The following is a 72,089-nucleotide window of genomic DNA, read 5'->3' on the forward strand; positions in this document are numbered from 1 at the left end:
ATAACCCCAATCACGAATATTTCAGATCTAGCACTTATTAGATATTCAATTCATTCAGATTGATTGCCTTGCCAAATGATCTCCTTCCTCTTTTATATTCTTAGGCCTTTCACAATCCCATGGTCCAAAACCATAATAACACAATACCATGAACCCAATACTTGGGGTCAACACTTTTGGATGCAATACCACAGACCAAAACCATAGGATCAAAAAGTGTCGGATTAATACCATGAGCCAACCATGAAAGTGCGTGAACTTTTCTCTTCATGAAAGGAACTTTTCTCTGCATGAAAGTGCGTGAACTTTTCTCTATATGAAAGAAACTTTTATCTGCATGAAAGTGCGTGAACGTTTCTGTGCATGAAAGTGCGTGAACTTTTCTTTACATGAAAGAACCTTTTATCTTCATGAAAGTGCGTGAACTTTTCTCTACATGAAAGAAACTTTTATCTTCATGAAAGTGCGTGAATTTTTCTCTACATGAAAGAAAATTTTATCTTCATGAAAGTACGTGAACTTTGCTGCACTATAATTTATCATCTGAGATGAGTGGGTTGCCATCAAGTACAACATATGTATCAGAATGCCAACACATACAAGTACTTTCTGAACAAACAACAAAGAGCACAAACTAATGCAATTCCCTAAACCATTCCTTTTGAACACACAAACTCAAACTCTAAAATACAATTGCATGTATTTCTTTTCCTTTTCAGTTCCTCTTAATGTGAATGATGCAATAAGAAAAACTAATGCACAAATGATTCAAAAACTCTTTTCTCAAAAAATGTCGATTTATGACAATTTATCTTAAAGGGAAAGGAAGACTAAACGACACTTTCAACTTTTAAAGAAATGAAGATTTTCGACATAGTAAACAAAAATATGAATCAAATGCACAAATAGATAAATCGATTATTTATGAATGAAGACTTTAAGACACTTCGTTTTTGACAAAACAATCGATCAAAACTACTTTTCAACAATGGACTGCAAATGATAAAACAAATACATAAAAAACATCCAACAATCCAATCTAAATCGGGTCAAAATAAGGAAACAAAGACTGTTTTCAGAGAAAAGACCTCATCTATATCCAACAAGAAATTCAAACTGTTGAAAATTGACAAAAGTTTTCATTTCCTAAATGGGAAAACTGACCCTAAAGGGATCAACGCAGGCCACAGTTAGAGACAGTGCGCTGAATCGCATTGATTCTATGCAGAGGGTGCACTGCAGCACACTGTGTCAATCACAGAGGTGCGCTGATTACAGTATGACAATTTTATGCTCAAAATTGACTCAATTTTCAGTGAATTAGACTTGAATTCAATAAATGACAATAGGTACAGTATGTCAAAGTGTTTTAAGAGATTGATAAGCAACTATATGGAATAGGATCGTTTCCCAATGGATTCTCCATTTTGTTTTGGGTAAATTTAGTGTTTCTTCAAACGCCTAACCCTCTAGACCTAGTAGCTAGTCTAGAAACAACAGACAAAGTAATTCACTACTTTTCCTATAATTAACAGATAAGAGAAGGAAGGAAAGGAACCAACCTATAACTTTCGCTTGCTCCCTCTCTCCTTTGACCGATTTCGCCACTCCTTTCCATACTTAACTCGCTTGGAAAGTACCTGCACACAAACCGAGACAAAAACCCATCAAAGCATACAATAATGATCCATTAACTAAACATATCATAGAATCAAAAATACGATTTACATCATATAAACACATGAATGGAAAAAGCTTAGAATTCTTTATTAATAGAAGGAAATATTACAACCCATGAAGATTCATGCTCGATTCAATGTCATCCTTCTAGCTTCAAACCCTTCTCTCCTCATGAAGCAACATTTCGAAATCATTATAATACTCTTACTAATCTCATTCAAACAACATTTCCTTAGCTCAAGAAATTCCAACCTATACCAGCCTTTGAATGCTTGGTCAATTTATAACTAAATGGAGGAGGTTAAGCCATTAATGGCCCTCATGAATGCTCTGCCAAAATTGGGAAGTGGTTCCATGGAGGAAGGGATAATGGATTAAGGTTCATTCATCCTCTTCCTCATCCAAAAGTGAGCTCAATCCATCTAGAAACTTCCAGAAGCATCCATTGGATGAGAAATCCAATGGATTCATTTCAAAAATTCGATGAATCTCGCTCAACGCAGGTGAAACAAAGGCCAACTATGTTGTAGTGCACCCAGACAGTGCAATTCCTACATTGCAATGCAGTCTAATAAAGGGCCACCTATGTTGATCTCCTTAGAGGCATTTTTTGTGTGAATGGTGACATGGAAACTCTTGGGAGGCAAGCATGATGTAGGTTAACTTCATTAGGGAATGAAAACAACTGAATTAGGGATTGATGGACCCTAATAATACGGATCTAGAAGTTAGGGTTGATGTGCCTAAATTGACTTATAACACCCGCCCGACTCTTTGCTACATGGCAGCCCCATGTTGTATCGCGTCCTCGGAAAAAAGACCACCTACCACTCAAAAGCAGTGTGATGAACCATAATAGCGCCTCCTCGCGTAAGATGTAACCGCTTACTCTTCAAACTTAATCCCGTGCCCAAAGGTTAACCATTGTTGGTTAAAAACCAAAAAGTCACCCTATCAATTCTTTTCACTGTTATTTTGTTGCAAATAACCTCTACCAACTAGTTCTAAAGCCCAGAAACTCTACTCAACAGTTTTAACACATTTACAACTAGAAGACACTACAGAGTCTGATTTGAAGTAGAATAAAGACCATTGAAGCCTCAAAAAGCCTCTGTTGCCCCCAGAGAACCCTTTCGCATACCAAATCTTCATTTTCCAAGTATTCCTGAAAGTACCGGAAGGCCCATACTTCAGCTTTGCACAACATTTTTAATGAGTTAATCAATTAAACCAATTGAAATCATCCCAAACCCTTTCTGCAAATTGTGTTCACATTTTCACACTATTTCAAAGGTCCTAAGCCTACTCCTTAAGCTAGATAGTAATTAATTCAATAAAATAAACAAATATATGGCTTCCCAAAGCATTCTGAATGAAAAACCCCTACAAACTCTTCAGCTAAATATTGACCACCTCCCATTGGCCGACAAAGATTTCCAGATCAAAGACACAACCTCCCCTAGCCATCTATTGAAACTCCATTGTTGGAGTAAAGACAAATTCCTCAACCAGAATGATGATATTCAATTATGGGAGTCTAATTTACCCAAATACTTGTTCCCACAGGTATACCAGTTCCCTGAAATCATCCACCTATGCCAACTCTGCTATATCCCAAGTCAAAGAGCCATAGTCTCTCCTAACCAACAGATTTTATTCACAATCACTACAGATTCAATAAATGAAATGTTGCAGATCTAGCCAAAGCCTAATGAAACCCCATTTTCTATTGAAAACCTACTTGATATGTACTTAAAGCTGGACCTTCCCAAGAGATCTCAAATTTTTCAGACTTTCATCCTAGAAGAGGCTCATATTCCTACAAACAGTCCTCCATACTCTGCCACCATTTTCTCTAAGAGGGCCAGACATATTGTAACCATGATGTCTTGTATTCTATGATATACCACTGATGAGCATGTATATGAGCCTATACTTGCTTTCCTTTCTGTTTTTTGCCCAGGCAAGCCTCCAGCTACAATTTTCAATTTTGCCCAGTTCTTAGTAGATAGAATCCATGATCAATTGATCAGATTGCCAGATGAAAGAGTATTCAAATACTCTTCAGTATTGTTCCATATGTTCTTATATTTCCAATCAGACAGGTTTCCAGTTAACATCCAAAAGCTGGACACTAAGGGAAATCCTAGATCTATTATCTTTTGGACATCCTTAATCCAAAAATATTCCACTGTTTTCAGCTACAAGGAGTTCATTGATTCATTTTTTTGCCCAGTGGTTAACATGCTAAGCAGTAGCAATCAATCTAGGATCAGTGATGAGATAAAGAAAGTTTTACAGTTGTCTAAACACAGTAGAATAGGAGGCTGGTATTTATACCATAAGCACACTGAAATAAGGGTGTATGGATGCCAGCTGACTCCCTATAAGCTGCCCAAATATCTCCCCATGAGGATATTTGCATTAGAGTATATTAGGAAGATCATAAATTCAAATGATGTGAATTTTCTATTAGCCAAGAAGAAAAATAAAAATCCAGCTTGGTCCTTTTATCTGCAATAATAGGGAAGCTGGAGAAGAAGAAGAAAAATGTCTACAGGAAATGAAGTTTAGTAATAGTCTCAAATGGCAGTATGATCCTTTAGGTGTCATAAACAAACTGAGACTCAAGTTTAAATTAAGCCCTCTTATGCATGAGTCTAAGCTAGAAATTGAAAAATATGCCAACCAGTCAAAGTGGTTAGAAAACACCTTAATGGATATGGAGAAATATATGGATACTAGTTCCATTCTACATACTCTAGCCCTATAGGACAAAAATGCAAAAAGGAGTAGGGAAGAAAGTTCTTGCTTAGACATAGATACAACAGATGACAAATTTGAAATTATGTACAGGAAGAAGCCCAAGCTAAATACTGTAAATGAGCAAGAAGAGACATTTGATACAATTGAGATCGTTGGTACAGATACATTGGTCAAAGAGAACACAGCTCCAGTAGTTTCAGAGGAAACTCATCAGCCTTCAACCTCCAATACTTAGATTATTCAAAAGCGGCATAGTATTGAAGTCTCATCATCAAGCAAACCAGTGGATAAAGAAAAAGATATAAAGGAGAACTATAAAGAAATCAAGTTGAGGAATGAAGCATTGAAAGCTGAAACCTATGCCCAATATTTCAAATAGACTTCTACTAATCAGAACAGGTTACTTTCAGCGTTTGACCTTAAAACACGGAAAATGCAGATGACCTTTTTGCAACCCACAATTAGGCATCCTAAGTCATCAGCAGATTACAAAAAGACAGAATTTGAAGTTTTGGCCAAGAATGTTCATCCTATAGATTAAATTGAGTTTCATAAGAAAGCAGGAGAAATGATATACTCAATTATGAAAAGCTATGAGTGTACAAAAACTTCAAAATTGTCTAGAGCATATCACAACACAATTTAAACTAGAGAAGGCATCATCACAAGCAAAGGATAACATAATTAAATTACTAGAAGACTTGGTTATTGAGATTGGCTATAATCCAAATGACATCAAGGCAACAGAAAAGCTCATAAAAAAGAAGAATGAAGACATTGCTGCATTGAAGAAGCAGCTAAAATTGCCTCCTTATGAACATCCACAAACCAAGGAAGTTCTAGAGAGTCAAAGCCAAGAAGATGAGATGATGGACCTCATTCTCTAGTTAAATGCTCAATTAAAAGAAGTGGAAAATGAGATGGATAAGTTAGTGCAGGAGAAACAGGCTAGCAAGGAAGCAGCTACTGTTACTTCTCTTCCTACAATTACTACAGCAGTTCCTTCAACTTTGGAAGCTTCAGTGGCCACAGTAGCTCCAGTAGCTACAACACTTCCCACTTCATCAACAACTACATCAGCAACAGGTTCAACAATAGCAACAACTCATCCTAGTGATGAAGCAAGTAAATTAATCAAAGCCATGGAAGATATGTCCATCCAAACAAAAGAAATAAATAGACTTAAAGGACAAATAAAAATTCTAGAGGATGAAAAGAAACTGGCTCAAATCATGCATAAGAGTGAAACACAGAAGTCAAATAGATTGAATGGAAGGATATAGAAGTTAGAGAAAGAATTGACATTGAAAGATCCACTAGCCCAAGAAAAACAAATTTTATGGGCCAATATCATTGACTCTATACAGGTAATATTTGAGCAAAATGATTTGGTCAAAGAAGCTGGTGAGGCAATTCAAAGGGTAAGAGCCGAACTTGGGAATAAGCTGGAAGAAGCCTCAAGAATAATCCAGTTCCTTAACTCAAAGAACAAGTATGAATTACAAGATCTTGGAATAGCTGACAGAACTGAGACCATACTAGAGGTAAACAAGGTAATCACCAAGAGGAACCTGATGATACAACTGGAGGAGAAATTCCAAACAATGGAGCTAGCAATAGCCAGGTTTATGGTGAAATTTGATGCTTTGAAGCAGAAAGTTCAGCCTAATCCATTGGTGATTAATGAAAGGTTGATGCCACATGAAGACTATGATAAGAAAATCAGATAAGTGGCAAAGGAACAAGCCAACAATTCCTCCATGAAGGGTATTCCTACAGGAAAAGTTCTTTATCAAAATTTTAAGAACCTCTTTTACCTCTAGCATGAGGTAAAACATCTTTTTATAAACAAGCCTACTTTTGCAAAATACACAGAAACTAATGAAATCTACAGAAGAATGGTAAATATTAAATTACTAGATGTAGAGTCTTGGGAAAAGTTGAATGATTTACTATGAAGATTAAAAGTAAAACAGGTAAAAGAGCAATCAAGGTTAAAATAGAAACAGAGCAATAACAAAGTTTAAAGATGAAAGAGTATCAGTGAAAGGCAGTATAAGAGACAGTCAGCGAGAAAAAAAATAGCAAGAGAGAAAAAGCAGCATAATATCAAAGAAAAGCCAACAACAAACAATAAAAGAGGGACAGCTTGCATCAATTACATATCTGTCTCTATCTTCTTGCATGAAGATATTTCTTTTTCCTTGAATAATTCCTAAAACATTTTAAGATATTTTTTAATAGTTTTTGTATAAATACTTCATAATTCGAAGTATTAGAGCATGGATTGTTGAACATTTCCATAGATATATTGATCTAGAACCTCAGGGTTTATTGTAACATTTTCAAGTCAGCAAACTGGACTGGGTAATAAAGTCATTGCATTACAGGATTCATGTGTTGGGCCACTTCAGTGAATTATCTTTCATCTATTAAATTGTTATTTTCTTAAGTATTTCACATACATACATGTTTTCTAATTTGAATGAAATAACTAAAATGTTACTACAGAATTTGTTTAAGTACACTCTGTCTTGAATAGTTATTCATTTTGATGTTTTCTTCTGATATCCAGAGTAGGGAATTCTTCATTGCTCCCTAGTTTTGATTGACCTCTTTCATTTCCCTCATTATCTGGTTTGAGGAAATATTAACTGCTCATTGACCCCGATTGAAAAACCACTTCACCATCCAGCCTAAAAGATCTCAATTTACTCAACTACCTTAACCTGTGAACACTATCTTTAAAACTTAATTCGGTCCTATTTTCTTGACATTTGGATTCCATGGCCCAATGGTAAAAAGACATTTATCTATCCTTCTAAATTAGTGATTCCACCACCAAATCAAATCAAAACCCAACCAAGTTTAAATAACTAGCCTAAAATCAATTAATCCAACAAAGTTAAATCATTAAGAGAGAGCCCTCTCTAATATTAGGAAGGCTAGATCCTAATCTCAAAAGTAGGTTTCTGGTTACCTTTATTATTTCTTTAAACACAACATGACAACCCTAGGGAAATTTCAGAGTGATTACATAGTGGCGACCATACTGGGGAAGGAGTCCTCAGTTTAATAAACCTTAAAGGAAATCCTAAATCTCATCTTTGCACCTTAAGCCCATTTTAGGGTTGTCAAAGGTTTCATTAAAAAGTTTAAAAATTAAAATTTTGGCTTCCAAAAGAACATACTATACCAGGGCACATCCAGATCCAAACCCTGCTATAATTGTTGATAATCTAAACAAAATCTTAAGAAAAAACAATAAAGTAGAAAGTCAAGAAAGCATTAGTCAGCTAATCAAAGCAAATTCACTTCCTAAAGAGTTATCAAACTTAGAGGATCTCCAATTTGATTTATCATTTGAGCATTCATTATTTCATACCAAATTTGAAACTTCAATCCATGATATTGTAATAGACCCTATTTTTATTCAATTTATTGACTCAAAGAAGAATACTATACATCCTGATTTAGATCAGCATGTTCTAGACACTTTTGACAAACTTGATGCTTTAACCTCAAATTTGATAAGACATATAGATGAAGCCTATTTTCAACAGTCAGTTGAATTAGCTACCCTAATTGTTGCTACTCCTAAGCCTTCTACCATTCCTTCAGAGTCTGTAAATTCATCTTTATTTAGTACCACCTCATCTATTATTTCCACTACACTTCATTCCACAGAATCATTCATCCCCAAGCTTCCTCTTCAGCCCAAAGTTTTATTTCCATCTCCAAATACTTCAAGTTCATCTTCTAGCACTTCTGCTACATTTTCTAGCACTTCAAGCTCATCTGTAAGCCCTTCAAGTTCATCTTCAAGCACTACCACTTTACCTCCTAGCCAAGCTATAATCTTAGCCATGGCTGCCAGATATGCTCCTTTGACCTTACCAGCTCAAGTACATGCCATGCCCCAAGACTACCAGAGTAAAATCTTTCAGTTTGATGGTACTGGTCAATATACTGCACAACAACATGTAAATAAAATGAATGATTATTTTGAATTACATGAAATTGATGAAGAAGATGTACATATGAGATTATTTGCACAAACACTAGCAGGAGATGTCAAGAAATGGTTTAAATCTTTACCTGCTGGTCATATTGTTGATTTAACTGTTTTCCATAGATTGTTTATCAATAGATGGGAAAGAAAGAAAAATCCTTTACAAATATTGTCTGAATATGAAAACATTATAATAGCTCCTAATGAATATGTTTAGGACTATTATACTAGATTTAACAATATTTATAATGTAATCCCTGCAAATATAAAACCTCCACCAAACTTGGCACTAATCAAATTTCCTGATGGTTTTGACACTAATATGTCTTACCAATTGAGAGAAAGAAACCCTCCAACTCTAAAATAGATGCAGAGTGATGCAGTTAGTGCCGAAGATAACTTGTTGGCTAAAGGAGCTAGAATGAGGAATGAGAGGAGAGTTACCATTAAGGAAGAACAATCCACTTCAGATGTTAAGATAGATACTTTGGATAAAAGTTTAGAAAATTTAGTGGATAGATTAGAAATTATGGAAAGAAAACCACAATGGGATAATAAAAAACAAGGTCCTTAAATAAGAAATCCAAACTTTAGGAAGAATCCCAATACTGGTAAATCTAGAGAAGGGCCACCTTTACAAGAAAACTATGCTGAAAGTTCTCACCAAAATGAAGAAGATGAAGACACTCAGATTAACTTAATGGGAATAAATTATGGTAATACTATTTTTCTTACCCAAGAAGAACAGGAATTATGCATGTTACAACAATTACAGTTACAATCTGGAGAGTCCTTTGATTATAAACAAGGTTATGAATTTTCCATTAATGAAGTTCATAAGAAATATAACCTTAGGAGTAAGAAAAACACAGAAGCCCCTACTAATAAAATTGTCCAAACTCAGACTAAGAAAACAGTGGGAGCTCCTGCAACCAAAGTGCTGCAAATTCTCTCTAGAGAAACCCAAAAAACTTTCACTCCAAAGATTGCAGCCAATCCAAAAATTGTAGACATTACAGATATTGTTGTTAAAACTTCAACTGATATTCAAAAATCAGCTATTGTTAAAACTTCAAAGGATGTCCAAAAATCAACTGATACTAAAGCTTCAAATACTATTCAGATTTCAACTGCTTCCCAAACTATTCCAAATCAAAAAATTGAAAATAGTAAAATAGTGGACACCCAAACAGAAACTAAATTACCAACTGAAGATAAGAAAGAAAAGACTACACAAACTCCAATTGCCAAGGAATAAATCATTTAGTCAGGCAAAACACAGACTCCATTTAATATCCAAATTGCCAAATTGAAAATATCAATTCCTTTAATAGAATTGATAAAAAATTATTCCTACAAAGCCCAAATCATAGAAACATTGAATATAGATGAAGGAGAAGACTCTGTTAATCTAAATGATGACCAACCAGAGTTAATATTTGGTCCTAAGGTAAATGGAAAACATGAACAAAGTGGTGTTCCTCCATTCTACATTAGCTTGACTATTCATGATCAAATCTTACACAATGCTATGTTAGATTCAGGAGCATATCACAATTTAATGCCTAAAGCAATCATTGAAACATTGGATTTAGATATAACCAAACCATACAAAGATCTTTTCTCTTTTGATTCTAGTAAAGTTAAATGCCTAGGCTTGATAAAAGATCTATGTGCCACTTTAGTTTAGTACCCAAGTAAGAGTATTTTCATGGATATTGTAGTTGCTGATATCCCTCCAAAGTATGGAATGCTATTGTCTCACTCATGGGGAGAAAAATTGCATGGATCTCTACAGTTAGACATGTCTTATGCCACAATTTATGTATTTTATTAGCCCAAAAAGATTAATAGAGAAACTTTAATGAAATACATAGTCAGTAGTACAGATAAACCACAGAACTATCCTATTTATTTTGTACATTCTGATATGGATTCTTTCATTTTATGTAATTCAGACACTGGAAAAGATAATAACACAGTTGTAAAACAAAAACATAAAGAACCTGACAATGATAATATATTTCATGAATCTAGGTGGCACTTAGACTTTGATGGTTCAGTGAACAGATTAGGAGCAAGTGCAGGAGTTTGGATTCATAACATGCAAAATAATCATTCTGAAGGTCATGCCTTTAGATTAAACTTTAAATGCCCAAATAACATGGCAGGGTATGAAGCTTTGATCTTAGGATTTCAAATTGTAAGAAACCTTGGAGCCAAGAGAGGTTCTATCATGGGAGACTCAGAATTGATCATAAAACAAATTAAAGGAGAGTATTCTATGAATAATCCTAGACTTAGCCAATACAAAGAAATTGTTCTTGATTTGATCAAAGAACTTCTTGAAATTGATTTTGTTGTTATTCCTAGGAAACAGAACATGCAAGCTCACAGTTTGGCTACTTTTGCTAGCACTTGCAGATTACCTTTTCAGCTTAATCACCAGTACACTACAGAGGTAAGACACAAGCCTGTTATACCTGATAATCTAAAATATTGGCAGATTTTTTCGCAAGATTCTCAAATCTATGATTTTATGAATGCTAAGGGAGAATTCCAAAATTGTAACATAGATACTAATTGTACAGTAGATGAAATCATAGATAGTGAGATAGATATAAATGTTGTAGATGTAAATAAATTCACTAAAGTAGAAATAGATAACTTAGAAAATGTAGAAATAGAAGAAATAGTTAATGATGATTCTGAGATTTTAAACCTTAAAAATAACTTTTTCCCTAAGGGATTAGCCCCATTAGAAGACTTGTTTGATTCAAATGATGTAGCTAGAAAACCAAAAATGGAGCCTTTAAGATCAGACATAGAAGAATGTAACCTAGGAATAGAAGAAAAATCTAAGCTTATTAAATTATCCAAAACATTACCTCTAGCTGAAATACATAAGTCTGTTTAAATAATTTCAAGATGTCTTTGCTTGGAGTTATGAAGACCTCAAGTCTTATGACACCAGCATTATTCAACATAAAATACCCATCAAAGAAGATCAGAAACCCTTTAAACAAAATCTTAGGAGGATTAATCTAGTTCTTATGCCAGTGATAGAAAAAGAAGTAAAAAGGATGTATGAGATACAAATCATAGCACCAATTAGATATTCAGATTGGGTCTCTAATTTAGTCACCACTAGAAAGAAAATAGGATAAATCAGACTCTGTATTGATTTCAAAAACTTGAACAAAGTATCACTGAAGGATAACTATCCCCTCCCTAAAATGGACCACATTCTCAAGAGGGTAGTAGGGTCATGCAGAATCTCATTACTTGATGGATTTTCTGGATACAACCAAATCTTAGTTCGACTAGAGGATCAAGAAAATACTGCATTTACCACTCCTTGGGTTACTTTCATGTATTTGAAAATGCCCTTTGGATTGATGAATGTTGGAGCAACATTCCAAAGAGCAATGGACATAGCTTTTGCAAAAGAAATCCATGACTTTTTCGTTGTTTACTAAGATGATATCACAGTGTTTTCCAAATCAGATAATGAACATCTAGATCATTTGAGAAGATTTTTTATTAAATGTCGAAAATTTGGCATTTCTTTGAATCCCAAAAAGAAACTGTTTGGGCTAGAAGAAGGTAAACTCTCAGGACACATAATTTCAAAACAAGGCATGAGAATTGATCCAACTAGAATAGAAGCAATCCTAAACATCAGTCACCCTAGAAACATTGAAGAATTGCAATCATTCTTAGGTAAAATAAATTTCTTAGAAGATTCATTTCTAACTTAGCAAAACTAATCAGAGAATTGAATAACATGTTAAAGAAAGATTCAACACTTAAGTCGACAATAGAGGCTAAGCAGTCTTTTGAGGCAATCAAAGAAGCCCTTACTAAAACAGTTGTCCTCATCAGTCCTTATTTCAAAAAAGATTTTATAATTTTTTCTTTCGCTTCAGAATACACTATTGCAGCAGTCTTGTTGCAAAGGAATGATCAGGGTTATGAGCAGCCTATTTCATTTTTCAACAAATCTTTGAGAGATGCTACACTAAAGTATAATATAATGGAAAAACAAGCTCTTGCTTTAGTAAAAGCCATAAATGATTTCAGAGTGTACATTTTATACTCACATATTATTGCATATGTTCCAAATTCAGTAGTAAAGGACATTCTAACACAGAATGGGCCTGATGGAAAGAGAGGCAAATGGGTTGCCACTACTTTGGAATATGATATTGAAGTAAATCCCACAAAACTAATCAAAGGCCAAGGATTAGCTAAACTCATGGTTGAATTGAACTGTCAGGCCTTAGATATAAATTTCATTGGTGCTCTAAATGATTAGGAAGACATGGTGACTCCACATATCAGTGAAGCTTTTTTAGATTCACCTTGGTATACATATATCATATTTGTTTTACTAAATTTACAAACTCCTCCTAGTTTATCTAGAACTAAAGGTAGATTCTTGAAAATGAAATCAATGAAATATTGTATCGTAGACAATGCTTTATTTTGGAAAGATAATGATGGCATTTTGTTAAAGAATTTCAAGATGTCTTTGCATGGAGTTATGAAGACCTCAAGTCTTCTGACAAAAACATTATTCAACATAAAATACCCATCAAAGAAGATCAGAAACGTTTTAAACAAAATATTCGGAGGATTAATCCAGTTCTTATGCCAATGATAGAAAAAGAAGTAAAAAGTATATATGAGGCACAAATCATAGCACCAATTAGATATTTAGATTGGTTCTCTAACTTAGTCACCACTAGAAAGAAAACAAGAGAAATCAGACTCTATGTTGATTTCAAAAACTTGAACAAAGTATCGTTGAAGGATAACTATCCCCTCCCTAAAATGAACCACATTCTCCATAGGATAGTAGGGTCATCTAGAATCTCATTACTTGATGCGTTTTCTGGATACAGCCAAATCTTATTTCAACCAGAGGATCAATCAAAGACTGCATTTACCACTCCCTGGGGTACTTTCATGTATTTGAAAATTCCCTTTGGATTGATGAATGCTCGAGCAACATTCCAAAGAGAAATGGACATAACTTTTGCAAAAGAAATCCATGACTTTTTAGTTGTTTATGAAGATGATATCACTGTGTTTTCCAAATAAGATAATGAACATCTAGATCATTTGAGAAGAGTTTTTATTAAATGTATAAAATTTGGCATTTCTTCGAATCCCATGTTATCACTCAAAAATTTCTTCTAAGTTGTTAGAAAAAAATATGATAGAGGTAACCACAAACCAACTTGGAGGATTAGGATCTAGCCTTCCTAATCTCAGAGAGGGCTCTCTCTTTTTTATTTAACCTTGTTTAGTTATTTGATTTTAGGCTAGTTATGATTGTGGTTGGGTTTTGATTCATATTTGGTGGTGGGATCACTTACTGAGTTGAAAAAGGGTTGTCTTTTTACCATTGAGCTATGGGATCAAATGCCAAACAAATAGGACTGGATCAAGTTCTAAAAACAGTATCTACAGGGCAAGATAACAGAGTTACTTCAGATCTCAAGGCTGGATGGTGAAGTGGTTTTCAATCGGATCCAAAGAGAAATGAAGGCTTCCTTAGGCCATATTATGAAGAAAGTGAAAGAGGTCAACCGGGATGGGAGAGAAATTAAGGATTCTCAGATCCGGATATCAGAAGAAAACATGTAAATGACTAACTGTGGAAAACGGAATGTACTTAAACAAATTCTGAGATAAATTTCCAGTTAATTCATTCAACTTTAGATAACATTTAAGTTTGTGAAAAACATAATATAATAACAAATTGACAAAGAAAATACTTCATTGTAATAACTCTACACATGAATCCTGTAATGCAATCTCTTTATTACTTGCTCCAGTCTGCTAACTTGAAAATTGGTACAATAACCCTCAGGTTTATGATCAAAATAACCTTACAAATGTATAGCAATCCACCCTCAATACTTCGAATTCTGAAGTATTTATACAAAAATATTTTACAAAATATCCCAAACTATCTTGGGAACTAATCTAGGAGAAAGAAAAATCTTCATGCAAGAAGATAGAAACAGTTATTGAACTAATGCTTGTTGTCCCTGTTATTTAGGCTCTGTTGTCTTTTAATCTTTGATCTTTTGCCCTTTAATCTGCTTTGTTCTTTGGTCTTCACGCTGGATGCTCTATTCACTCTAATCTTTCCACTGATACACTTTGACCTGGCTAACCTGTCAATATCCTTTTACTGTGCCCTTTTACTTTTTACTGTACCTTTTATATTTTTACTGTGTATTTCTACAGTAAAGCATTTAGTTTTTCCCATGTCTCAGCATATGGTAATTGGATATTAAGTATCTTCCTGTAGATCTCATCTGCCTCTGTATATTCGACAAAAGTAGGCTTATTGACAAAAAGGTGTTTTATCTCATGCTGGAGGTAAAACAAATTCTCAAAAGTTTGATATAATACTTTTCCAGTAGGTATGCCTTTCATGGATGAAGTATTCACCTGATCTTTGGCTACTTCCCTGATATTTTTATTATATTCCTCCTGTGCCAAAACTTGTTGTTTATAACCAAGGGATTTGGTAAACCCTTTTGCCTCAAAATTTCAAAATTAACCATGAATCTGTCAATGGCCAGTTGCATGGTTTAGCACTTATCCTCTAGGTTCAACAACAAATTCCTCTTGGTGAGGACTCTTTTAACTTCTAAAATTGTACCTGTTCTATCAGGTATCTCTAAAACCTGCAGCTCATACCTGTTCTTGGAGTTGAGGAAGTGAATGATCCGTGCAGCTTCCTCTGGCATGTCTCCAAGTTCTGCTTTGACTCTTTGAATGGCTTTTGTAGCCTGCTTTATTAAATCAATCTCTTCAAAAATAACCTAGATGGATGGCCAAATATCATTGACAGAGTCAATGATATTGGCCCACAGTTGCTCCTTAGCCTGACCTAGATGTTCATTCAATTTCAGTTTCTTCTCCAATCTTTTGATTCGTTCATTCATCCTTGTAGACTTCTTCTGTTAATATTTGTGCACGATTTGGGAAAGTCTATAATCTGTTTCCAGGCTGGTCACTTTTTCCTTAAGCCTATTCATCTCAATGGTCTGAATGGAAATTTCTTCCATTACATTGACCAACCTATTTTCCTCATCACCTGTAGACCCTATTACTATTGACCCTGTTGCTAATGTAGTTGGTATAGATGTTGGCAGTGCTATGGCCATTGGAGCTGTGGGAGCTAAGGATGCTGCCAAAGTATAAGGTACAACAGTGGTAACTATTGGGATGAAAGTTGCAGGTGAATCATCAAGACTAGCTTGTTTTAGCTGAATCAAGCTATCCAATTCTTAATCCATCTCCTTTAACTAATCATTTAGTTGCAGCACTAGGTCCATCATCTCTTCATGATTGGTTTGGGTCTCTAGGACCTCCTTTATTTGTGGGTGTTGTAAATGAGGTATCTTGAGTTGTTTCTTAAGTGTTGTTATATCCTCATTCTTCTTTTTGATCAACTTCTTAGCAGCCTTAATGTCACTAGGATCATGGCCCAGCTCAATGACCAAGTCCTCCAATGACTTGATCCTGTTGCCTTTGGCCTGTGAGGAGGCCTTCTCCAATTTATATTGGGATGTTACATTATCCAGTGAATCCTACAGCCTATGTGCAGCCATGACCTTTCCTATAAGGGTGGAGTAAATGATTTCTCCGGCCTATTTATGAAACTCTATTTGGTCATTGGGATAAACATCCCTGGCCACCAGCTCAAAATCAGTCTTCTTGTAGCCAATTGAGGTCTTTGGTTGTTGAATAGTGGGCTACAAAAATGAGACCTGCATCTTTCCTGCTTTGATGTCAAAGGCTGACATCAACCTACTCTGGTTGGCTGGTGTATGCTTGAAGTATTGGGCATATGTCTCTGCCTTCAACTTCTCATTTCTCATTTTTATTTCCTTGTACCTATCTTTGATATCCTTTTCTCTATTAGTTGGCCTGACAAAGGAAGAAACCTAAACACTTTTTTGTCTCTCAATCATTTGAGTGTTGGAGGTTGATGGCTGTTGTGTTTCACCTAAAGCAGCTGTGTCTTTGCTCCTCTACCCCATTGTTTCAGTGTCATTTATTTCCACTGATTCAATGTTCTCCTCCTGTTCAGACATAGGATTCAACTTGGACCTTTTTCTGAGCTCAAAAAGCTCATCTGTAGTCTCCATGGCAGAACTGGAACCCTCTTCCCTATTCCTCTTTGGATTCTTCTCCTCATTGGCTGGGGTTTGTAATACAGGAGAAATATTCATTGGTTCCTCTAGTTCTGGAACCTACAGGAAAGAGTTCTGGTCAATTTTCTTTTCTATATCAATGAGTGTGTTTTCAACATCCGCAACTGTGCTATCCATATCAATCAATGTGTTTTCCAACCACTCAGTTTGGTTGGCAAACTGTTCAATGTCATTTCTTGGGTGGTGGATGAAAGGGCCCAATTTGACCCTGAGTCCTAGCTTGTTTATGACTCCATGAGGGTCATACTACCACATGAAGCTGTTATTGAATTTCATTTGTTGTAGTATATTGTCAGCCTCTCATCCAGGCTCTATGTTATTGCAAATGAATGGGCCCAATTGGTTTTTCATTTTAAACTAGGTCTTCTTCCTAGCAGATAGGAAATGGACCTCATCATAGTTGATGATTTGTCTGAAATACTCAAGTGCAAATATCCTCATAGGTACATATTTGGGAAACTTATAAGGGGCTAATTGGCAGGCATACACCCTTATTTCAGTGTGATTCTGGTACATGTACCAGTCTCCCACCTTGTTGTTCTTAGCCAACTATAGTACCCTCTTGATTTCTTGGCTGATTCCAGGTTGAGTGTTACTAGTCAGCATGTTCATGACTGGGTAGACAAATGAATCTATGAAGTCTTTGTAGGTAAATGTTGTGGAGTATTTCTGGATCAAGGGTGTCCAATAGACCACTGATCTCTCTTTTCCCTTGGTATCCAACTTCTAGATGCTTACAGGGAACTTATCTGCTTGGTAATACAAAAACATGTGAAATAACACTAAAGAGTACTTGAAAACCCTTTCAGTGGGTAGGCTTGTGAATTGTTCATGCATCTTGTCTGCAATGAACTGAGCATAGTTATACATGATAGTAGGAGGCTTGCGTGGGGTGAAGATGGACAAGAAAGCCAAGATAACCTCATCCACATGCACATATGACGTATATACTAGGAAGCAAGATAGCATGGTGATTATATATCTACTTGTCTCTAAAAAAAATGGTGGCATCATAAGGTGGAGTATCGTGGGAGTATGGCAGTCTTCGATGATGAAGGTCTAGAATATTTGTCTTATCTTAACCAGGTCTAGTGTGATATATAAGTCCAATAGGTCTCCAATAGATAATGGGGTTTGATTAGGGCTAGGTTCAACTTGCAGCATTAGGTTGATAGACTCTTGAGTGATGGTGAATAAGAGCTGTTGGTTAGGGGCAACAATAGCCCTTTGGCTAGGGATAGAGTAGGCATGACAAAAATGTATGATATCAGGGAATGGGTGAACTTCTCGGAATAGGTATTTGGGTAAATTGGATTCCCAAAAATGGATGTCATCGGTATGGTTCAGGAATTATCCTTACTCCAGCAGTGGAGCTTCAGAAGGTAGGCAGGGGTAGCAGTATTTTTTATCTAGAAATCCCTATCTGCTAGTGCTAAATGGTCGATGTCTAAGTGAGGGGTTGACACAGGTCTCACATCCAAAGAGGTATGGGAAGCCATGATTGATTTTATTGATTGGGATTAGGCTTGTATTGGCTATAGAAGTGAGGTTTGGGAAACTCTGGTACAGTGAAGGGGCAATTGCAGTTTTACAAAAGAGGGGTTTTGGGTATACAGGAAAATTACTCTTCAATTAGGAAAATGTATTAAGTAATTTCAATTAATTAGTCTTTAAACTTAACTGTACCTTTTCAAATTTAGAGGGCTGATTTGGTTTTTTCTCAAAAATACCTGGAAATTGGTGGTATTAGCTACAAACTAGTTTCAATGGTGACTGTAGATGGTACAGTGGCTTCAGTTGTGAACTGGATGCTTGAATTGGGCGTCCTGAGCTTGTTCGGGAGGTAAACGGTGGTCAATTTTGGTTGCAGAGGCTCGGGGTGGCACAAGAAGGCTTGGGTAGCATTCACAGTGCAAATGAGCGAAAAGAGTCTAAATGGGCTTCTCCAGCCTTTTGACTAGCAACGGTCACAATTTAGTGCGGAATTCATAAATGAACAGTGGATGGTTTTAGCATTTGGTGAGGAGGGGGTTTTAGGGGCCATCACACTGCTTTTGGAGAACGGGTGGTATTTCCTTGAGAGCACGCGATCTCGCCTGAGGATGCTACATAGAAGAATAGGGCCTGGGCAAAACCACAAATCTCGTGTGCTCTCGGGCTGGTAAAGGTTAGAGAGGGAATGAGTGCGATATGGATGCGTGTTGTTGGATCTAGGGGTGGAAGATCGAACAGATGTCGCGCGGTCAAGCTGCATAGAGGGAATAGGGGTGAAGATTTGCAAGGCCCAGGGGGTTAATTACAACTAATTTCAATTATTTAATGAATAAGGTGGGGATTAAAAATATAATTTGCAGGTTTAATGGAGTGGGACCAGGGGTTAATGTGGCAGGGCTTGTTTAACTGTACCTGGGTTGGTGGGTTAAAAGGTTTATGTTAGGGAAATATAAATCGAGGAGTTAGTTAAATAATTCGGGGGGGAAATAAAAACTTAGGTAAGGGGTTTTTATGGGTTTTTGAGGTAAAATAGGGAAATTAATAAGGGGGAAGGGAGATTTTTGCAATGGGGAATGGGCTTCACACTAGGGAAAAGGGCTTTTGGGTAGGGGGATGACCTTTGGATGGTAATTTACTAGGGAAATGTGTGAAACCAAGGGGTAATGGTCAAAATGAAGGGAAAAAGTGTATTTTTATAAGAAATGATGGGATAATGGGAAAATTAGTAAGCAAGTATGTGGGGGGTGAAATGAAATGAGGGGAAGTTAATCAAGTAAGCTAGTGAACATCCTTTCACTCTCATAAATGCTCTTGCACATAAAACATAGGATTAAGCATGATAAATGTGCTTTTGACTGAGCAATCTCATCCATTTGCAACCTTTCTTCTACCTACCCATTACTTATCCTGACATTTTTTCTTCACTTTATTTGGTGCATTTAAGCTAGCAAACCCTTTATTTCTTTTTCTTTTGACAAGAAAACTATCTAATTCTAACCTTATAACTTCCAATGTCTCAGATTAAACTGATGAGCACATTTTTATGCTCTACCTAACTACTGATCTGCCAAGGTTAAACAGTTTGGCTAGATCTTTATTCTCTATCTATATACATGAAATTTAAAGCATGAATTAGTCAAGATTAAGCTATTTGACTGTCATGGGCTGTGGCATTTATGACAAGCTGCACACAACCATTATTTTGCATATAAAAGTAAAAGTAGTGGCACTTGAATTTGCACACATTCATGATCTGTTTTTTTTGGGGTTCATATTTTTCACTTTTTTTATCTTTTCTTTTTCTTTTTTTCCTCTGATTATTCTTTTATGACATACCCTCTTTACATTTTTTAATTTTTAATATGGAAAAAATTTTGCAGAAAGAAAAAGTATGTACAATATTTACAAGACTAAGCATAGCCAATTCAAAATTATGAATCCTATTATTATAGGACCCTAACAGTGGCTCCACATGGGGATGGCATTTCCTGGAGAAATGTCAAGAACTTCAAGATCAGTAGCCTTTGACAATGTAGCTGAAGTTACCTTGTAAACTATTCTTCTGTGATTCTGCTTTATTCATAGTTATTATGGTGAACCCTTCAAAACTCAGGGCCTTCTCTCCGGGCTTCAACTTCAAAAGATTACCATCCAATCCAATCTAAAATCTGCACTGTTATATACAATAATTAAAGTAAAGTGAACTATAGTTAATCTGTGGAAAAGTAATGCTTCAGCATTCTAACATTGACAAGTCCTTCTGGTAGATCTGATCCATCTATCTCTCTCAATAAAAAAAGCATTGTTACCTCTATAACCATAAATGACATAAGGGCCTTGCCACAGAAAGTCAAATTTGCCATGTTTTTCATTGTCTTCTCTTCTAGAATCCCATCTAAGTACTTTTCACCTATGTAAAAATCATCAGCTTTAGTCTTTTTATCAAAAATCTTTTTGATTCTATCCTGGATTACTTGTGATTTTACATATACTTCTTCTCTAGTTTGGTGCAAGTGTATTGTTTGATTTATCCTTCTTTGGATATCATTTGGCTCTACCTGCAACTCCTGGATTATTTTCATCACTAGCACTCCCAAAGAGGATGGAAAAATAGCATCCATCTGATATACTAACTAATAGGGAGATGTACCAATGGACTTTTTGGTAGTTAGTTTGCCTGCCCATAAGGCATTGACCAACTTTTTATTCCATGTCTTTTTGTTGTCTTCCAGTAATTTATTAATGATATTGACAAGGCTTTTGTTAGAGGATTCTACAAGTCCATTACCTTGAGGTTTATAGGCAATGGAGTGGCCAAGGGTGGTGTGGTATTTGTTACAAAAGTCTACCATTTTCTTGGATTTAAAAGCAGCTACATTATCAGTGATGAGCATCCAAATCTTGACAAAATATTATTTTCAAGGAAGGAGATAATGACAGAGTCTGTAGCTTTTCTAGAAGGGATGGATTCTATCCATTTGGTAAAATAATCAGTGGTTGTCAAAATCCATTTATGTTGGGGTGATGAAGCTGCGTGAATTTCTCCAATGAAGTCTAACCCCCATTGTTGAAATGGCATTTATGTGGAGATGGTTTTAAGAGGTAAAGGTAAAATCTTTCTTTTTCCCTCAAATATATGGCACTTATGACAGGAGGTCACATGTTTCTTAACATCTGCAAAAAGAGTGGTCCAGTAAAAACCAGCCCTCAAAATTTTGTCAGCAGTAGTCTTCCAATACAAGTGTCCTCCACAATCTCCTGCATGAAATTCTTACATAATTTTATCAGCTTCATATTTCCGTAAACAGTTTAATAAAATACCACTATTGTATTTCCAAAATAAAGCATTATCTATGATACAATATTTCATTGATTTCATTTTCAAAAATCTAGCTTTAGTTCTAGATAAACCAGGAGGAGATTGTAAGTTTAGTAAGACAAATATGATATCTGCATACCAAGGGGAATCTGTAAAAGTTTCACTGATCTGTGGGGTCACCATCTCTTCCCGATCATCAAGGGCACCAATGAAATTTATATCTAGGGCCTGACAGTTTGATTCAGCCATGTGTTTGGCTAAACCTTGGTCTTTGATAAGTTTAGTAGGCTTTATTTCTATGTCATATTCCAAAATAGTGGCAATCCATTTGCCTCTTTTCCCTTCAAGCACATTTTGTGTCAAATATCTTTTACTACTAAGTTTGGAACATAAGCAATGATGTGTGAATACAAGATGTATACTCTAAAATCTTTAATAGCTTTCACTAAAGCTAATGCATATTTTTCCATTATGCTATATTTTAGTGTTGCATCTCTTAAAGATTTACTGAAAATGCAATGGGTTGTTCATATCCTTGAACATTCTTTTGCAACAAGACTGTTTCAATAGTATGTTCTGAAGCAAAAGAAAAAATTATAAAATCTTTTTGAAAATCAGGATTTATAAGGACTGGGGTTTTGGTAAGGGCTTGTTTAATAGCCTCAAAAGATTTTTTAGCTTCCACTGTCCATTTAAGTGCTGAATCTTTTCTTAACATGTTATTTATTTCTCTAATCAACTTTGCTAAATTTGAAATGAATATCCTAAGAAAATTTATCTTGCCTAAAAATGACTGCGATTCTTTGATGTTTCTAGGATGGGTGATGGTCAATATTACCTCTATTCTAGCAGGATCTATTCTAATTCCATCTTTTGATATTATAAGTCCCAACAGTTTACCTTCTTCTAGACCAAATAGTGTCTTTTTGGGATTTAAGGAAATACCAAATTTCCTGCATTTAATGAAAACTCTTCTCAGGTGATCTAGGTGTTCATTATCAGATTTAGAAAAGGTTGTGATGTCCTCTTGGTAAACCACTAGGAATTCATGGATCTCCTTGGAAAAAGCTATATCCATAGCTCTTTGAAATCTTGCTCCTACATTCATTAATCCAAAATGCATCCTCAAATACATGAAGGTACCCCAAGGAGTAGTAAATGCAGTTTTGGCTTGGTCCTCTAATTGAACTAAGATTTGGTTATATCCAGAAAATCCATCAAGAAATGAAATTCTAGATGAACCTACTACCCTTTGAAGGATATGCTCCATTTTTGGTAAAGGATAGTTGTCTTTTAATGAGACCTTGTTTAAATTTTTGAAATCAACACAAAGTCCGATTTCTCTAGTTTTCTTCCTAGTAGTGACTAAGTTTGAAACCCAATCTGAATATCTAATGGGAGCTATAATTTTGGCATCATGCATTCTTTTTACTTCCTTCTCAATAGATGTCATAAGAACTGGATTAATTCTCCTAAGTTTTTGTTTAAAAGGTTTATGATCTTCTTTGATAGGTATCTTTTGTTGAATTATTCTAGTGTCATAAGATTTCAGGTCTTCATAACTCCATGCAAATACATATTGAAACTCTTTAAACAGATTCATGTATTTAGCCTTTTCATCTGGAGGTAAGGCTTTTGATAATTTAATGAGTTTAGCTTTTTCTTCAATTCCTATGTTAAATTCTTCTATATCTACTCTTAAAGGCTCCATTTTCAATTTCCTAGCTACATCGTTGGAATCAAACAAATCTTCTAAGGGGACTAATCCCTTAGGAAAAAAAATGTTTTTAAGGTCAAGAATTTCAGGATCATCATTCATTATTTCTTCTATCTCTACATTTTCTAAGTTATCTACTTCTATTTTTGTGAAATTAGAGGGTTTACCTATATCCAAAATATTTACATCTATGTCACTATCTATGTTATTTTCTATTGTACAGTCTGTATCTATATTACAATTCTGAAACTCACCTTCAACATTCATGAAATCATAAATCTGAGAATCCTGTGAGAATATCTGCCAATATTTCAAATTTTCAAGTATGACAGGCCTATGTCTCACTTCTGTAGTGTACTGATGGTTGTGTTGAAAAGGCAGCTTGCAGGTAATAGAAAAAGTGGCCAGGTTGTGGGATTTCATATTATGTTTTCTAGGAATGGCAACAAAGTTTGTTTCCAGAAGGTCTTTGATCAAATCTAGGACAGTCTCTCTATATTGGCTAAGTCTGGGATTGTTTACAGAGTATTCACCATTAATTTGTTTAATAATCAATTATGAGTCTCCCATTATAGAAACTCTCTTGGCTCCAAGTTTTCTAACCATTTGTAATCCTAAGATCAGAGCTTCATACTCTGCCATGTTATTTGTGCATTTAAAATTTAACCTAAATGCATGACTTTCAGAATGATTATTCTCCATGTTGTAAATCCACACTCCTGCACCTGCTCCAAGTATATTCACAGATCCATCAAAATCTAAATGCCATAGTGATTCATGAAAAAAAATTTCACTGTTAGTTGTTTTGTATTTCTATTCTATAGTTGTGATTTCCTTTTTATCATGGTCTAAATTGTATAGGATGAAATATTCCATATCATAATCCATGGAGTATATAGGCAAATTCTGTGGTTTTTCTACACTACTCACCATGTATTTCATCAAGGTCTCTCTATAAAGTTTCCTTTGTTGACCAAAAATAGAGATGGTGGCATATGACATATCTAATTGCAAGGATCCCTGCAATTTTTCTCCCCATGAGCGAGATAACGACATTCCATATTTGGGTGGGATGTCTTCAACTACTATGTCCATCACAATACTCTTTACTGGGCACTGGACTAGAGTTACACACAAATACTTGATCAGGCTGAGGCATTTAACTTGGCTAGAGTCAAAGGAAAATATTTCCTTATATGGTTTGGTGATATCTAAGTTTAGTCTCTCCATGATTGCTTTTAGCATCAAGTTATGGGATTCCCCTGAGTCTAGCATAGCATTATGTAATATTTTGTCATGAATGTTCAGACTAATGTAGAAAGGAGGGATACCTCCTTGCTGATGAGTACCATTTACGTCAGGGCCAAACAATAACTTAGGTTGATCATCATTCAAATTGAAAACATCTTCTCCTTCACCTATATTTAAAGTTTATGTGATCTATGATCTATAGGATTCATTCTTCAATAGCTCGGTCAATGGAACTGATATTTTCAATTTTTCTATTTCAGTCTTAATGTTGAAAGGAAATTGAGTTTTTCTTGATTGGATGATATCTTCCTTAGCAAATGTCGTCTGTGTGTTTTTATATTGTTTTTTAGCACTTGGCATTTGATTCTGTGTTTCAGTAGTTTTGTTTTGAATTCTCTTATTTGGAATGTTTTTGAGTAATTGTTTCAGTTTGAGTTTCAAATGAAGTTATATCCACAAATTTTGGGCTAGAAGTCTCCTGTGTTCCCCAAGGGAGGATTTGTAAAACTTAGTGACAGGAGCTTCTGTTATCTTTTTAGTTTGGGTCTCGATTGATCTTTTAGTGGGAGTTTCATTGTTATTTTTACTTCTCAATCTATATTGTTTGTGAACTTCATATATAATTGACTCATAACCCTGTTTGAAGTCAAAGGACTCACTAGATTCTAATTGCAATTGTTGCAGCATATATAATTCCTATTCTTCCTGAGTAAGAAAAATAACATCTTCATTTTTTATTCCTAATAAGTTTATCTAGGTGTCATCCTCTCCTTCATGGGTCTCTGAACCCTCAACATAGTTTTCTTGAAAGGGTGGCCTAATTTGTTGATCTGGTATAGCATTCTTTCCAGTGTTAGGATTCTTCCTAAATTTGGGGTTTCTTATTGGGGGTGGATGTTGATTCTCCCACTAAGTTTTTATTTCCATGTTTTCTAATCTATCCATTATTCTCTTTACACTCTTTGCTAGACTATCTATTTTACTATCAGAAGTGGAAGTTTCCTCTTTAATGACAACTCTCTTTTCATTTCTCATTCTAGTTTTCTTAGCTAATAGCTTGGCCTCTACACTAAAAACATTACTTTGCATTTGTTCCAATATTTCAAGGTTTCTTTCCCTTAATTGGTATGACATGTCTCTGTCAAAACCATCAGGAAATTTTATTAATGATAGGTCAGGTGGAGGCTTAATATTAGCAGGGATTGTATTGTAGATGATATTGAACCTAGTACAATAATCCTGATCTGACTCATTAGGAGCTCTTCTAATGTTATCATATTCAGAAAGTATTTGCAAAGGGTTTATCTTTCTCTCCCATCTATCAATGAATAATCTATGAAAAGCAGCTAAATCTGAAATATGATTAGTTGGTAAAGATTTGAACCATTTCTTAACATCCCCAGTTAATGTTTGAGAAAACAACCTCATTTGGACATCAGATTCATCTATCTCATGCAATTCAAAATAGTCAGTCATTTTGTTCACATGTTGTTGGGCAGTATACTGACCAGTAGCATCAAACAAAAAGATTTTGCTTTGATAATCTTGGGGCATGGCATGGAGCTGAGCTGGTAAACCCAAAGGTGCATATTAGTCTGCCATGGCTTGGATTCTGGATTGACTAGGGGTAAAGTGATGATACTTGAGGAAGGTCTTGAAACAGATGGAGATGAACTAGATGAGGATGAGGAGTTTGGTTGGATAGGAAGCTGATGAATGACTGGTTTAGGGGAATGGACTGTGGTGGATACAATGGGTGGGGTGGTAGTAAATGAAGGTGTATTATAATATTTGAAGATTGTGCAGAAATTTCAGAGGCAGCAAGAGTAGGGGAAGCTAGTTCAACTGATTGTTGAAGGTAAGCATCATCTATATGGCTTATCAATGTAGAGGTTAAAGCTTCTAACTTTTCAAAAGTATCCAACACAAATTTATCTAAATATGGATGTATAGGCACCTTTTTCGACTCAATGAATTGAATAAAATTAGGGTCTAACACAGTTTCATGAATTGAATTCTCTGATTTAGTTCTAAATAATGAGAGATCAAATGACAAATCAAATGGAATTTCCTCTAAAGTTGATAATTCCTCGGGGAGTGAATTTTCTTTAACTAACTGGCTACTACTTGCTTGAGTTTCTACCTTTTTTGGTTTTCTTAAAATCCTGTCTGGGTCATCAACTATGGTAGCAGGGTTTGGATCTGGATTTGCCCTAGTATAGTGAGTCTTTTTGGGAACCAGAATTTTAATTTCTTAATTGTTTTTATGAAACTTTTTAAGAACAACTTATAAAAATGACTTTAAGGGGCTCAAGATGAAATTTTAAGGTTTCCTCAAAGTTTTATTTGACTGAGGATCAAAGTCCCCAGTATGGTCACCAATGATGTTATCACTCCAAAATTTCTTCTAAGTTGTTAGAAAAAGAAATGATAGAGGTAACTACAAACTAACTTTGGAGATTAGGATCTAGCCTTCCTAATATCAGAGAGGGCTCTCTCTTTTTTATTTAACTTTGTTTAGTGATTTTATTTTAGGCTAGTTATTATTGTGCTTGGGTTTTGTTTTAGATTTGGTGGTGGGATCACTTACTTAGATGAAAAAGGGTTGTCTTTTTACCACTGGGATATGGGGTCAAATGTCACACAAATAGGACTGGATCAAGTTCTAAATAGTGTCTACAGGGCAAGATAGCAAATTTACTTCAGATCTCAAGGCTAGATGGTGAAGTGGTTTTCAATCAAACACAAAGAGCAATTAAGGGTTCCTTAGGCCAGATTATGAAGAAATTGAAAGAGGTCAACCAGGATGGGAGAGCAATTGAGGATTCTCAGATTTGGATATCAGAAGAAAACATGTAAATGATTAACTGTGGAAAACAGAGTGTACTCAAACAGATTCTAAGATAAATTTCCAGTTAATTCATTCAAGTTTAGATAACATTTAAGTTTGTGAAAAACCTAAGAGAATAACAAATTGACAAAGAAAATACTTCACTGTAATAACTCTACACATGAATCCTATAATGCAATCTCTTTATTACTTGCTCCAATCTACTAACTTGAAAATTGGTACAATAACCCTCAAGTTTATGATCAAAATAAATTTACAAATGTATAGCAATCCACCCTCAATACTTCGAATTATGAAGTATTTATACAAAAATATTTTACAAAATATCCCAAACTGTCTTGGGAACTAATCTAGGAGAAAGAAAAATCTTCATGCAAGAAGATAGAGACAGCTATTGAACTAATGCTTGTTGTCCCTGTTATTTAGGCTCTGTTGTGTTTTAATCTTTGATCTTTTGCCCTTTAATCTACTTTTCTATTTGGTCTTCATGATGGATGCTCTATTCACTATGATCTTTCAACTAATACACTTTGATATGGCTGACCTGTCAATATCCTTTTACTGTGCCCTTTTACTTTTTACTGTACATTTTATATTTTTACTATGTATTTCTATAGTAAATCATTTATTTTTTCCCATGTCGCAGCATCTGGTAATTGGATATTGAGCATCTTCTTGTAGATATCATCTGCCTCTATATATTTGGCAAAAGTAGGCTTATTGACAAAAAGGTGTTTTACCTTATGATGGAGGTAAAACAAATTCTCAAAAGTTTGATATAATACTTTTCTAGTAGGTATGCCCTTCATGGATCAAGTATTCACTTGATCTCTGGCTACTTCACTGATCTTTTTATTATAGTCCTCTTGTGTCATTAACTTATCATTTATAACCAAGGGATTTGGTAAACCCTTTTGCCTCAAAATTTCAAACTTAACCATGAATCTGTCAATGGCCAGTTGCATGGTTGGCACTTATCCTCTAGGTTCAACATCAAATTCCTCTTGGTGAGGACTCGTTTAACTTCCAAAATTGTACCTCTTCTATCAGGTATCTCTAATGCCTAGAGCTCATACCTATTCTTGGAGTTGAGGAAGTGAATGATCCTTGCAGCTTCCTCTGGCATGTCTCCAAGTTCTGCTTTGACTCTTTGAATGGCTTCTGTAGCCTGCTTTGTTAAATCAATCTGTTAAAAAATAACCTAGATGGATGGCCAAATATCATTCACAGAGTCAATGATATTGGCCTGCAGTTGCTCCTTAGCCTGACCTAGAGGTTCATTCAATGTCAGTTCCTTCTGCAGGCTTTTGATTCGTTCATTCATCCTTGTAGACTTCTGTTGTTCTTCTTTTTGCATGATTTGGGCAAGTTTGTAATTTGTTTCCAAGATGGTCACTTTTTCCTTAAGCTGTTCATCTCAGTGGTCTGAGTGGACATTTCTTCCATTGATTTGACCAACCTGTTTGCCTCATCACATGTAGACCCTATTTTTGTTGACCCTGTTACTGATGTAGTTGGTATAGATGATGGCAATGCTTTGACCATTGGAGCTATGGGAGCTAAGGATGTTGCCAAAGTAGAAGGTACAACAGTGGTAACTATTGGGATGATAGTTGCAGGGGCATCATCAAGACTAACTTGTTTTAGTTGAATCAAGATATCCAATTCTTTCTCCATCTCCTTTAACTGATCATTCACTTGCAGCACTAGGTCCATCATCTCTTCATGATTGGTTTGGCTCTCCAGGACCTCCTTTGTTTGTGGGTGTTTTAAATGAGGTAGCTTGAGTTGTTTCTTAAGAGCTACTATATCCTCATTCTTCTTTTTGATCAACTTCTCAGTAGCCTTAATGTCACTAGGATCATGGCCCAGCTCAATGACCAAGTCCTCCAATGACTTGATCCTGTTGTCTTTGGCCTATGAGGAGGCCTCCTCCAATTTATATTGGGATGTTACATTATCCAGTGAATCCTGCAGCCTGTGTGTAGTCATGGTCTATCCTATAAGGGTGGAGTAAATCATTTCTCCAGCATATTTATGAAACTCTATTTGGTCAATGAGATGAACATCCCTGGCCAACACCTCAAAATCAGTCTTCTTGTAATCAGCTGAGGTCTTTGGTTTCTGAACAACAGATTGCAAAAATGAGACCTACATCTTTCCTGCTTTGATGTCAAAGGCTGACACAACCTGCACTAGTTGGTTGGTGTATGCTTGAAGTATTTTGCGTATGTCTTTGCCTTCAACTTCTCATTTCTCATTTTTATTTACTTGTACCTGTCTTTGATATCCTTTTCTCTGTCATCTGGCCTGAAAAGGGAAGAAGCCTCAATACTTTTTTGTCTCTCAATCATTTGAGTGTTGGGGGTTGATGGATGTTGTGTTTCACCTAAAGCAGTTGTGTCTTTTCTCCTCTGCCCCATTGTTTAAGTGTCATTTATTTCCACTGATTCAATGTTCTCCCCCTATTCAGACACAGGATTCAACTTGGGCCTTTTTCTGAGCTCAAAATGCTCATATGTAGTCTCCATGGCAGAACTAGAACCCTCTTCCCTGTTCCTCTTTGGATTCTTCTCCTCATTAGCTAGGGTCAGTAATACAAGAGGAATATTCATTTTTTCCCCTAGTTCTGGAACCTACAGGAAAGAGCTATAGTCAATTTGCTTTTCTAGATAAATGAGTGTGTTTTCAACATCCACAACTGTGTTATCCATATCAATCAATTTTTTTCCAACCACTCAATTTGGTTGGAAAACTATTCAATGTCAGGTCTTGGGTAGTGGATGTAAGGTCCCAATTTGACCATTAGTCTTAGCTTGTTTATGACCCCATGAGGGTCATACTACCACATGAAGCTGTTGCTGAATTTCATCTGTTGTAGCATCTTGTCATACTTTGGTCTAGCCTCTCTGTTATTGCAAATGAATGGGCCCAATTGGTTTTTCATTTTAAATTGGGTCTTCTTCCTAACAGATAGGAAGTGGACCTCATCAAAGTTGATGATTTGTCTGAAATACTCAAGTGAAAATATCCTCATAGGGAGGTATTTGGGAAACTTATAAGGGGCTAATTGGCAACCATAAACCTTGATTTCAATGTGGTTCTAGTATAGGTACCAGTCTCCCACCTTGATGTTCTTAGCCAACTGTAGCACCCTCTTGATTTCTTGGATGATTCTAGTTTGAGTGTTACTGGTCAGCATGTTCATGATTGGGTAGACAAATGAATTTATGAAGTCTTTTTAGGTAAATGTTGTGGAGTATTTATGGATCAAGGGTCTCTAGTAGACCACTGATCTCTCTTTTCCCTTGGTATCCAACTTTTGGATGCTTACAGGAACTTATCTTCTTGGTAATACAAAAACATGTGAAATAACACTAAAGAGTACTTGAAAACTCTTTCAGTGGGCAGTCTTGTGAATTGTTCATGCATCATGTCTGCAATGAACTGAGCATAGTTATACATGATAGCAGGAGGCTTGCCTGGGGTGAAGATGGACAGGAAGGCCAGGATAACCTCATCCACATGCTCATCTAAGGTATATCCTAGGATGAAAGAGAGCATGGTGATTATATGTCTGCCTATCTCTGAAAAAATGGTGGCAACATAAGGTGGAGTATCTGTGGGAGTATGGCGGTCTTCAATGATGAAGGTCTGGAAGATTTGTCTTATCTTAACCAGGTCTAGTGTGATATATAAGTCCAATAGGTCTCCAATAGATAATGGGGTTTCATTAGGGCTAGGTTGGACTTGTAGCATTTGGTTGATAGACTCTGGAGTGATGGTGAATAAGAGCTGCTGGTTAGGGGCAACAATAGCCCTTTGGCTAGGGATATAGCAAGCATGACAAAAATGTATGATATCAGGGAATGGGTGAACTTCTAGGAATATGTATTTGGGTAAATTGGATTCCCACATATGGATGCCATCGGCATGGTTCATGAATCTATCCTTACTCCAGCAGTGGAGCTTCAGAAGGTAGGCTGGGGTAGCAGTATATTTTATCTGGAAATCCCTATCTTCTAGCACTAAATGGTTGATGTCCAGGTGAGGGGTTGACACAGGTCTCACATCCAGAGAGGTCTAGGAAGCGATGACTGAGTTTATGGATTGGGATTAGGCATGTATTGGTTGCATATGTGAGGTTTGGGAAACTCTGGTACAGTGAGGGGGTAACTGCAGTTTTGCAAAAGAGTGGTTTTGGACATACAGGCAAATTACTCTTCAATTAGGAAAATGTATTAATTAATTTCAATTAATTAATCTTTAAACTTGACTGTATGTTTTCAAATTTAGAGGGTCGTTCTAGTTTTTTCTCAAAAATACCTGGAAATTGGTGGTATTAGTTGCAAACTAGTTTCAATGGTGACTGTAGATGGTACGGTGGCTTTAGTTGTGCACTGGATGCTTGAATTGGGCGTCTGGAGCTTGTTTGGGAGGTAAACAACGGTCAATTTCGATTGCAGAGGCTCAGGGTGGTGCAGGAAGGCTTGGGTAGTATTCACAGTGCAAATGAGCGAAAAGAGTTGAAATGGGCTTCTCCATATTTTTGACCGGCAATGGTCACAATTTGGCACGGAATTCATAAATGAACAATGGATGGTTTTAGAATTTGGTGGGGAGCCGGTTTCAGGGGCCATTGCACCACTTTTGGAGAGCGGGCGGTATTTCCTTGAGAGCACGTGATCTCGCCTGAGGCTGGTACGTAGAAGAATAGGGACCGAGCAGAGCTGTGAATCTTGTGTGCTCTCGGGTTGGTAAAGGTCAGAAAGGGAATGAGCGCGATATGGATGCACACCATTGGATTTGGGGGTGGAAGATCAAATGGTTGTCGTGTGGTCAAGCTACATGGAGGGAATAGGGGTGAAGATTTGCGGGGTCCAAGGGGTTAATTACAACTAATTATAATTATTTAATGAATAAGGTGGGGATTAAAAATATAATGAGCAGGTTTAATGGAGTGGGACCAGGGGTTAATGTGGCAGGGTTTATTTAACTGCACCTGGGTTGGTGTTAAAAGGTTTATGTCGAGGAAATATAAATCAAGGAGCTAATTAAATAATGCAGGGGGGAAATAAAAACTTAGGAGAAGGGGTTTTTATGGGTTTTTGAGGTAAAATAGGGAAATTAATAAGGGGGAGGGTAGATTTTTGCAATGGGGAATGGGATTCACAATAGGGAAAAGGGGTTTTGGGTAGGGGATGACCTTTGGATGGTAATTTACTAGGGAAATGTGTGAAACCAAAGGGTAATGGTCAAAATGAAAGGGAAAAGGGTATTTTTATAAGAAATGATGGGATAATGGGGAAATTAGTAAGCAAGTATGTGAGGGGTGAAATGAAATGAGGGGAAGTTAATCAAGTAAGCTAGTGAACATCCTTTCACTCTCATAAATGCTTCTGCACATAAAACATAGGATTAAGCATGATAAATGTGCTTTTGACTAAGCAAGCTTGTACGTTTGCAACCTTTCCTCTACCTACCCATTATTTATCCTAACATTTTTCTTCACTTTCTTGGGTGCATTTAAGCTAACAGACCCTTTATATATTTTTCTTTTGACAAGCAAACTATCTAATTCTAACCTTATAACTTCCAATGGCTCAGATTAAACTGATGAACACATTTTTATTCTCTACCTAACTACTAATCTACCAAGGTTAAACAATTTGGCTAGATCTTTATTCTCTATCTATAAACATGAAATTTAAAGCATGAATTAGTCAAGATTAAGCTATTTGACTATCATGGGCTGTGGCATTTATGACAAGCTACACACAACCATTATTTTGCACATAAAAGTAAAAGTAGTGGCCCTTGAATTTTCACACTTCCATGATCTGTTTTTGTTTGGGGTTCATATTTTTTTTTTTTTTTTGTTAGGTAAGCACCTACAGGAGATTTGAACCAATGACCTATAGCAAGGAGTGCCTTAACAGTGCACCCATTCACCGTCAATCCAAAGCCCCATGGGCTTTGGGGTTCATATTTTTCACTTTTTTGATCTTTTCTTTTTCTTTTTGTCCTTTGATTATCATTTTAGGACATACCCTCTTTAATTTTTTAATTTTTAATATGGAAAACATTTTGTAGAAAGCAAAAGTATGTACAATATTTACAATACTAACCAAGACAATTCAAAATTATGAATCCTATTATTATAGGACCCTAACATCGCAAAAAGACACTCTTTGGGCTAGAAGAAGGTAAAATCTTAGGACACATAATTTCAAAAGAGGGCATTAGAATTGATCCAGCTAGAATAGAAACAATCCTAAACATCAGTCACCCTAGGAACATTAAAGAATTGCAATCATTATTAGGTAAAATAAATTTTCTTAGAAGATTCATTTCTAACTTAGCAAAACTAGTCAGAGAATTGAATAACATGTTAAAGAAGGATTCAACACTTAAGTGGACAATAGAGGCTAAGCAGTCTTTTGAGGCAATCAAAGAAGCCCTTACTAAAACACCTGTCCTCATAAGTCCTGATTTCAAAAAAGATTTTATAATTTTTTCTTTTGCTTCAGAACACACTATTGTAGTAGTCTTGTTGCAAAGGAATGATCAGGGTTATGAGCATCCTATTGCATTTTTTATCAAATATTTGAGAGATGCTACACTAAAGTATAATATAATGGAAAAACAAGCTCTTGCTTTAGTAAAAGCCATAAAGGATTTCAGAGTGTACATTTTATACTCACACATTATTGCATATGTTCCAAATTCAGTAGTAAAGTACATTCTAACAGAGAATGGGCCTAATGGAAAGAGAGGCAAATGGATTGCCACTATTTTGGAATATTATATTGAAATAAAGCCCACAAAACTAATCAAAGGCCAAGGTTAGCTAAAATCATAGCGGAATCGAATTGTCAAGCCTTAGATATAAATTTCATTGGTGCTCTAAATGATCAGGAAGACATGGTGACTCCATAGATCAACAAAGCCTTTTTAGATTCACCTTGGTATACAGATATCATATTTGTCTTACTAAATTTACAAGCTCCTCCTGGTTTATCTAGAACTAAAGCTATATTCTTGAAAATGAAATCAATGAAATATTGCGTCATAGACAATGCTTTATTTTGGAAAGATAATGATGGCATTTTGTTAAATTGTTTATTAGAAGATGAAGCTGACAAAGTCATGCAGGAATTTCATGCAGGAGATTGTGGGGGAAACCTATACTGGAAAACAACTATTGATAAGATTTTAAGGGCAGGTTTTTACTGGCCCACCCTTTTTGCAAATGTCAGAAAATATGTGACCTCTTGTCGCAAATGCCAAATATTTGAAGGAAAGAAGAAACTCTTACCATTACCCCTCAAACCCATCTCCACAAAAATGCCATTTCAGCAATGGGGTCTAGACTTCATTGGGGAAATACACCCATCCTCCTCGGCCCAACATAAATGGATTTTGATAGCCACTGATTACTTTACTAAATGGATAGAAACCATCCCTTCTAGAGAAGCCACTGATTTTGTCATCATGTCATTCCTTGAAAACAATATCCTTTCAAGATTTGGATGCCCACAAAAGCTCATTACTGATAATGCAGCTACCTTCAAATCCAAGAAAATGGTAGACTTTTGTAACTGATACCACATTACCCTTGGCCATTCCACGACATATTATCCTCAAGGTAATGGACTGCAGAATACTCAAACAAAATCCTTGTTAATATCATTAAGAAACTATTAGAAGACAATAAGAAGATCTGGAACAAAAATTTAGTTAATTCCTTATGGGTAGACAAACTCACTACAAAAAAGTCCATTGGTACATCTCCTTATCAACTAGTATATGGAATGGATGTTTTTTTCCATCCTCTTTGGGAGTACCAGTGATGAAAATGATTCAAGAACTGTAGGTAGAATCCAATGATGTCCAAAGGAGGATAAATCAGACAATACATTTGCAGCAAACCAGGGAAGAATTCTATGTCAAATCCCAAGTGATCCAAGATAAAATCAAAAATATTTTTGACAAGAAAACCAAAGCTGATGATTTTTACATAGGTGACAAAGTACTTAAATGGGATTCCAGAAGAGAATAAAAGGGTAAACATGGTAAATTTTATTTCCTATGGCAAGGCCCTTATACCATATATGGTTACAAAAGTAACTATGAATTTTTCTTGAAGCAGTTAGAGGGAACAGATCTACCAGGTGGACCAATCAATGGTAGAATGTTGAAGCATTACTTGTCCCCAGATTAACATTAGTTCATTTGTTTACTTTTCCCATTGTAAATAACATTGCAAAGTTTAGATTGGATTGGATGATTATCTTTTGAGGTTGAAGCCCGAAGAGAAAGCCCTAAGCTTTGAAAGGTGTAGCATCATATGTATGAATAAAGCAGATCATAGAAAAGAAGTTACAAGGCAACCATAGTCAAAGTTTAAAAGGCTATTGATCTTAAATTTCTTGACATTTCACCAAGGAATGCCATCCCCATGTTGAGCCATTGTTAGGGTCCTATAATAATAGGATCCAAAATTTTTGAATTGACTATGATTAAGTCTTGTAATATTGTACATACTTTTTCTTTCTGCAAAATGTTTTCCCATATTAAAAATTAAAAAAAATGTAAAGAGGGTAAGTCCTAAAAGAAAAATCAAAGGACTAAAAGAAAATGATCATAAAAGAAAATAAAATATGAACCCCACCAAAAAAAGATAAAAAATAGATTCTGAAAGTAATGCAAATTCAAATGCCACTACTTTTTACTTTTCCTTGCAAAATAAGATTGTGTGTAGCTTGTAAAAAATGCCACAATCCATGATGGTCAAATAGTGTAATCTTTATTCATTCATGATTTAAATTTCATGCTGATAGATAGAGAATAAAGATCTATCCAAATTGTTTAATCTTGGCAGATCAGTAGTTAGGTAGAGAATAATAATGAGCTCATCAGTTTAATCTGAGCCATTGGAAGTTACAAGATTAGAATTAGATAGTTTTCTTATCAAAGAAAAAGAAATAAATGGTCAGCAAGCTCAAATGCACCCAATACATGAAGAGAAAATGCTAGGGTAAATAAATTGTAGGTAAAAGAGGTTTTGGAATGAATAAGGTTGCTAGCTCAAATGCACCTTCATCATTCTCAATCCTATGATTCATGTGCAGGAGGAATTATCAAAGAAAGAGGACATTCACAAAAGTCATATATTACTTTGGGTATTTACCCAAAAAAGTTTTATATAATTTTAGGCCTAAAATACTAAAGCTCATTCATTAAGTTCCCCTCCTTTCACTAAATCCCTACAGTCTAATTTATTAATTTCCCTTCATTACCCCTTCATTACTTTTCATTCCCTAATATTTTCCCCTTCTTGATTCCAAAGGACCCTTCAATCTTCATTTCCCCTTGTAAAAATATCCCTTCCCCTTCATTTTACCTTTTCCCTTATTTTATCTCATTTTCCCTTGTAAACCCACTAAAACCCCCTTATCCTAAGTTTAAAAAGTTAAAATGTATTAGGCCCCATTGAAAAACCCTCCCCGATACCCTTTTAACTCATCCTAAATGTTTTTCTAAACACCCGCTCTCGTATTCCCCAAACCCTTTATATTATTCTAACCTATAGTTTTATACATTTATTCCCGCTTTATATATTTAATCCTCCCACTATATTATATCCCCTATCCCTAAAAACTTTGGCATATGGGTTATAACCCCCCGCTGTATAGCCCATGGTCCCCACTTCTATTATGATAACCATCACATATATTAATTCTCGTTACATTTTAAATAAACCCGACCCCACACCCCAAATCATCCCTCACAACTCTGTCACGCGATAACCCTCCGATCACCCACCTCCATATCTAATTGCCCGCATCACATATCGCGCTCTTTGAAATCTTATCTTTAATATCCCAAAAGCATGCGAGATTCGCAGTTTTCTACGCCCGACTCTTTTCTATGTGGAAGCCCCACATTATATCGCATCCTCGGAAAAAATACCACCTACCTCTCAAAAGCGGTGCGATGAACCATAATACTGCCTCCTCACGTAAGATGAAACCGCTTACTATTCAAACTTAATCCCGCACCCAAAGGTTAACCACTGTTGGTTAAAAACCAAAAAGTCACCCTTTCCATTCCTTTCACTGTTATTTTGTTGCAAAGAACCTCTGCCGACTAGTTCTAAAGCCCAAAAACTCCGCTCAACTATTTTAACCCATTTACGACTAGAAGACGTTGCAGAGTTCGATTTGAAGTAGCATAAAGACCATTTAAGCCTTAGAAATCCTTTGCTACCCCTAGAGAACCCTTTCGCATACCAAATCTTTGTTTTCCAAGTATTCTTGAAAGTACCAGAAGGCCCATACTTAAGCTTTGCACAACATTTTTAATGAGTTAATCAATTAAACCAATTAAAAGCCTGGCCAACCTAAAGAAAGCCATGGTTGCATCCCAAACCCTTTCTGCAAATTGTGTTCATATTTTCACACAATTACAGAGGTCCTAAGCCTACTCCTTAAGCTAGATAGTAATTAATTCAATAAAATAAACAAATCTATGGCTTCCCAAAGCATTCTAAATGAAAAACCCTTGCAAACTCCTCACTTGAATATTGACCACCTCCCATTGGCCAACAGAGATTTCCAAATCAAAGACACAGCCTCACCTAGCCATCTATTGAAACTCCACTGTTGGAGTAAAGACAAATTCCTCAACCAGAATGATGATATTTAGTTATGGAAGTCTAATTTACCTAAATACTTGTTCCCACAGGAATGCCATTTCCCTGAAATCATCCACCTATGCCAACTTTGCTATATTCCAAGTCAAAGAGCCATAGTCTCTCCTAACTAGCAAATTTTATTCAAAATCACTGTAGATTCAATAAATGAAATGTTGCAAATCTAGCCAAAGCCTAATGAAAACCCATTTTCTATTGAAAATGTTTTTGATCTATACTTAAAGCTGGACCTTCCCAAGAGATCTCAAAATTTTCAGACTTTCATCCTAGAAGAGGCTCATATTCCTACAGACAATCCTCCATACTCTTCCACCATTTTCTCTGAGAGGGCCAAACATATTGTAACCATGTTGTCTTGTATTCTAGGATATACCACTAATGAGCATGTATATGAGCCTATACTTGCTTTCCTTTCTATTTTTTTCCCAGACAAGCCTCCAGCTACAGTTTTCAATTTTGCCTAGTTCTTAGAAGATAGAATCCATGATAAATTGATCAAATTGCCAGATGAAAGAGTATTCAAATACTCTTCAGTATTGTTCCATATGTTCCTATATTTCCAATCAAACAGGTTTCCTGTTAACATCCAAAAGCTGGACACTAAGGTAAATCCTAGATCTATTATCTTTTGGACACCCTTAATCCAAAAAATTTCCATTGTTTTCAGCTACAAGGAGTTCATTGATTCATTTGTTCACCTAGTGGTTAACATGCTAAGCAGTAGCAATCAACCTAGGATCAGTGATGATATAAAGAAATATTTATAGTTGTCTAAACATAGTATAATAGGACACTGGTATGTATACCAGAACCACATTGAAATAAGGGTGTATGGATGCTAGCTCACTCCCTATAAGCTGACCAAATATCTCCCCATGAGGATATTTGCATTAGAGTATATCAAGAAGATCATAAATTCAAATGATGTGAATTTTCTATCAGCCAAGAAGAAAGCATAGTTTAAAATCAAAAACCAGCTTGGTTCTTTTATCTGCAATAATAGGGAAGCTGGAGAAGAAGCAGAAAAATGTTTATAGGAAATCAAGTTCAGTAATAGTTTCAAATGGAAGTATGATCCTTTAGGTGTCATAAACAAATTGAGACTCAAGTTTAAATTGAGCCCTTCTATGCATGAGTCCAAGCCAAAAATTGAAAAATATTGAGTCCATTCTACATACTCCAGCCCTACAGGACAGAAATGCAAAAATGACTAGGGAAGAAGGTTCTTTCTCAAACATATATACAACAGATGACAAATTTGAAATTATGTATAGGAAGAATCCCAAGCTAAATCCTGTAAATGAGCAAGAATAGACAGTTGATACAATTAAGATCATTGGTATAGATACATTGGTCAAAGAGAATACAGCTTCAGTAGTTTCAGAGGAAACTCATTAGCCTTCAACCTCCAATACTAAAATTATTCAAAAGTAGCATAGTATTGAAGTCTCATCATCAAGAAAACTAGTGGATAAAGAAAAATATATAAAGGAGAAGTATAAAGAAATCAAGTTGAGGAATGAAGCATTGAAAGCTGAAATCTATGCCCAATATTTCAAACAGACTCGTAGTGATCAAAACAAGTTACTTTCAGCTTTTGACCGTAAAATAGGGAAAATGCATATGACCTTTTTGTAGCCCACAATACAACATCCTAAGTCATCAACAGATTACAAAAAGACATAATTTGAAGTTTTTGGACAAGAATGTTCATCCTATAGATCAAATTGAGTTTCATAAGAAAGAAGGAGAAATGATATACTCAACTATGACCAACAAAGTTATGAGTGTACAAAAACTTCAAAATTCTCTAGAGAATATCACAATCACAGTTTAAACTAGAGAAGGAATCATCACAAACAAAGGATAACATAATTAAATCACTAGAAGACTTGGTTATTGAGATTGGCTATAATCCAAATGACATCAAGGCAGCAGAAAAGCTCATAAAACAAAATAATGAAGACATTGATTCATTGAAGAAGTAGCTAAAATTTCCTCCTTCTGAACATCCACAGACCAAGGAAGTTCTAGAGAGTCAAAGCCAAAAAGATGAGATGATGGACCTCATTCTCCAGTTAAATGCTCAATTAAAAGAAATGGAAAATGAGATGGATAAGTTAGTGCAGGAGAAAGAGGTGAGCATGGAAGCAGCTACTGTCACTACTATTCCTACAGTTACTACAATAGTTCCTTCCACTTTGGCAGCTTAAGTGGCCACAGCAGCTCCAGTAGCTACAACACTTCCCTCTGCATCAGCAACTACATCAGCAACAGGTTCAACAACAACAACAACTCATCCTAGTGATGAAGCAAGTAAACTGATCAAAGCCATGGAAGATATTTCCATCTAAACAAATGAAATAAATAGACTTAAATAACAAATAAAAAAGTCTAGAGGATGAAAAGAAACTAGCTCAACTCATGCATAAGAATGAAACATATAAGTCAAACAGATTGAATGAAAGGATACAGGAGTTAGAGAAAGAATTGACACTGAAAGAGCCACTAGCCCAAGAAAAACAACTTTTATGGGCCAATATCATTGACACAGTCAGGGAAAATTTTAAGAACCCCCCCAAATTTATATGTATAATAAATCGGCGAATCTCCATGGTATATAGGAAAAATGGAAGGCGATTTTATCAATAATATAATATGTATATATAATTTTTTGGAGAATCTCTCACTAGGCATGGTGAATATTTTACTCAATTATAAAATCTTGTAAGATCTTGGTGAGTCTTTCACTAAATAATAAAACTTTGTAAGGTCCTAGTGAATCTTAGCATTGTGAACTCTTAGAGAATTTTTTGAAAAAGTATAAAACCATATATGACAAGAGCCACATGGTGGCAATATCACTATTTTTTTCACATTTCCACGAAATGGAACTTGTTTATAAAATTATAAAAAAGCCAACCAAGTCCCTTATAATATGCAAGTAAGCTTATAACAGAGTCTGATACATCTACTATGCTTGTCTTCATTCAAGTGTCATAGCTGCTATACTTAACACTGTGAATCACAACTCTCTCAGAACTCAACTCTATAGTGTAATTAAAACCTTTGGAAATTGAATCTGACAACTCTATAAAAAGGATTAGTGAAATAGAAGTTTTTGTGAATGAGCCCACTAATTATCACTGCTAAACAATCAATCTAGACTATGAAGTCTTCCATCTTGATCACAATCGTGCTCACAATCAAGGGAGTGCGACCACCTAGCCTGACATAATGGCCATCATAGCTTCCAATAATCAACAACCACCTTGCAAGGACATCCTAGCTCATGTCTCATGAATTTTATTCATCAATCTTAACTAATATAAATATTATAAAGATAATATTATAATCCTCTCCGGATTCATTGTTAATACAAGGGTAAAGAAAAATTTCTAGCTCAAGGCACTAGCCAATACCAACTTTGGTATTTGTGACCCCTTTGTGGGGATGCACCTACCCTTCCCCGTTGGGTTTCTTCCTTGTAACATAGTTCAAGGATCACAAGACTTTCCAATCTTCCTACTCCATTAGACACACTTTATATGCTATACATAGTGAATGGAAAAGAAGCATTATAGAACACACAATTTCACAGAAGGAAGAAAAATCTTAGCCAGTTCAATATCAAAATCTTAACCAATGATTAATAAAGAATAAAAAGTAGTGTAATGAATTGTTCCGAGTTATTTATTTACAAGCTGTAAAGAATGTAGTGGAATGGAAAATATTACTTAGGCAACCCTTCAATATTTTCTACTAATATGTTTGTGCATGTACATATGAAATTAAGAGCATTGTTGAATACAAAGTTTCCTTTTCTCTTGCCTCCATTTTGACAAATCAGTGTGAAATTAGTGTCACTTTGAATCTCCTTTCATGTGTGGATGTTTTTACAAATCAATGTGAAATCAAAGTCACTTTGAATTTCCTTTCCTGCGAGGGATCACATCCACAGTTGATTAGTAAAATATAATCTACTATATATTATGTTCAAGAAACTGACTGCAATCTACAGTGGAAACGAGACCTCAATTCTTATTCTGAATTTGAATATCTCAGGACAACATAAGAGATAAAAATTCATATGGCCTTAGTAGATAGAAAACAATCACTCCATCATTAGAAGACCACCTAGATTTCGGCACTTAATCTAAATAATGGCACTAGTTGTAGTGCTTATTTGCATTAACACCATGGAAAAGCAACAACAACGTTTCAAAGTACACTTACTAGAAAAGTTGTAACATTCTGAGAATATTTAATGATAGCATCTGAACCTCATAGCTATGGTGGGGAAACTAGGGAACCCAAATATTGGAAGATATCTCATACCAAATCTGAGAAAAAAATAAAAAAGGGAAAAAATCAAAATCTATAAATCAAGAAATGAATTGTTTACAAATCAAATACAATTCCTTTAACTAACAGTTAAATTGTGGTGATATATTTAAATATTTAGTAAGAGGGTAACTTCAGACCATGGAATATTACCTTTGGCATTACTGTCATCCCTCAGTGAATGAGATTACAAATCAATACTTATGGAAAGATTGTAAGAAATTCTGTGAAATAGTAAAGTGTAACCTCTATTTTCAAGCAACAAAATCAAGACATTGTTACATCAAGAGCCATAATTGATACATAATCAATGAATCAAGTCCTTGTATGGCACAAGCTTGTTTCACAACCTCTATTTTCTCAATAACAAAATCAAGACATTGTATGTGGTTATTGCCAAAAGGAAATTGCGTTCTAATTTGGAACCGGATCTTATCAAAAGACATGGATTTATTCAAAGCTACAAAGCCTAATGGGTTACTGAAAAATAAGTTGGAATATGGGATCATGATACTTAAATTGAAAAAATATGCTTTCCTTTTAGGAACATTACAGTTATACAATGTTTTTTGAAAGCATTAGAATTTGAAATTGGGCCTTCCTATCAAGATAAATTTTCATTAACATAATGTACTTTCCTACCTGAAACGTTGTAGATATCCAAGAAAAACTTGAAAAGCATAAGAGAACTTAGCATAATGTACTTTCTTTCCTTCCTTAACATTCTTAAAGAGTTGAGTTTCCCCAAGTCATCAGGTAACTTTCGAAGGAAATGACAGTTAGTAATAGTCCAATTCACAACTGAAGATGTGTCACAAATACGAGGGGGCATCTCCTCCAAATCACAAAAGTGCTCCAGGTTAAAATCTAGCATTATTGGAAGCTTAATGCTAGACTGGTTGTTATTGAACCCAGACATTTTTCCATTCTTCACTAAAAGCTTAAAGATAGCTTCTCTAAGTTCTACATGACTTTATTATGCTCTTGATGTGGGGGCACATGCAGGATCTCCAAGTGAATAGTCTTAAACTAAGTGAAGATAAGGCCGATAGATCATTCAGTGTGGATCTCTTTAACCCATAATTGAATACTATGGCTCTCTTGAACCCATAATTGAATACTATTAGGACATTCAAATTTTTCATGGAACTCAAAAATGTTGGAAGAAAGTATTTGCTTCCAAAAAGAGTAAAACTAAAGCCTCTGCTTGAGGACAATTGATGTCACACCACTAACACTTCTCCATGGAATCTATATAGGTAAACCACAAATGCAGAATTCCATTAGAATATTATGTTTATTGAATACACAAATGAAATCATTGCATTTCTTTAAAATACCTTTTGAAATCAAAATTACTGAAATTACATATCGATAACCTAGTGGGTGTAGGATAAAATTCACCCGTGTCATTCACAAAAAGCATGAGAAAAAACCTAATACTATATATAAAACCAAGAAAAATTCAAATTCATCACTTCTAGGTACCTCGTAGCCACCCTGCCAATACACAAGTATGTTCCTGTTTGCAATTAGAAAAATTACCCAAATTACAATCTGTTTACTCCAGCATATGTTGGAAAGTTATAGAAGGATGACTAGTGCAATCAATCCATTCCTTTTAGCCCTGGATTTGTTTCAGTTTAAAACAAAAGTATACAAATATACTTGTCCAATGTCTATGCTTTAACCATTCACCTTAAGATGTTTTTACAATATAATTTCCTAAGTCTATTTAATATCTTCATTATCATAAAAACCAACCTATATCCATCTTAACTCCACATCTACTACTCTTAGGGGGATGAAATAGACCCAGAATTAAGATGGATCTAAGATGATAGAATTTCCCCTTTAAATAGTCTATGCTCACATGAATACCATGGTATTACCATGGGTCAATACCATGGGTTATCATAAACTTAGAGCTTAAAAATAACTATTAGTAATTTATAAAATTAATAAAATTAATAGTTGAATTTTATTTTATTTTTTATTTTAACCAAGCTAAAATGTTTAACATACATTAAATTACAACATCCATTTTTACTCTTGATCCACCAAGCCCTGAGAGGGATCAAATATTTTTTCACTCTATGCTAGTTTTCATATCAGGATATTTGATACCTCTCGGGGGTTAGTAGATCCAGAGTAAAGATGGATCTATGCTGGTTTAATTCCCCCATTTAAATAGGCTACATTCCAAGTGAATACCATGGGTCAATACCATGTGCCATTTTGGTGAATACCATGGGTCAATACCATGTGCCATTTTTATTTTTATTAATACTAATAATAGGGTTAATAATGTTTTTTTGCATGGTATTAATAACAATCTAGTCCATGGTATTGTCCCATAGTATTTTTCCCATAGGTTTCACCTAAATATAATGCATTTTTTGAGTGTTTGTAAATATAAGGTGACTTATGGAGTAAATATAAAAAAAAAAATGTTTTATTTGTTTACCATACCTCTCGTTTATTTATATTTTTATTAATTTACCATACCTCTTTTACAAATATGGTATTTGGCCCATAGGATTCACTTAAATAAAACCTCTTTCTTGAGCCTTCATAAATAGAATGAGGGTTATGGACTAAATATAAAAAGAGGTTTTATTTATTTACCATACGTCTAGTTTATTTATATTTTTATTTATTTACCATACCTTTTGAGTAAGTATAAAAAGACATTTTATTTATTTACCATACCTCCACTTTACTTATATTTTTATTTGTTTACACCCTTGCATGTATATAAGGTGACTTATGGAGTAAATATAAAAAATGTTTTATTTATTTACCATACCTCTCATTTATTTATATTTTTATTAATTCACCATACCTCTTTTATAAATATGGTATTTTGCCCATAAGATTCACTTAAATAAAACATATTCTTGAAAATGGGCGAATGGAAGGTTGTAACTCCTAGTTTCAAGGGCTAAATTTACCTTTTTTACCCTCTCCCTTAAAATAAGGTGGGCTATTTGAGGTGATTTGTAAAAATGTACTATGATACAAAATATTCGCCCACTAAAAATTTAAAACCCCTTAATTTCGCCAAAGGGCGAACATTCGCCCCTAAAATTTCCTATGGACTCATTCAATCATATTTGGCCATTTATACAGGTAATATTTTAGCAAAATGATTTGGTCAAAGAAGCTGGTGAGGCAATTCAAAGGGTAAGAGCCGAACTTTGGAATAATCCGGAAGAAGCCTCAAGAATAATCAAGTTCCTTAACTCAAAGAACAAGTATGAATTGCAAGAGCTTGGAATAATTGACAGAATTGAGACCATAATAGAGGTAAAGAAGGTAATCACCAAGAGGAATCTGATGATACAACTTGAGGAGAAATTCCAAACAATGGAGCTACCAATAGCCAAGATTATGGTGAAATTTGATGCTTTGAGGTAGAAAGTTCTACCTAACCCATTGGTGATTAATGACAGGTTGATGCCACATGAATACTATGATAAGAAAATCAGAGAAGTGGCAAATTAACAAGCCAACAATTCCTCCATGAAGGGGATTCCTACAGGAAAAGTGCTTTATCAGACTTTTGAGAACCTCTTTTACCTCCAGCATGAGGTAAAACATCTTTTTATAAACAAGCCTACTTTTGAAAAATACACAGAAACTGATGAAATCTATAGAAGAATGGTAAATATTAAATTACCAAATGCAGAGTCTTGGGAAAAGTTGAATGATTTACTATGAAGATTAAAAGTAAAATAGGTAAAAGAGAAAACAAGGTTAAAACAAAAACAAATCAGTAACAGTGTTTAAATATGAAAGAGTATTAGTGAAAGGCAGTATAAGAGATAGTCAGTGAGAAAGAAAACATCAAGAGTGAAAAAAAAGCATAATATCAAAGAAAAGGAAACAACAAACAATAAAAGAGGGACATCTTGCATCAGTTACATATCTGTCTCTATCTTCATGCATGAAGATATTTATTTTTCCTTGAATAATGCCTAAAATGGTTTAGGATATTTTGTAATAGTTTTTGTATAAATACTTCATAATTTGAAGTATTAGAGTGTGGATTGTTGAACATTTCCATAGATATATCGATTTAGAACATGAGGGTTTATTGTAACATCTTCAAGTCTGCAGACTAGACTGAGTAATAAAGGCATTACATTACAGGATTCATGTGTTGGGCCACTTCAGTGAAGTATCTTTCATTTGTTAAATTGTTATTTTCTTAAGTATTTCACATACATACATGTCTTCCAATTTGAATGGAATAACTGGAATGTTACTATAGAATTTGTTTAATTACGCTTCGTCTTGAACAGTTATTCATTTTGATGTTTTCTTCTGATATCCAAAGTAGGGAATTCTTCATTGCTCCCTAGTTTCGATTGACCTCTTTCATTTCCCTCATTATCCAATTTGATGAATTCTTAACTGATCCTTGACCCCGATTGAAAACCTCTTACCATCCAACCTAAAAGATCTGAATTTACTCAACTACCATGCCTTGTGAACACTATCTTTAAAACTTAATTCAGTCCTGTTTTCTTGACATTTGGACTCCATGTCCCAATGGTAAAATGACATTTATCTATCCTTCTAAATTAGTGATTCCACCACCAAATCAAATTAAAACCCAACAAAGTTTAAATAACTAGCCTAAAATCAATTAATCCAACAAAGTTAAATCATTAAGAGGGAGCCCTCTCTAAGTATTAGGAAGGCTCTCAGAAGTAGGTTTGTAGTTACCTCTATTATTTCTTTAAACACAACATGAAAACCCTAGGGAAATTTTAGAGTGATAACACTATAGAGAGTCAAGTGTGATGCATGAAGGTTCCAACACATGAAGGGAAAAGGAAGTGTGCCCCTTGGAAGCTTGTAATAGTACACAGCTTGAAAGGAACACACAAGCGAAATGACATCACAAGTGAAGATGAAGAATAGTCCACAAGTTAAAATGATGAGCGAATACAGCGACATGCATTCAACAAGATTCTTACAAATTCAAATGAAATAGTTCATAACCATATGCATAAGTTAAATAACATACATTGCCAAGTAACAAGAATAAACCTACTATATTAACAACATAGGCATGAAATCATGTTGGCTCTTATTTTATTATTATAAGTGAAACTTCCATTCATACATTCACCATTGATGACCACTAGCCTCAATAGTGGAACATTACAATCAAGAACACCTGCTCCTCCAAATAATTATACTCACTTTATGCTACAGAGAAGCCAAGGCTCTTCACAATACTCTCAAGATCTTCCTTAGCCTAAGCCTAGCCTAAAGCTTGGCTCCCAAAATCCCATTACATGAGTTATGAGGTCATATTTATAACAAGAGGGGGTGACTCTTCAACTCCCATTTGTGACCTTTGGACCACCCTCGTGACTCTTCAACTTCTTCACAAAATAAAACATTACATTACATGATGACTTTTCATATTCCAATATTGACACTTGGAATTTCACTTACAACATAATTACAAATAATATTGCATTTTACACTTGTACCCATATAAGACAAAATAGGGTAGAGACAACTTGACAACCTAACAAGACACAACACTATGATGTTGGATTTTGGGAGAATTCTAGCTCAACAACCTCCACTTGTTGCTTCTTGGTCACATATTGGTGCCAAGCTTAGTACTATGTGATGGTGTCCCCAAACTTCTTAATGATGTCTTGTTGGAAGCAAACTCTAGCCTCCATGGCATCTAGATACACTGTCTTGGAACCTATGTCCAACTCATTCTGAAGCATGAGCAACATTGTTCTAACTTTGACAGGACCACCATTTAACTTCTACATGTTATGTGCATTCAGCTCCAAATCCTCCCTAGTGGCATTTTGTCTCAACTGCTCCAAGTACTTTTTAACCTCATACCAGACTTGGTGCTTAGGTTTAGCTTTGGTGAGGGAACTAACTAATGTGATCTAATGTGTTCTCACCAAGATATCCAAACTATTGTACAACCCTACATAAGAGGACTGAATGCTACCAATGAATGAGGTGAGTTACTTTTTGTTCTGCATCAACATTTGAACCTTCACTTTCTCCAACTCTGTGTGTGGCTTCATTTTCTTCACTAAGTCAAGTGGGGCCCATTTTTACTGAATTTTCCACTCTTACACATAGGCGATGGCAGAATGTATTTTTTTTATAGTTTTAACAAACTCTTTGCTCTGCTGTTGTAAGCCATGAAAATAGACAACTGCTTTATGTATGCTGACAAACCTATCATAGAGCTTTCGCATGGTTTCCCCAAGTATTGATACTTTAGCAAGTATCACTTCTCTCATCTCTCCGAGTGAGGAAACTGCATTCTGCGTTGCTGCTCATAGTTGTTCTGCCTCTTTCCTAGAAGCCTACAATTTTTGTGCTAATTGTTCATTCTCGGCTGTCAAATACCAAACATTTGATCTTGTTGCTCCTTCATAGGCCATGATGGCTTCGAAAATGGCATTTGGATGCTTCCTGGTATCTGACACTATCACCCTTTCTCTAATGAATAAAGATGATGGGTGATCATCCAGAAAGTGTTTTCTCCATGCTTGTACAATCCTCTTTTGGAACTCATCGAATGATAGACTATACACATCCATGACCAGATCATCATCAAGGAGAAAATCATCTCCTTGCTAGCTCGAGCTTGGCTCTGTTGTTGGAGGTGGTGGAGACTGAGGGGTGACTTATGGTGTTCTCGACATCAGGTCAACATCTTCATGTTGCAGCTCCTGTTCCAACTCCAAGTTTGTCACTTCGATAAATTTCTCAATCTGTTGAGCAAGCTCCTGATCCTTCATCTGTTCACCTTCCTCCTCAACTGCTGGTTGTTCCTATCCCTATCCTTCAACATGTATTGATGTTGTTTCTTCTGTCATCGTGCCTTGCCTTTGTTCTTCTTCGTGCTTCGGCTTCTCTTCTCATTCTTTCCTTCTCAACTCTTGTTCTTCCTTGAACTTCTTATTTTTCTCCTGCATCTTCATTTATGCTTCCCATGACCTCTTCTTTTCTCTCTTCCTTCACTCTTCTCTCTATATCCTCTTCTTCCTCTTACCTTTTGCTGCCAAAGATTCTTTCATGATAAGAGGATTTGCTTTCATTTTGAAGCTTAGTTCTCCCTCTGGACTATCAGCAATCTTCCTCTTTCCCTTGTCTTGTAAGGGATTGTTTTCTTCTTATTTTGTTACTTCCGGAGCTACTGGTGTCTGTGGAGAAGCCTTTGAAGTCCTTGGTAAACTAACTGGCTCATTACATATGGAGGCATTGCAGGAGTACCTCCAAGAATCCTTCTCTAGCTAACGAAATGCCTCTCCAATCCACAGAAATTAAAATCAAGTACAGTGGCCTTTCAAATACTGTGGGGATCATATAGATTAAAGTCCTTAGTGCCGAATTCAAATTTCACTATCTCCTTAGCCTTGACATCTCTGAATTCCAAGCTCTTTATCTCTTATAATCCAATCTGCAAAGGAAGAGTGGTCTGTGGTGCTTTCTTCTTCCTATGCAATGTTGCTGACTATCGAGCAGTAAAAAGGGTCTTTTTCACCTCTATTTACCCTACATTAATTGTCAATCCAGGCACAATTTGTTATCTCAAAGAGTGTATTCAGTCTGAGGTGGTCACTTAATAAGAGTAATGCTAGTAGTATAGTGCTTTTACAAAGGTAAATAAATGCTGGAAAAAAACCCTAAATGTAATGGCAAGAAATTGAAATGATTTTGTAATTAAATCATTCATTTAAGAAACTATGGCACTCATCAGTCAAAGGTGCAGTAGTGGTAACTCTTCCCTTTGTAAACTAATGCAAATGAAAGGCAATCAAAGAGAAGATCTCCAATCTGGGAACTAGACAGCAATAGTCAATTTTCACTACACTCGCAGACCATTCTATTCACACCAAAGCAATTACTTGAAATGATAATTCAATTAATAGAAAAGGAAACAACAACTAATCTATTTGAAAATATCGAACAACAAGATTTAACTTACAGAAATGAATGAAGCAACAATCGTAATCTAAAGGAATTAAGTAGCAATCTTTAACTCAGCAATGATTTGAACAACAAACCAAGAATGGAACAACAAACTAAAGTAAATCTATGAAATATTGAACAGCAACTGAATGCACAGCGAACTGAATCAAATGTTAACACACAGCGAAGTTATAATGATGGAATCAGTGATCTGAGTCTTTAGCATAATAAATATTAACCACGGTGATAAATAAACAGCAATTGCATTTGCAATGGAACAACAGTCCAAATGAATAGCAATCACACTTAGAGGTAAACCGTAGCTAAATAAACAATGATACCGATCTGTAAATGCATAGCACTGTTACTCTATAACCAAACAGTAATGTTAATCTGTAAAGGAACATCAATGTTACACAATAATGCCAATCTATAAGGGAACAACAATGCGATACGATTTCAGAATGAACAACATAACATTTTAGTTCCGGAAGATAACCTTACTATTCAAATATGAATTAAATATAACAGAGCCAGTACACGAAATGATAAGGGACAGTAGATTACTAAATGAAGCGAGTAAAAGAAATCAAACCACACACGACTTGGAATTGAAAAATAATGGTACAGAAAGCAAGTGATCCACTAGGACTGGGCCCTGAGCCTCCAGGGACACACTGTTGTGGTTACTCCAGAATCAAATATGGAATAGCAACAAAGTTTATGTATTAATCATGAAAACAGATTTACAGTAATCACTCTTTAAAGAGAGTCGATGATCAATGTTTAGTTTACAACAGTCAATTCTATAAAACAACAATAATCTGCCCCCTGGGCTAGCAACACTGTCCCTTTTTATAGCGGCTAGGAAGAAATACCAAAGATACAGATATTCTTAAGGTAGCAATCCCTCAGGATCAAAGGATCCTGAGGAATTCGCCATATTGTTATTCCTCAGTTATCTCTTCGTCCTCTTGCACCGATATGGTATCTCTTCTTCCTTTTCCTAGCTTATGCACTCCGATCTAGATTACCTCATCTAGATGCGGTTCCCTGTCAAAGGGACAACAATTAGTTTCATCTTGTCTTTCCCTTTGAAATGGCGATCTTCCATTTTCTTCATTTTCTGCATAGGATAAGGTAATAATTACTCATTTTACGTTACTCACAAATCTCTTAAACTTTATCATAATCCTTCATCATATGCTCATTTCATAATGTAAAGAAGTTATGAATTAAAGGAAAATATAACGAAATAAGTGGCAATTACATACCTTCTCTAATGCTCAACACACCCCCTGCTTACCCTTTTTCATGCCCTCGTGAAAACATTGTAATTGACATGCAAGGCAGTTAGGGAATAGGCTGGAGAAGGGTTCTCAATAGGTGGTCTACAACCATGATTCCTAGCTAAGATTTCAAAAATATGCCCTATCTAACCTTCAGGCAACTCATATAAGGCTCTATATCCTAGTGCAGGATACCAAATGACTGGACTTCGGAACCTACAACCTAACCAAGATGGGCCTTCTCTCAAAATGAGGTCACCATAGATACCCAAGCGGTCAGTAGCTAGCTTAAAATTATCATAATTGAATGGTTCTCTGTTTTGGATATTCCGATTAGAAGTCTGGTATCAGAATTTGGCTGCTGCTATGGCAAGGTCTTTGATGGTAAAGAAGTATTCTACCCCTTGCTAGATGACTGTTGTGTGAATAGGTCCCAATGTCTGGATCACACCCTAAGTTCTCATTAGGCTCCTATGTTTATTCCATAATTGCAATGGGTCTCTAGGTTCACCCCTCACCCATAGATCTAATCCATTCTCCTGTCTTTGGAAGACATTGTAGGCTTTAAGCCACTTTATCTGATTAACACCAAAAGAAATAAATGCCTGCAGTTGGACATCACCCACAAAAGGGCTAGGGTTCTATTCTATTTCCCCATCTAATACAAGATTGTGCAAATAAAATTCACATAACAATTGTTGAACTTTCACCCCATAATTCTTACAACAGTTTATGAAGTCATCAATCGTTTTTATCTCTATAGGCACTCCTACCTTGATAGCTTTAATTTTCAATTGTAAATATCTTTCCATCAAAAATAAAGCATAGTTTCTGGTGGGTGCCCTACACGCTAGAACATCAGTATACAGAGAACATAAGGTATCCATTTGATTTATAACTGTGTCTAGTCCAGGTTTCCTTTTTTACTCTTTCCTATGCCTTTCGCCATCGATCAAAGGCCTGGCTTTCCAATGAATTAATGTTCTTCAACTGCTGTTGTAACTTCTAATATTTTTCTTGAGGAATAGTTTCCTCTGTGAGTTTCTCTATTGTTTGTTGGGCTCGTGCCAAATCTTTTCACAGAGTTACTATCCTCGATTCATTATCCATCATGGCAATTTTGGGTTGGAGATCTACCTGGATATCCTTATTGCGGCATCTCGTATTTATGGTCTGATTTTCCTTCTCATGGTCTGTCCGGTTGGTCGTAATACTGGAGGACAGTACCTCTGTCTGGACTTCCTTATCACAGGCCGATGCGTTGTCCGTTTGTGCTTCTGCATTTGCAACAGCCAAATGTTGTTCCTTGCGATTCTGAATAACAGGTTTGACTTGAGTCCTCTTGGTCTTTTTCTTATGGAGTTTTGCCTGGGTGGTTGCACATTTTACCCCAGAGGTTCCTCTTGAGTTCCTCCCCATTTTTAAGACTCTTATTTGTTGTCGAAGTTGCTTAATTACGTTAAGCAATCTCTGTTGTTCCTTTCGCAATTTTTTAATTTCCTCGGTTTTCTCGGAAGGAACAGTCTTTTGTTTTCTCAAGCCTAGGCTTTGTACCTCAAGCATTATACCTTCGCCTTGGCCAATTTCCATGTTTCCTTCTTGGAACACTTCTTCAATACTTCTTCAGTGTTCTTCTGATCAGGTTTTTCAGGGGTAGAAACCCTAGTTTGTTCTACTGCCTCTTGGGCAGCTTCTTCTTATACCTCTTCTTCATCGTGCAATTCTTCGAGTGTATTTTGACTAGGAACAGATTGTTCTTCTTCCTCCTCTTCGGCACTCTTCTCCCCAGACACCCTCTTATCATGAGCAGAGTGATCCTCTTCTTCTTCCTCCTCGTCACACAATTCCTTGGATGCACTTTTATCATGAGCAGAGTGCTCCTGCAGCTCTTCTTCGGTATGGGGGTCAAGTGGGATGTGAGGTTGGACATACTCACCCATATTGGCCAAAATTTGGGCCAATTCATCTTCTTGCAGAGGGTTTTGCAGTGGACTTTCGCTACACTGCTCTGTTTCCTCCCCTTCTTCCTGACTGGATTGCTCAGTCTCCTCCTCTGGTTCTTCTTCATCGTTTTCCTCCAATTCTTCTTCATTCTCCCCACCTTCCAATTGTGGGGGTTGTTCATCTTCTGAATCATGTATTTCCACAGGCTGGCTAATGTTTCCCTAGGAATTTCCCAGCATTCCTCTTCTCCTTGCCAATCTAACAGATTGTCTTTGTTTCAGTGGTTTGCTCAATGTGCTGGCAATATGTTTTTGTTTTGGGGTTGGCAAAGCCAGTCCCCCATCTATCGAGAAAATCAATTCTTCCCAACTACTCTGCTATTGGGAAAGACTGTAACTGACTATCAGTCGAATTAACCCATGGTGGCTTACCACTAACTCTACATGGCGGGATTTTCTCATGCTTCGGGCAACATCATGTAATAAAAAATTTAACGTAGGCAAATTCACAACACATTTTTTCTTTAACATGGCTAAAAGATTAAGATGGCGTGGTCTGACCACGTCTTTTCTACCATCGCAAGTGATGTAGCTTTGGATAATTCTCGCTAATTCTGCCCAAGGATCTCCTAAGGTTGCCGGCAAGACTCCTTTCCCTTTGACAGTAAGGATCTGCCCTTCATCCTGGAAGATGGTTATGGCGCCTCACAGTCTCAGCCTTTTTAGATTCCACACAGGTCCAGCAACTGGCAGTCCCGAAACTTCAACAATTATGTCATCTGTGACTGTTATCTGTCTCCCTCTCACCATGGAATGATTTTCTTGCAAGTTTTGCAGAAACTCGATTGCCACTGTCTCATTGGATTGTTGTAGATGGTTAAGGTAAGCTATCCATCCTGCCCTTGCTAGGATTTCTTGTGCAGCATTAAAGACCATTAACACCTATGGCTCACTGTGAATTGATCTTCCTCCCATCTTATTCACACTTAGCACACTGTAAAAACACAGAGACGACGATGGAATAGCAGGTTGTTCAAATTTTTAGCTCACTGTTAGGAAAACACAGAGAAGATGATGGAACAGCATGTTGTTCAAATTTCTAACTTACTGCTAATTTTTGTAGAGTAAAACATGTAAATGGCATTGGAACAGCAAACCATGCATATTGGGAAACAAAATACCATTAGGCTTGCTATTCCCGAGTCATAATACCTCTGAATAATGAGCTGACACATATGCTAGTGAATTATGGGGATCACCCACGCCCCCTTGTAATGTGATAAGCTGTCCTCAGCTGTCAAATAAAGGAGCAACATGCTGAACTGCAATTGTACAGTGGAATAAAGGAACAATGTATAGATATATGACATGTTACAAAAATGACTAGATTACCGAAATCGAGGTGCATGATAGAATCGCTAATAAATATGGAAATTCTATGATATGATGAGAGAAATGGAGGATAGGACAACTGACGTGAATAAAATTTCTTATGTGGCCATTATCGACTTTTACCATCATGATTGACCTGTAAATTATTTTCATGTATCAAAGGTTCGAAAGGGTTATATACATAATCATTTGAAATCACTATAAAGATATAAGAAGAAGGGTTTTATAATGACTATTGGTGTATAAGAAATATGACTTCAATACCATCAACAGAGCTTTGTTGCCCACAGGTTTCCATAACCTTGATAGAGTTGTTTATTTCACCCTTGGAACCATAATCCTTTATGTATGCCTAGGAAAGTGTTTTGCAATGTCAGAATGGAGGCCATTGTGCTGGCTTGGTAACCAGATGAATCACAATGCCGTTCACCAGGAAGGAGTGAAAGGTGGGTAGGCCGGCCATGATGAGACCTCCCGTTCCAAGGACTTTTTATTTTTCTAATGTGCCTCTTGGATCATATCCCTGGTGTGGTGGCCATAGTGGGAATGCCACTTCAATTTCTTCCTTATGATCATGGTAGGTGGGCTCTTGATGAGACCCCCTATCCTTCATTTGACAAATCATGTTAGTAATCATATAGATAAACATTTCTTCTTTTTCTTCTTTTCTTTTATATAGCACTTTTCCTATTTATATACAGAGGGTGGCTCAACACTCCTTAAGAGTAGGGATGGTGGAAGAAGTCTGAACATCTCAATAGAGAAAAATATGCCCTTATTCTTCTTCAATAATAATGATCAAAGAGAATTATGGGGATTTAGAAAGAACCATCATGATAAAAAAATAATTAATCACATTGGTTTTAGTGAAAATAATGACAGCAAGGTGATATAAATAGTTGTGCCCTTTCCTCTTTTCTCTTATCAATTCAAAGCAATTTCTTCTAAAGATGACAATTTTTCTTTGATTTGTTGATTTCAATATCCTCTAGTTTTTGTATTCTTGCATAAATTTATAGTTGTGCCTTAAATGACCATCACTCACAAAAATCCTCTAAATGGTGAAACATACATACACACAAAAAGAAGAAAAATGCACTCCAAAAGTGTTATTCTCAAGATGGAACAACTACTGTTTCTTTAGAGGGACAACAAAAGAATATTTGCACACAAAAACCACAAGCAAAAAGGAAAAAACAAATGCTCGAAGCTACTGTTCCTTGAGAGGAACAATAATTATTCCTTAATCGGAACAGCAAATAAAGAAAGCGCAAACAAATGATGAAAAAATGTTGTTCCTTCGGAAAGGAATAGAAAAAAAAATCAAAAGTGTTGTTCCTTTGGAAAGGAACAGCAAAAAAATGAAACTACTATTCCTTCAGTAAGGAATAGCAGAAAAACAAAATTGTTGTTCCTTCGGAATGGAACAGTAGAAAATGAAAGTTTTGGTCCTTTCCGAAGGAATAGTAAAAATGCAGATGTGTTGTTCCTTTGGAAAGGAACAACAAAAAGGAGGAAATGTTGTTCCTTCGAAAAGGAACAGCAAAACGTGAAAGTGTTGTTCCTTGGGAAAGGAACAGCAAAACGTGAAAGTGTTGTTCCTTCGGAAAGGAACAGCAAAAAGGAGGGAATGTTGTTCCTTCATAAGGAACAACAAAATGCAGAAGTGTTGTTCCTTCGAAAAGGAACAGCAAAGCGGTGAAGATGTTGTTCCTTCCGAAAGAAACAACAAAATGCAACAGTGTTGTTCCTTCAAAAAGGAACAACAAAGCAGTGAAAATGTTTTTCCTTCCGAAAGGAACAACAAAATGCAGCAATGCTGTTCCTTCGAAAAGGAATAGCAAAATGGTGAAAATGATGTTCCTTCGAAAAGGAACAGCATAACGGAAAAAATTACAGAAATGCAGAAATCTGTACAGAAAGTGATTTACACAAACAAAACAGAAAGGGTTATGTACAAATTTTAAAAGAAATCAAATTACTTAGTGAACCAAAGGCAAGGAAGAGTTCTCTTCCTCAACCAGAATCTGCATGTCAGAGTCTTCCCAGAGTTGCTGGTAGAAGGATTCCCGAGTAAGCGGTTTGTGGTACAATCGAACTCGGTGGCCATTTTCTTTAAAGGTATGGCCAGATCTGTCAATGGTAGTTAACGTAATGGTGCCATTATCATGCACTTTTTGGATTTCATACGGTCCGAGCCAGTGAGTTTGAAGTTCTCCTAGAAAATCCTGAAACCTGGAATCGTATAGGAGTGCCCAATCTCCTTCGTGAAAGACTTTCTTTTTTATGAGGGCATCGTGCCATTTTTCTCTCTGTTGTTGGATTAATGTAGTATGTTGAAGAGTGGAGAGCCTAATTTCATCTAGCTCGTTGATCTACTATAGTCTATTAATCTGGGCCTCATTTAAATCTAGACCGACTTCTTGTGTTGTTCTCAATGTTTGTATTTCGAACTCTATTGGAAAGATGGGTTCCTTTCCAAATACTAGCTGATATGGTGAATAACCAGTGGTGTTTCTCCACGTTGTTCGGTATGCCCACAAGGCTTCTGGCAATCTTGTAGCCCAATCACGTCTGTGTGACGCAATGGTTTTTGTTAATATTGCTTCTATTACTTTATTCGTGCTCTCTACTTGGCCATTTGCCTGTGGGTGGTATGGAGTGGTAATCTTGTGCTGAATATGATAGTTTTTTAATGTTGCAGCAATTTTATTACCAGCAAATTGTGGTCCTCTGTCCATGATTATGTCTCTTGGGAGGCCATATCGCACAAATATCTAGAATAGGAAATGAATGACAGAATCCTCTGTAGCTCTTGGAAGTGCCTCTGCTTCAACCCATTTGGTCACATATTCTGTTGCTACCAAAATATATGTTTTCTGGTTTGATGATGGGTTGATCGGACCAACAAAATTGAGTGCCCAATGCTCAAATGGTTCGATGACTAGCTGTGGGTTCAAAGGCATTTCGTCAGACTGTCCAGGGCATCCTGTTCTTTGGCAACTGTCACAAGCTTGAACAAATTTCTTTACGTCTTTGAAGATTGTGGGCCAATAATACCCTGTTTGTAGAACTTTGTGACCAGTTCTTCGATCTGTGAAATGTCCGCCACATGGTCTGTTGTGACAGGCTTTCAGAATGTCAAATATTTCATCTTCACGGATGCATCTTCTGATGTGCATATCTGCCCCTGTATGAAATAGGTAGCCCCCAATCCAAGAAAATCGGGTACTACACTGTACAATCTGCTTTTGTTCATTGGGGGTCAAATGCTTTGGTAATTTGCCTACTGCTAAATAATTCGCAACATCAGCATACCAAGGTGTTTTGACAGTAACAGCAAATAAATGTTCATTTGGAAATTGATCTTCGACTGCTGCTGTGTCCACTGGCTTCGGCATTCATGAGAGAAAGTCAGCTACAAGATTCTCTTTCCTAGGTCGATCTTTTATTGTGATGTCTAATTCCTATAATAAAATCAACCATCTTGCTACTCTACTGTTTGTAATTGGCTTATTTGCTAAATATTTTATGGCAAAGTGATCTATATATAAAACAACAGGATATCTAGTGATATAATGCCTAAATTTATTTACAACATGTATTACAACTAAAAATTCTTTTTCAGTAACAGTATAGTTTAGCTTAGTAGGAGAAAAATTCTTGCTAATGTAATAGATTGCATATGGTTTTTTGTCTTCTCCCTGCCCAAGGACTACTCCAATAGTTGTTTTTGAAGCATCTAATGAAATTTGAAATGGCAGGTCCCAATTTGGACCTTTGAGGACTAGGGCTATTGACACAAGCTTTTTCAGATCCTCAAATGCGTAGTTGCATTTATTTGTCCAAAAAAAATCAACATTCCCTGTTAGTGTGTATAAAGGTGCAGCTATTTGAGAAAAATGTTCTATAAACCTCCTATAATAACCAGAAAATCTAAGAAAACTGCGTACCTCTGTCTGTGTGGTAGGAGTAGGTATTAACAAAATTATTTGAATTTTGGCCGGATCTACCTGTATTCCAGCTGCTGAGATATAATGACCTAGGATGAGTCCTTCAGTCTGTAGAAATTTTGAATAATAAACACTTATTCATAGATATTATCTCGATTATACACTATTGCGGAATACATGCACAATACATAATCTCCTCTACGTTGATCATCAATTTAGCAGCATCAAAAATAATGAAACATCAATTGCATGCACACATTAACACAGTATGTAACCCGGGGAAAGCATACAGCTGAAAACCCCACACTATCTATATATTATAATGATTGAGAACATGTAACAATACATAGTACAATACTCCTCTCAAGTATCCAGCACTATCTCCACCTGTTACACACAAAACTAGCTCAGATCCGAACAAGTCACAGGTTCAAATCTTCTCCATTGCTTTGCCTCCCTCCACTGCATAATTACAAAGTGAAAATCATGTGACCACAGGTTATAATTCCTTGGTATTTTCCCACACTTCACAGTCCTCATTGTCATAACTCAATTCCATTGATTGTGCAAGATCTCATGCACAACTATAGTCACAACTGATAGCAATCTCAACCTCTAACACCTGTCTCCACTGAACTATACATGCACTGAGTTAACTAATGTATTCTTTAGTTGCTTTATGAGTTAATAATTAGTGAATTAATTTAATCAATTAATTCACATCACTCATCACTAGTGTATTTGCAGTTAGACTAAATACAACTAGTTTAACCAAGTCAAACTAAACACAACTCCATCAACTCCACAATCAACTCCACCGAAACTCAACCACATGAGTTCTAATTGAAGTCCTGCATGCAATAGCTCAACTAACCCACAAGAAAAGTGTATTTCCTTCTGACAGCTGCATGTGCCACATCTGTAGCTCAAACTGAAGTGCTCCAAGAGGATAAGATAATGTTTATAGTCCAAATATTATTAGGAGCTAATAATATTTGACTATTCTATTTTTAGCCTAACAGTCTAAAAATAGAAACCTGCCCATATGTCTAAAAATAGAAGTCCATCTATTTTTACCAACATGACCAATCATCCACAAATAGCATCCTGCAACTCATAGACCATGATCCATATGTCTAAAAATAGACATAGTCTAAAAATAGACTTTGCGCCAAAAATACCCTGCGGGCCCACTTAGTGAAGGCAAGTCCTTTCCACTAAGCTCCATCATCTTGTTTCATTTTCAACACAGTCATCATCATATAACACTTTTCATGGCTCAAGCAAAGCCTGGTGGCGATACATCGTTGCAGCACCTTTTCCAATGTGTCTAGTGCTGGGTCGAAATCACCTTCGTATGGTGTGAAATCATACATGTATACTTTGATCCATTCATTTATTAAATCTGAAAATATGCTGAGGATAGTCCTTTGAAATGTGGCAGGGGAATTACATAGGCCAAAGGGTAAGACTCTGTAGGCAAACATTCCCCAAGGACAGGTAAAAGTAGTTTTGTCCTGGTCTTCAGGGGTAATCTGAATCTGATTGTACCCACTGAAGCCATCCAAGAAAGAAAAGAATTTCTTTCCTGCTAATGTATCTAATACCTGGTTAATGAATGGAAGGGGAAAGTGTTCTTTCTGGGTTGCTTTGTTTAATTCTCTATAATCTAAACAAATCCTCCGCTTTCCATTCTTCTTTGGCACCATTACAAGTGGAGAGACCCATTTTCTATCAGAGGTCGGGTAAATAAAGTTTACATCCAAAAGTTTTTGTAATTCAGCTTTCACAATGTCTTTCAGGTGGGGTTAAGTCTCCGTTGGGGTTGGTGAACAGGTCTCGCATCTTTTTCTGTATAAATGTGGTGTGTACATAGCTGGGGATCGATTCCCTTCATGTCCGGATAATCCCATGCAAAAGCTTCCTTGTATTTTCTCAGTAGTTGGACCAGCTTCTCTTCTTGTTCAGGAGTCTGGTTATTATTGATGTTTAAGGTTTTTCCTGGCTCAATCTCTCTAGTTTTGCTATTTGAAACAGAGGTAGTAGGTATTGTTTGATCATGAGTGTCTTTGAGAGGATCTTCTTCTAGTTCATTTTCAAATGTTGCCTCTATCATGTGACATTGTACGTGGGATCTAGATTCATCTTGCTTAATGAAGTTGTTGATAACATCATCCTCTATTTGATCTTTAAAATCGAGGGCATCTTCTATGGTTAATGGGGATCTAATATTTTCAGTAAGGTATGATACAGGATGTTTGTTATTTTTTATTATTGTTACACTTGGCTAGGTTGGAGGGTATAGGGCTAGATTCTTGATGTTACTCCCTCTAGTTATGGTCATACTGCCTTGTCGGCAGCCAATGTAAGCATCAGCGGTTGCAAGCCAAGGTCTGCCTAAAATTAACATATTTCCATCAAGTAAGTTTTTGGGGTTTATTATCAGAAAGTCGGCAAGATATTCCCAGGAATCAACGGATACCATGACATCATGTAGTGTGCCTTTCGGCCTAACCACTGATCGATCAGCCAGTTCTAATAAAGTGGAAGTTGGTTCTACTGATGTAATGCCCAGTTTTTGACAAGTGGTGGTTGTTAAAATATTAATTGCAGCCCCTAAATCAACTAAGGCATTTGAAAAGGTTTGTCCATTGATTTGCACTGTCACTATTGGATTTCTTGGGTCTTCATATTTGACGGGTGCTTCTCTTCCTGATAACAGGTTAGATAAGGTGCCAACTACTTGGACTGTTGGGTTATTTGTTATTCTCCTCCTTGGTTTTTTTATACATAGCTCTTTGATGGTCTTTGCATATATTGGGATATCATGGATAGCTTGGAGGAGTGGAATTTTTATTTACAAATTCTTTAGTTCTCCCAGAATATCAAAGTCAGGATGTTCTATAGGGCGTGGTATAATTAATCGTTCTAGGAATGGGGGAGAAGATGTGGTTGCTTGGTCATGAGTCTATTTTCTGACCACATCTTCTTCTTGTAATGGTTGTTCTGCGGGTAACTGATTTTCAACTTGAACATTTTTATCTCCCTCTGTTTCTATGATGCGCCCAGACCTTAATTGAAGGTCATTGCACTCCCTTAGATCAGTTTCTAGTTCTGGTGTTTCAATTATTTGAACAGATTGAATTGGTCTGTTATTTGGGTTCGGGTTGGGTTGGGCTGGGAGTTGCGGTCTTAAATTGGACTGGGTATTTTGTTGTAGTGATGGCAGTGTAGGTTGAGGGAGTGGAATGGTTCCTACTGGCTGATTCATCGATCTTTGCCAATTTGTCTGCCATGCTTGACTCTGCGAAGTGGGAGGGGACCATTGTGTTGGATATGCATTGTTTTGCCAATATGGTAGGGTGTAGGGAAAATTTGGCCAATTAGATTGGCTTGCTTGATTCGGCCATGGTGATGATGAAGGGAATGGTTGTTGTGACCAATTTGAGAAGGGAGGTTGATTTTGCCACATTGTATTATATTGCTGAGCATGATATTGTGGAGGCTAGAAAGAAGAAGATGGATGGGGAACATACCTGATTGTCGCAGCTACCATTGACAGCACTGATTAAGTAGGTACACCGGTTTTGGTTCTTCTTCCGCTTCTTTGTATACTGCTTTCAAACCAAGAAGTGAGGGGCAACTCTCTGTATAGTGGTATTTTGTACAAATGGCGCAAACTTGAACCGCATCTAATGGGCACTCTTTGTGGCTGTGTTTCTTTCTGCATCTGGGACATAATATTGCCAGATTTTGCTCTACCTCTGCTTGGTTTTGTTTTGCTTGCATAATATCGAGTTGCATTGTCAGAGTCCCTAATATATTAGTTTTGAAATTTTCTAATAAATTTCCAATTTCTGCGCGAGTTACTCCTTCTCCAGAGATCTTGTTGTCCCTTATAAACCTGTCATGTTCTGCTGGTTTTAGCCTTGTGCTGCCTCATGAGCTCCTGATACATAAATCAATGATGTTAGAAAAATCTTCTTGATAGATGTCTCATTTTCCCATAATATTTAGTGTTTCAATCCATTGTTCCTTCATACCTTTAATTAATGTTGTTTTTAATACATTTTCAAGTAAGGGTAATGATGCATAAGGAGATCTTTGAAGATTATACTGAAAACGTTCAACATATTCTTCTAGTGTCTCATTAGGTCTAGCTTCCATCTAAAATATTTCATCCTTTAATTCTATGGACCTACAATAATCCTGATATTTCTTCAGGAAAGCACCTTTCATCTGATCCCAGTCATTTATAACACCTCCACCCAACCCCATAAACCATCATAAAGCAGCTCCTTTTAATGTAGAGGGAAATAGTTTCAGCTTTTGGGGATCAGTGGTATAGTCATATCCCCTGCACAACACATCGAATTCAAACAAAAATGCATCTGGGTCTTCTGATGTTAGGCCATGAAATGTAGGTATATGCTAGAGAGGGATTGCCTTCATAGGTGCATTGACTGTAGTATCTACAAAGGGATATTGCAGTGTGTAGGTTTGGGGGGTTCGCTGGTTCTGGGCCATTTGGTAAAATATGTGCCAATAACCTTCTAGGATTTCTAGGAGGGTATTCCTAGGTTGGTTAGATAGAGTAGGAATGGCCTTAACAACACTTCCTTTGTCTGGGATGATGAGAGTTCCTGATGTCTGGGGGAATTTTAGCTCTTGAGGTTCTTCGTTCTAGATGATTTTTGTAGCACTTCCCTTATCCGGGCTACTTAATGGTTGAATTATTCCAAGAGGAGATCTTGGTTCTTTAGTTTCCCCTATTTCTTCTCTCCCTTCGCAGAGATTACTAAGGTTCCCTTCTTGCAATGATTTTGGACTAGAATTCTCAATTTCTTTAAAATCTTGCTCCTCAGTTTGACTGTGAACCTCAGCAAAGGCTACAAATGGTGATCCTGTGGCCTAAAGGGAACTAATAGGTTGTCTAGAAGCGACTTTTTTAGGTCCTACTAAAGGCTAAGATTCTGCTTTTTTAAAGATTTCATCTATAAAGGTCGATCGGCCAAGGGTCACCGGCCCCTTAGATTTATCAGGCTTGGGTAGTGGTTTAGGATTATTTTTAGGATTTTTTTGCTTAGTCATGCACACAAATCAAATGCTGATTTCTACCCAAAACAACAGCAAATCTGTAGGAAAGTGGGCAATGGAGCAGGGTTGTTACATGCTCCATACACAGGTCCTAACCATCCGTTTTTAAAACCCAATTCTCTCCTAGCAGGTACTTACACTACTCTCAAAAGAAACAAATGGCTACACTCTTCCTTGGCAATGACGCCAAAATGTCGAGCAGTAAAAAGGGTCTTTTTCAACTCTATTTATCCTACATTAATTGTCAATCTAGGCACGATTTGTTATCTCAAAGAGTGTACTCGGTCCGAGGCAGTCACTTGTCAAGAATAATGTTAGTAGTATAGTTCTTTTACAAAGGTAAATAAATGCTAGAAACAAACCCTAAATGTAATGGCAACAAATTGAAATTACTTTGTAATTAAATCATTCATTTAAGAAACTACAACACTCATCAGTCAAGGGTGCAGTAATGGTAACTCTTCCCTTTGTAAACTGATGCAAATGAAAGGCAATCAAAGAGAAGATATCCAATCTGGTAACCAGACAGCAATATTCAATGTTCACTACACTCGCAGACCATTCTATTCACACCAAACCATTTACTTGAAATGATAATTCAATTAACAGAAAAGGGAACAACAACTAATCTGTTTGAAAAGATCAAATAGCAAGCTTTAACTTACAGAAATGAATGAAGAAGAAATTGTAATATAAAGGAATTAAGCAACAATCTTTAACTCAACAATGATTTGAACAACAAACCAAGAATGGAACAACAAACTAAAGTAAATCTACGAAATATTGAACAGCAACTAAATGCACAACGAACTAAATCAAATGTTAACACACAACAAAGTTATAATGATGGAATCAGTGATCTGAGTCTTTCACATAATAAATATTAACCAGGGTGATAAAGAAACAGTGATTTTAGTTGCAATGGAATAGCAATCCAAATGAATAGCAATCACACTTAGAGGTAGATCGTAGCTAAATAAACAATAACACCGATCTATAAATCCACAGCCTGTTACTCTGTAACCGAACAGTAATGTTAATTTGTAAAGGAACAACAATGTTACACGGTAATGCCAATCTATAAGGGAACAACAATGTGATACGATTTCAGAATGAACAACATAACATTTAGTTGCAGAAGATAACCTTACTATTCAAATATGAATTAAATATAACAGATCCAGTACACGAAATGATAAGGGACAACAGATTACTGAATGAAACAAGTAAAAGAAATCAAACCACACATGACTTGGAATTGGAAAATAATGGTACAAAAAGCAAGTGATCCACTAGGGCTGGGCCCTGAGCCTCCAGGGACGCACTGTTACGGTTACTCCAGAATAAAAGACGGAACAACGACAAAGTTTATGTATTAATCATGAAAACAAAGTTACAGTAATCACTCTTTAAAGAGAGTCGATGATAAAAGTTTAGTTTACAATAGTCAGTTCTATAAAACAAAAATAATCCGCCCCCTGGGTTAGCAACGTTGTCCCTTTTTATAGCGGCCAGGTGGAAATAGCAAAGATACAGATATTCTTAAGGTAGTGATCCCTCAGGATCAAAGGATCATGAGGGATTTTCCATATCGTTATTCCTCAGTTATCTCTTCATCCTCTTGCACCGATTTGGTATCTCTTCTTCCTTTTGCTGGTTTATGCGCTCCGATCTGAATTGCCTCGTATGGATGCAGTTCGCTGCGGTTACTCCATAATGAAAGATGAAACAGCAACAAAGTTTATGTATTAATCATGAAAATAGAGTTACAGTAATCACTCTTTAAAGAGAGTCGATGTTCAAAGTTTAGTTTACAATAGTCAATTATATAAAACAACAATAATCTGCCCCCTGGGCTAGCAATGCTATCCCTTTTTATAGCAGTCAGGCAGAAATACCAAAGATACAAATATTCTTAAGGTAGCGATCCCTCAGGATCAAAGGATCTTGAGGGATTCACCATATCGTTATTCCTCAGTTATCTCTTCGTCCTATTGTGCTGATTTGGTATCTCTTCTTCCTTTTCCTGGCTTATGCGCTCCGATCTGGATTGCCTCGTCTAGATGTGGTTCCCTGTCAAAGGGAGAGTAGTTGGTTTCGTCTTGCCTTTTCCTTTGAAATGGCGATCTTCCATTTTCTTCATTTTCTGCATAGGAAAAGGTAATAATTAGTCATTTTATGTTACTCACAAATCTCTTAAACTTTATCATAATCCTTCATCATATGCTCATTTCATAATGTAAAGAATTTATGAATTAAAGGAAAAGATAAAGAAATAAGTGGCAATTACATACCTTCTCTAATGCTCAACACTGACAACCCCGGAGCGAGATGGTATGATACTTCTTGCATGATCAGTTTGTCAGTGGCATACCTTGGTAAGACATGCGAAGGGTTTTCTCCGTTAAACACTCCAATGAAGGTGCCACCTGGTGAGGCATATCAATCTGCGATATCTATTATATCTTCCATTGCTTCTCGAGACATGCAAGGTAGATCTTCTTCAAATATCAGCTTGTACATTGGGATGATAAAGTGGTCAGTTATCCATGCCCTTTCGAGTCGATAACTGCATTCCAAAAGCAACTTGCAATAGATATTCACAGTGATCTCTCATGGTGTCCATGTCTAGTTCATGTCATGGAACTGCTGTTGTGCAAAGATTTCATCCAATAAATATGTAGACATATAGAACCTTGCTCGCTCACCCTTGGGTGGATTCTGAGCCTGTGCTACATGGGCCTTCAATTATTGAGCCAACATATCTGACCAGTTGAACGGCCTCCCATCATTCACCAACTAATCCAATAAGACTTCCCACTCTTCAAGAAAGGTTTCAGTGCTCTCTTGACCATGGATTCTGCCAGCAAAGATGACAAAGAGTCGATAATCCTTCCTAAGAGACTTTTTCTTGTACACATGGGTGGGTGTCTGTTGAAACTTCGATGGATCTTTCACCCAGTGTTTGATAGTGTCTCTTTTGTTCACATAGTTGTGGGTGGCATAGAAGAGTGATTCCATGCACTCTACTAGCTCAGGAAAGTGATACATTTGTTGAAAGTCTTATGCCTGAAAGGTGGCAATCTTCCACCAACTGGTACTTCTTGATGTCATAGTCTTCTCATCCATGTGTGAGACAATCTAGTTGATGATATCGGCACACGAGAAGGCGTGATACCTACATGAAACCTTGTATAGCCCTAACTACTGGATACTGAGATAAACCAGTCGGTCCTCTAATATGCCTCAAAGTATTTTGCAAAAGCATCTTTAATCTACTACCATGTCAGTGATGATCGCTTCTCTATAAACAGCTAAGTATATGCATACACTGGAAAATCAACTAATGTTTGCTCAACTGCTTCCCTAGTACTGCTCTTAGTGGTTTCCTTTGATGTAGCTCTCTTAGATGCCATGGTAACAATGACTATTGGAGAGGTGCTCAACAAATGATGTACCTATGGGACAGAAAGGACACTCATGGAAATCAAATCTCAATTTTAAGCAAAAAAACTTACAGGCAAGTCCAAGCAGCAAATCGAGCACTAGATGGGAAGGATTGCACAATTTTTCCTGACAGGGGGGACTAGCTACCTATGGGAACTGCGCATTGCACAGTCCCAACAGCCAAGGTGGAAGCCTAATGGTTGAAACTGTGCAATGTAGAGTTTAGCCTGGGCAGAGGCCTGCGATAGACTGCACATTATGCAGTCTCAGTGGCCTAGTTCACAGGCTAGCTCTTGGAACTGCGCATTATATAGTTGGATCCATCTTGGACTATGCATTGTGCAATTCCATGGGAAAATATTGTGGCTTGAGCCTCAAGATTATGCAGTGCCAGTTGGGCAAAGTGAAAACCAACCAAGGGAAACCCAAATTTGCCCAAGGGAAGTGTGCAAACAAGCAGATCTGAAAGATAGTGCAAACTTAAGTGTAGATATAACTAAGTGTAGATCAATGCATGTGAATCAAGTGCAACAATTAATAAAACAAAAGGAAAATGAAGTAAGCGAGGAGAGTCACCACAATGATGACTAATGGTGCAAAAATAGGAAAAATATTGTGAAACTTAGGAAATACAATATAAAACTTAAAAAAACACTTCTATAAGTTAAAACAAGTCAAATGCCATCAACCATGAATAGAAACAAGTGAAACAACACTCACACAATCCAAACGATAAAAAGCGACAGAAAAAGTAGCAAAAGATGACAAAAGAAAAAATCACCTGAAAATACGATGATAATCGCACCGAAGGTTCCTTACATTAGGGGAATCTTGAGGTATAAAATGGCCCTCCTAAGTAAATTATAAATAATAGTGGAAATAATAAAATAAGATTAGATTACATCATCAAATTTTAGAGGGAAAAAGGAAAAAACTAGTTTTTCAACTCGTATTTTCAACTTATCTCCATATGGGTTTACTCAAATTACAAGTGGGTGTTAGAAAATTATATATTACAGAGCATGGAACACATAAAATATATTGTAGAAATATAAACACATAAAACAAGAGAGACACAGATATACGTGGTTCGCCCAATTTGGGCTAGGTCCACGGGAATCAGCGAGTCCTTCCTTTTATATTATCCAGCAAACTGAAGAGATACAACCTACAGTAGATCCCTTGAAATTCTCTCTTCGCTCTCACACAATCTCCTCTCTCTTTCTCACTCAAAATACAGATCTACATAGATGCCATACAATTCCCTCATATATAGCGAGGGGTTTCCTTCTAGGGAAAAAAACCCTAAATTAAACATAACTTCTACCGTCAGATCTCTGCCTAATGAATGACCCAGATTAACTACGAAAATACAACATTTTACAAGGCAATTTTACATCTATTTTTAGATTTGGAGACGTTTCCCTCGATCCCCGCTGGGGGGACTCCTAAAGATTGTTGTTGCCCCCCTTGACCCCCTTGCAGTGAAAATATTACGAGCAGCATTGCTGCCACATTATGAACTCGGGTCCAATCCGGTGATACTTCTGAATAAAGAAGATAATCAGGCTCCACACCCAACAATCTCCCACTTGGAGACTGATTATAGCAACTCCACCGCTGCTTCATTTGTTGGACAATGACTCCACTTTGGACCTGGCTGTTTCTCATCTTCTTCATCATACTTGAAGACCAATTGAAACTGAGCAGAATCTCAATTTCTCCCTAGTTACAACTTTTGTTAACATATCTGTAGGATTCTGGCTAGTGTGTATCTTTTCCAGCTTCAACTGTCCATCTTCCAACACTGACCGTATGAAATGGTACTTGAGCTATATATGTTTAGTCTTAGAATGAAATGCAGATTTCTTTGCAAGATGTATGGCACTCTGGCTGTCACTGTATAATCTGCTGAACTCCTGCTTCTTACCCAGTTCATCCAAAAACCTTTGTTACCAAATCATTTCTTTACTATCCTCTGTAGCAGCAACATACTCTACTTCCATTGTTGAGAGTGCAACAACACTTTGCAGTTTTGAAACCCAACTGACAGTTGTTACACCTACAGTAAACACATACTCTGTTGTGCTCCTCCCATTATCTCTATCACCTACGATATATGCATCAACATATCCCTGTAGAGCAATGTTTGAAAAACCAAAGCATAATGCTTGATTTTTGGTACCTCTCAAATACCTGAGAATCCACTTCACCACCATCTAATGTTCTTTTCCTGGATTGTTCATGTACCTGCTTACAACTCCCACTACATGTGCAATATCAAGCCTTGTGAAGAACATTGCATACATTAAGCTTCAAACTGCTGATGCATATGGAGCTTTAGACATATAGGCCATTTCTTCCCGAGTCTTAGGAAACACCTCCTTACTTAGTTTGAAATGGACAGCCAAAGGTATACTAATTGGTTTTGCATTCTGCATATTAAATCTTTTCAACACCTTTTCTATGTACTCACTCTGAGACAATCTTAATTTTCGATTCTTCCTGTCTCTAGTTATTCTCATACCAAGGATTTGTTTTGTAGCACCCAAATCCTTCATTGCAAATGAGTTTTCCAATTTTATTTTAAGCATGTTTATTTCCTGCATGTTAGAACCTACAACAAGCATTTCATCTACATACAATAACAATATAATATAGTTGTCATCATTTTGCCTTTTGAGATAAACACAATGATCAAAGTGACATCTAGTATAACCTTTTTCAGACATAAACCTGTCAAATTTTAGATGCCACTACCTTGGAGCTTGTTTTAAGCCATACAAGATCTTATTCAACCTGGACACTAGTTTCTCCTTCCCTTTTACCTCATATCCTTGTGGCTACTGCATATATATCTCTACCTCCAAATCCCCATGGAGAAAGGTTGTCTTTACATCTAGCTGCTCAAGATGCAAATCTTCAGCTACTAATAGACTTAAAATAGTTCTGATTGAAGTCATTTTAACAACATGAGAAAATATCTCATCAAAGTCTATACTTTTTTTTATGTGCAAACCCCTTCACCACAAGTCTAGATTTATACCTTTTTCTACCTCCATATGCTTCCTTCAACCTGTAAACCCAGTTATTCTGCAATGTTGTTTTACCTGCAGACAACCTGACTAAGTCCCAAGTCTGGTTATGTGCTAAGGATTCCATATCTTCTTTCATGGCTTTCTCCCACTTCTTCCTGGTTTCTACCTGCACTGCTTCTTCATAACATTCTAGTTCACCAGAATCAATCAACAATACATAATATAATGAAGGAGAGTATTGTTCAGGGGGTCTACTTATCCTGGTATATCTTCTAACACCACTTTCAGGTGTTTGAGGTTCTTTTTGCTATTGTGGTTGATGTATTTTTTCTTGCTGTTGATCATTATGATTTTCAGGTACCTTCACTTTTTCTGTGATCTCATCAAGCACTGTGTATTCTCTGTTTTCTTTTTCCTGTTTCTTTTCCTGCAGTTGATCCTTATACAAAAACTTTTCATTGAATATGAAATCTCTACTCCTAATGATTTTGTGTTTTTCATAATCATAAAAGTGATAACCAAAATCATTAACACCATATCCAATAAAGGTACATTTCTTTGATTTTGCCTCAAGATTTGTTCTATTTCTTTATTAATGTGGACAAAGGCTTCACAACCAAAAGTCTTTAAAAATGAGTAGTTTACCTTTTTACATGTCCATGCCTCCTCTGGAATACCACCATACAAGGAACTTGAAGGCCCTCTATTTATTAGATAAACAATAGTATCTACAACATCTTCCCAAAATTGTAAAGGCAATCCTCCATGCAATCTCATGCACCTTGCACGCTCCATGATTGTCCTATTCATCCTTTTTGGCATTCCATTTTCTTGTGGTGTTCCTAGAACTGTCTTCTCTCTACAAATTCCATTCTCTAAACAATATCTATCAAACTCTTTGCTGCAATATTCACCTCCATTGTCTGATATGAGACACTTCAACCTTTTCCCTGTCTCATTTTCAACCAAAGCTTTCCATTTCTTGAAAGTATCAAATACATCAAATTTATTTTGAATACAATAAATCCAGGTTTTTCTGGTTGCATCATCAGTAAAAGTAACATAATAGAGAGATTCATTGAGAGATGATACCTGAGCAGGTCCCCATACATCTGTATGCACAAGTTCTAATTTTTCACTCTTCTTTTATTTCCCAACTCTGATGAATCTGACTCTCTTTTGTTTTCCATAAACACAATTCTCACAGAATTTTAAATCAACATGCTTCAACCTGGCAACAAATTTCTTGAGTGAAGAATCTGCAACCCCTTCTCACGCATGTGCCCAAGCCTATGATGCCACAATGTCATATATTCTCCTGTAGAGGTTAAAGCATTAACATAATTAGAAATACCATTGCATAAATACAATGTACCAACCTTTTCTCTTTTTTCTATTACCAAGGCTCCTTTAGTGACCTTCCAGTTTTTATCTGTAAAGGTAGTCACACAGCCTTCACCTCCCAACTACCCTGTTGAGATAAGAGTTTTCTTCAGATCTGGAACATGCCTTAACTCCTTCAATAGTCATTGATTTCTATTCTATTGTTT

This window comes from Pinus tabuliformis, chromosome 7 (genome assembly GCF_031772625.1).
Source record: "Pinus tabuliformis cultivar Carrire ecotype Pingquan chromosome 7, CPIR1, whole genome shotgun sequence".
Classification (NCBI taxonomy): Eukaryota; Viridiplantae; Streptophyta; class Pinopsida; order Pinales; family Pinaceae; genus Pinus; species Pinus tabuliformis.